The 72,089-nt window shown below is 40.2% G+C and overlaps 1 long non-coding RNA gene across 2 annotated transcripts; it reads left to right on the top strand.

Moving 5' to 3' along the window:
• Positions 1-17,975: 17,975 nt before the first annotated feature.
• LOC147449899 (uncharacterized) lies at positions 17,976-39,721 on the top strand. 2 transcript variants are annotated; one of them, XR_015189484.1, is made up of 4 exons: positions 17,976-18,880; positions 32,303-32,348; positions 37,633-39,428; positions 39,514-39,721. It is a non-coding gene; the product is annotated as an uncharacterized LOC147449899 (long non-coding RNA). The 2 variants fall into 2 exon arrangements; XR_015189483.1 differs by lacking the exon at positions 17,976-18,880 and adding an exon at positions 21,730-32,226.
• The last annotated feature ends 32,368 nt before the right edge of the window (positions 39,722-72,089 follow it).

The raw sequence follows: 72,089 nt of genomic DNA, 5'->3' as shown, positions 1-72,089 counted from the left end.
CAAAGATGCTCAAAAGAGCATGAATAGGTGAAATCCTTCCATGATATTTCTCTTTTGTTTGTCTCTCCATTCTCTATGCTTGGCTTTAGTGAATTTGCTTCTAAGTTATGGTTCTTTCTTTTTCAAAAGCTAGGAATACTAAAGTTTCAACACTTTGCTTTGTGAATATTAACTCATTAAAATTTTTGGTTTTATGTGTGCTAATCATAAGTAATTGGCCTTGACCTTAGGTTAATGTAGGGTCATTACTTGTTAGTCCTAGACTCTTAGTGATAGTTTTAACACTCCATTCATTTATAACATGACCTAGGGCTATGATTAAGCTTTAGTCCCTTAGTCCATTTGCCATAAAAACATCTCATGTTGGAAGCAATAAAGAGTGCCAAAAAATGAAATAATGAAGTAGAAAAGTGTCAAGAAAAAGTAGCAAAAATACTACTAGACACATGAAAATAAAATTTTTATGTTATGTTGTGTCTATGTGAGGCCTAGCACCTTATTGTCTTCTGGCAGGTGAGGGGAACCACCTTGGCTTTCTCGGTCAAAGCCCTAAACCGATGCCTTGGGCTGATAGGGGTTAACTGTCGCCTTGGTAGGCTAGTAAATTCTTGGAACACCTTCTTGAGGGTTCAAGAAGCCAAGAGTCGTAGCTAGATTTGCCTTGGGTGGTAGCTTTGTATTGTGCTTTACTTTTTTTTATGAATGACAAAAAAAAAAAAAACTTTTATGAGCTTCAAAAAGCTGTGACAATGTACTAATAGATTAGGAGCTTTTTTATAGCCCATAGACATGATACACTTGGATGATTTATTAAGGATTAATCATATAGTTTATAGGCTAGTAGGTTTATGACCTTGGATTAGCCTAGGGTCATAATTGATTGCTTGTGTTTCAGGCATAAAACTAAAATTTCAAGTGGTTTAATCTTCATGATAGTTTAGGTATCTTTTTGCTTTATGTTGTTTACTTTTTGACTATGATTGACCCATCTTTCAGTAGCAAAAATTCACTTTTCATGATTGTTTATTGCACTTCATGTTTTATTCATTTTTGTTGGACTTTGATGCTCATTACTTGTTCTTATGATTTGCAGCTCAACATTCTTCCATGGACTTGCTTTCCACCATGTCACTGTGTTTTGCTTTAGCGGCACACGAGGACGTGTGCCAAATTAGGAAGGGGGAATGTTAGCAGTGACTAACACATGTTACACCGATTATGCACCAAGTTGGATATTTACTATGGATGTGCACAATATTTCCTATCCACATTGTATAAGGTCTTGGACTCATTGGGAGTTCCAGATTGTATATTCTAGCTAAAGGGCTCAAACTTAATCCCATAATAGAAAAAATTGTGCTACAAGCCTTTATAAGAAAACCTTTATGCAAGGAGCTTCATTCTTGAGAGCTCTCTCTCTCTCTCTCTCTCTCTCTCTCTCTCTCTCTCTCTCTCTCGTCCACTCTATGGATGGCGTAGCCTTGAGCTTAATGCCCATGCTTAAGAGTCTAGTGCTAATCCATTGTAATTAGAGAAGAATTTCTTAATCTAATCTCTACTTTCTTCATTAGTCTTAATTCTTCTATATTTCAATAAGTCATGAAGTAGTTTCACCTCCTCATTATTCTAGATTTGAGTGTGTGTGATGACTTCTTGCTTATTGACCGTTCCTATCATTCTATGAGCACTCAATTTGTGATATTTAATATCTCTAATTAGGTTGATTAAGTTGGTTCTTAATCTTGTGATTAGTGTATGTGCCCTATTGTTTACTTGTGTGTGGATGGGTTTTATGAAACTCGAGCACCATTCACCTTCTGTGTGTAGCTTTTGATGAAGTACCTTGATTGGCATGTGGTGATTGGAGAGGCCAACACCAATGCAATTAGTGTGTGCTTCTCATGAGTGTGCTTTGAGATTCTAGTCTATGGTAAGTCGGAGTTTGGTGGGCTTAATGTGTGTAGGTGATGCTTGATTGATGATGTGATTAGAGTGATTCATGGCTAATCTCTAGGTGATGCTTGATTGATGATGTGATTAGAGTTAGTGATTCATGGCTAATCTCTATTGCATTGGAAGAGCATTCTCTTGAATCCTCTCATTTGATACATCCGATGATGCTCATGCTTCCATGCCCTAGCCGGGTTGCCGATCCTAGGATTGATAATTTTGTTGGTCTTGGGCTGATTAGGTTATGCTATAATTGCTCCCAACATGCCCCCATGCTAGTCCCAAGATTATCAACCCATGCTCCTTCAAATATAAGGTGCCCATTGCATACTGGCGCAAACCCAACTTGTTGACCTCCGAGGTGTGAGCCAAGCTGGTAATGTGGTAGACCGTTGCTACATAAGCACCATGCCAACTGTACGTGGTGCTAATAGCTACAGCCTCTATGGAAAGCATGAAAGCATGAAGAGATGCTACTAGTTTGTTATAAATATGTAAATGAATGAACATAATAATAGCAGTGTGTTGTATCAAGCCATGTCGCACTCGCGACATTGATAAGTCTTCTCTCTCTCTCTCTCTCTCTCTCTCTCTCTCTCTCTCTCTCTCTCTCTCTCTCTCTCTCTCTCTCTCTAATTCTACATGGTATCATAGAAGCCGCTTTCCTAGAGTGCTTGTGGCAACCCTCTTCCATGTTTTTGCTAATTCAGTCCAGCCCTCGATCGCATCCTCCTAACACTACCTAGACTGCCAATATATAGGTTTTCATGAAAATTTGATTCCTATCCTGGTACTCAATTTTCTGTATCGATTCCCTGATCTATCGATTCCTTTTCATGCCCTTGTGCAGCAGCACAAGCTACTCTGCCTCTTGCTCGCCCTAAGGACCACCCAGCCATTTGTGCCCTCCTTCCCTCTGACAGCAGACCCATGTACTATCTTGGTATTTTGCTTCTCCACTCTTGCTAATTCACGTCATTCGTACTCTAATAGCTATCCATCCATAGGCTCACTCTTACTAGTTGCTGGTGTAGCTTACCTATTGTTTAGCCAACATTGTCTATGCCTACCTATGGTGTGGAGAAGCACACCTCATCATCCATGCCTCCTCGCACCTAACGACATCATCATCATTCTTACTCGACAACATTCTCTCTGCCACCCTCAGTTGTTTTTCTACTTGCTGCCGTCTTCGCAATATTAATATTTTTCCGTTTTTTTTTTCTTGGTAAAAAAAAAAAGCCCCACTTTAGTTTTAAATTTTTTCCCATTGCTGAGGACATGATCAATTAACCACCTCTTATCCCTTCGCTTTTGATCGCGCTACCATTGATCAAGTGCACCATCTAGACCATTCCATAGCATGATGTTGACGTGCCCTCCACATCTCCTACGTACAATAAGTGGCTTTGCCCTCAAAATAATTCCACGAGAAGGATTTATGTTGATGGACAATCCTCTACATCAATTTTGTGCATCATTGTTGGTTGATGATAATGCTCTTGCAGTCTTCTACTAGATTTATGGAGAGAACCACCTTATGGAATGAGCATCATGAGGCTGAGTCCCACTACGATCAACATCGCCCATTAGGATTTCTTGTGCCATTTTTAAATCATATTAGTGATGAACCTAATGATCATAGCTGTATGCTCATTGGCTCATTCTATAGCTAATGATCAAACAGATTGAGAAGAGCATGACCATGAGAACCTTGCCAAAGTTTACCAGCTGTTTGCTGGAAGAACAACCACTCATTCTCGCTTCTTGAGGTTTCCCTATGGCGAGAAATATATTGAAGATTCCACCACTCAAATGGACAATGTAGAGACTCTTCCCTCACCAATATCATGTGCACAATTACATTTGGCTATGCCATTGCTTTGGTCCATTCTTGGAGGAAAAACCATGTCAAAGGAGAGCTAAATATCCCTTCTATTTTGAAGGGGTAAAGGCCCACTGTGTCATTAGCAAAACTCCTTGCCTAATAATAGGTACTGTAGATGGTGGGAACATTCCCTATATGAAAATCTAGACTAATGACGTCACTGATAATTACTAAACCAGTTTTTGTGCTAACTGCATAGTGGAGAGACCCAATCTGGCACCTATAAATAGGGCCATTACTTCATTTGACGGGATGTTGTGGGGTATTTGAAAGTGATAAGCTATTGTGATGTACTCTTGAGTTTAGTGTCTTGGAGCTCACTATGTTCTTGTACTCTTTTTTTTATAAATGCAGAGCAATCCTTTGGCTCACACTGTACTTTCTTCCAATTGTATTGATCAAATCTAATATAATCCAGTCCCAGTTCCAGTCTATTGTGATGTACTCTTGAGTTTAGTGTCTTGGAGCTCACTATGTTCTTGTACTCTTTTTTTTATAAATGCAGAGCAATCCTTTGGCTCACACTGTACTTTCTTCCAATTGTATTGATCAAATCTAATATAATCCAGTCCCAGTTCCAGTCTATGCATCATGTTCATTTCAATTACTATTTCCAGTTCCATTTCAATATGTCTTTGTCTGATCTATTGTCTGAAGTCTATCTATTCAAACTAACAACTAACTTTTAATCGAAATTGGAATAGCTATCTGAAAAGAGACCAGCTCATTCCATTTTGGAAATCATGGTGGGTTGAGCTGAAATTCTCTTGACAATGAATCACTCTCTAAGTTGGGGTTTTTAGAGTTCGAGTTAATTATCATGACAAATTTTAGAGAGCGAGATGAGAGGACTTCCAGGATACTTATTGCAATTTAGGACCGTCTCTGATACTGACAAACCATGGATATGATATGGATCAATCCAAAAGACATCACACCACAGGAACTGATAATTGTTGTTAGTCACCTAAGTCTTGGAGAATAGCTCAGAGTATAGTACATAATAAAGAACCAATGTGTACAAATATTAATGAATATTTTCTTCAAAAGTGGGTTAATTTCTTATTTGAACCATTTCAAAAATGCAAGTATTGTCATTCCAACCGACTTTGAAGTACCATTGTTTAATCAAATACACTAAATGGCGATACTTTGAAAAACAATATGCTTGTTCATATGAAGATATTTTGGCCATATTGGAAGCTATCAAAGAATAGTGGTAGCAAAAAATTTGATTCAAAATATTCAATCAAGCAAGAGGTGAGATCCTCTAAGAAGAGAGGTCACAAGGTTTCTAATACTAAGGATTGGCCATATTTGATTCTTCAAACTTTGGTAGATATTGAGATTCAAGTCTATAACCAATTGGATGTGAAGATATCCAAATCCAAATGTAATTCTCTAGAGCATCCAAATTGTCATGTGAATCATTGACCGATTCTAATGCTGAGCAGCGGAGTCAGCAGTTGCGAATGGTGGAGATGAATATTTCATAGCTAGATGAAATTTTCCCATCTTTATCTGATATTTTGGTTGATCTTAATTTGGAAAAGGAATACGTCACCAATAAAGGATTGGATTGGTCTCCAATTCAGTTTAAACCCAGTAAGTCTGATGTCAACCTGGAACTCAATGCTCCAAGGAAGTATGATGTTTATGAAAGAATTACCAGTATCACAACACTAGAAGCTTGTCTCTTGTAAGTCTGATGTCAACGTGGAACTCAATGTTCCAAGGAAGTATGATGTTTCTGAAAGAATTACCAGGATCACAACACTAGAAGCTTGTCTCTTGTATTGTATGATGGAGGATGCACTAGTTCCACGAGTGAGGATAATTCCTGAGCAGAGGGAGACACTCATTAAAGAAGAGGTGATGGTGTTCTGTCAGAAAGGGGATGTACTTGTCACGGAGGGGAGAAGGGTGCCAGACCAGTGTAATAGGGAAGATGGTTTTATGACATAAATTCACATTCAGACAAGGCTTTGAATATTTCATATAGCAAACCAGTGGAACTAAGTGTAACGTATAAAGACTGACCACTACATGAATGACACATCACAAACGGTGCACATAAACATGAGCTAGGAAAGGAGTGGAGCATTCATGGTGCAAGTGCGTATAACTACGAGAAGAGTGCACAATCCTTCACTTTACCTTGAAAGACTCATGCAACTAGCTCCTTGGCCTACATAACTTTTTCTACCCTTATCTGTGGAAATGTGCTTGACATAGCACCCTTCGTCTTCCCTCACACCTTGTTCATCAAGTGTAGTTACTATTTTACTAGAAACTCCGAGATGCTCTTGTTTCAATCATCCAACATCAACAAGTGAGTACTCTCTTTTCACACAAGATTTTTTGCAAAACTCTTATATGGACAAATAGAAACACAAAGTATAAAAAAAGATGCAGGTAGCCATGGATGAGATGACTGCACATATAGAAGCACTTTGGTGGCAAAAATTTCATGCTCAATGCCACACCATAAGATTAGTAAGTATGTATTCCAGAAAAAAGGACAATAGGTTATCAAACTTTGGAATTTAGAGGTAGTGGTGGAAGCCACAAAGATACCCTTTGATGCAAAAATCTTCCAAAGGGTCGTGGTACTTTCAACCCAGATAAGGGGACATGTGAAATTCATGGCAGGACAATAGAAGTGACAGCAAGAGAGCTATCTCATATGCTACATCTGCCATTTGCTACTCAGTCCACACCATGCAACCCCGATGAGGTCAATAAGTTCTTGAAAGAGAATGCATCAGCTAAAAAGAAGCACAAAACATGAGGTTAGGGAATTCCAGCAGCTGCGTTAGAATTTAAACAAATGGGCATACCTACACATTGAAGACACAATGCCAACTTTGCTTTATGCTTCGTGCACAACAAAGGCAAGGGGAAAAGGTAAGAAACACTCCATAAGACCTTCGGGGAAGGGATTTCCTTACACAATGTGGAACAATATTTTTGTGGACCTTAGAAGGATTCAACAAGCCATGCTTAGACTTTACGAGTTACCTGAAGAAGGTGGCACACTATACTTCTTTCTTTTATTTGTGTTCTTATCATAGACTTTGAAGTATAAGGTCTTGCCACTATTTATTTTGCAATGCTTGGCACAAAGGTTTCTTTTGTGCTGAAACTCAATGAGTGTCAAATAGTGAAAGGCCAAAGGTTAGAGAGGCTAAGTGTCACTCTAATGAATGAGGCCCTTTTGCAAACCAAGCAAAGGGATTCAGTCGAGCCATCTCCCACCCCGTCTTTTAGTGTGTAGTCAGAGAAAGACATTTGGTGGTTGGGTGCTATTGAGGTGCCCAAAGAGACCAATCGATGCTTCCATGGATTTTTGAGAGAGCTCCATGGATCAAAGAAGTAATACACTCCCAAATTGCAGGTGAGAAGTTGGAGGTTGAGGGTTTTGGTAGCTTTGATGTGGAGTGACACTTAGGTAGGGACTTGAAGACCATAAAGTGTTGGTTGCAAACAAGGGGCTTCTTCTCTCATGCCTTGTCCATTTTTCACTCGAGGTACAAACCTAACATACAAAAATCACACAAGAGGTTTGCAAAGGGTAGTTCAAAGCTTCCATGGCAAGGGGATGGAGAAGAAGGGTTTTACTGTCGTGATGTCGGAGATGAATGCAAAGAATGGGAAGCGTATATCTTGACTTCCATTGGCTGTCACGATGGAAATGTGTCTATCATTGTTGCAAAGAACACAGAGGAGGCCCATGAAATTTCCCAACAGGTGTTAATGAGTGAACAAAAAGTAGCCCAAGGAAAGTCAGGTTGATATGATGCTCAAAACAGCTCCAACCAGTAGGTAGGTAACCCTTGGGAACTTTGGAAGGAGTTATGCAAAGTTACTACTGACAATGATTCAAATGGCAAGCTTGCAAACAAGCGCAAGCAAGTTTAGACACATTTTGATAAAATGGTCAAGATTATGGGCCCTACAAGCGCAACAGAAGAACAACGTCAATCATTTCAAGAAGCCTTGGCTGATTTCACCAAGGTCTTCACCCTTTCTTGGGGTGAAAATAACATCACACATTACATGGTAAGCCATGTTACGTAGTGAACTTATTACAAGGGATTGTTTTCATTAAATAATGTGGATCGTTCTCTTATGTGAACAACATATCTTGTTTGTACATGGTGCATTTTTTATGCACAAGTATGGTTCGCTTGAGGTTTTTAGCACTCAAGGCATGGAGAAGTCTCATTATCAAGCAAGGGGGGTGTACTAAAAAAATACTCGACATGGTGGTGGAATGGTGCAATCCAATTATTTGGAGGAGATGTTCAACTCGTGTTTTTTCACAACATTTGCTCGTAAGCTCACAATGGAGCAGGCAAGACAATCCAAGATTGCTAGGGAAGTGTGGAAATGGAGTCGTCAAGAGCACAGTAACAAGTGGCAAATGTCGCAAGGCCCTGCCAAGCATGTTGCATGGCGCCAATGCAGAGTGCGACAAGGGTCAAAGTGGATTCTGTGCGAGTGACTAAACGTGAATGCAGGGTCCAACTCTTAACAACATATTTTTTTAATAAAGTTTGGTGCATCCATTCAAAAAATAATAGTTTTTTACAAAAATTAGTGTGAACAGGGCCCTTTTAAAATGGGCCCTTATAAATATTGCATGCTCTCATAAACCACTCATTTCATAAGCACAAGTGAGCTCTTACCATACCCAATCGCGCCCACCAAACAAACCGCTAAAGAGCATCCACCTTCCAACAGAAACACCCTCTAAGGATGTGAGAAGCTCGTATGGCTTAAAGGCACAAGAAAATGGCCGCAAACACCTGGCCGTTCCAGGCACTCTTCAAGCAGTGGGCATGGTAGTCGGGCCCAGGAGAGGGTAGAAGATTCTTCACGTGCACAACAACAAACACCTCGATGTAGATTGAAGCAACACGCCCAACGCTGGCGAGAAGAGCAAGGACAGCAAACACCAGAGTCTGATAGGGAGGAGCCACCATGCCACCAATCGCAAGCACGACCATCTAGAGCTCATGTGGTACATACAAATATTGAATCAGAGACAGAGCCACCATGGTAGCGAGCTCAAATACTGCGCATACACCGGGTGCCAGTTTGGGGGAAGACATTGCCTCGTGGCCAGGGAGCTCTCCCTACAGCACAAGATTGGGAGGCAAGGGAAGAGGATGACTCAGAAGAGGCCGCAAATCCAGCACCAAATCATGTAAACAGGTGCAAATCTAAGTTTTTCAAGTAGCCTAAACGCCGCCCACTAGAAAATGTGAAAGTGCCCCCAAGACAACCTCAATGGCGTCAAAAAATAGCAAGGGAATTTGCAAAAATCCGGCACTACCAAAAGACTACTAAGCTTTTAATTCAACGCACCCCCTTTGCTTGCACGGTGAAGGAGATGCTTCAAAGCTATGGAAATCAATATAGGATGCAAGCAATGGCACTAGAGGATATTCAAGAAGCTGCAGAAGCCCACATCATTTGGTGTTGGAAGATAACCAACCTATGCGCCATACATGCAAAGAGAGTGACAGTACAGCCAAAGGATATACAGCTTGCACGCCGATTACGGCTGGACTTTGAGCATTAGCCGAAGTTACACATCCCTTTTTGTATTTCACACCCTTCTCTTTGTAATCAAATGACTTTGCAACAATGAAAAAATGATTGAGAGTTGTGTCTATCCAAATTTATTTGTCTTTTTTTATTGTTCATGTGTTTTAATTTAAGTGATTCTGGTCATGAAGAGTTAAATTTAAATCAAATATTAACTTGTTTCGGTATCTTGGGGGGCATACAAGGCCAGATAATGCAAAAAAAGGGGTGGCCACAAGGGCTCATAGATGGCCCATCCAACAGTTTTGGATGGCTCATCTATGTACCCTTGTAGCCACCCTCTTTTTTGCGTTTTTTAGCCTTGTTTGCTCCCTAGGATACCAAAAAATGTAAATATTTAGTGAAACCAGATGTTTATGCAACATAACAGTATAGATTCCACTTCTTTCCACTTAGATGATTTTTATAATGTCCCCAATGTGATTTGACCTTTTGGTTTAGGGAACTACTAAATCAAGTTAAAGGGAGTGGTCATGTGCATGAAAAGTTAAATTTAAGGTTTATCTCACCATTTTAAGGGTCTTGGAGTGCAACAATGGCCAAAAAATGCAAAAATAGGGGTGGCCACAAGGGCGCATAGATGAGCCATCCGAAATTGATGGTTGGGCCATCTGCGCGCCCTTGTGGCCACCCCTTTTTTTGCATTATCTGGCCTTGTTTTCCTTCCAGGATCCCAAAAAATGTTAAGATTTGGTGAAAGAAAATCTTTATGCAACATGACAGTAGAAATTCCTCTTCTTTTCACTCATATGATTTTTGTATTGTCCTGAGAATGATTTGCCTTTTTGATTTCTTAATGTATTAAGTTAAGTTGATGGGAGTGATCATGTGCATCCCACTTATGCTGAGTTGTTGCTTTAAGCAAAAAAGATACCGCTTATTAAACACATCACCAATTTCAGTAATTTACAAGATTGAGAGATCACATTGAAAGAACGTAGAAGATAGAGAGGCAATTCAAAGTATATTTTATTACTTCTAAAAAGTTGATTTTACATCATACATTTGAGGAGCTCACAATTTTCTTTGCCATTTCCTGGCGCCTTTGTTGCACGTAAGAAAAACTCCTCAGCTAGGAGGGAGTGCGCTATCACTTGAGGGTCAGTTGAGCCGATGGAAGCGTGTATCCCTATCCGGGCAAGCACTTTTCCATGGAAGTCAGTGCCAAATGTTGTGCATACAAGGGATCTACGCACTAGGAACACAAGATGTACAGTTTGAGCAATGGTGCCCAAACACAAAACCTTGCTTAGAGCTTTTGACGACCATGTCATAAAATGGCCTTGGGGAGTAAATTCATTATGTACAATGGAAACATCACCAGGGGGGAGTTGTCCTAGGTAATGTGCAAGGGAAGACTGAGGTCCAAAGGCCGTCCACCTGTCACCCGTTCTTGCTGCAAACTCATCAATCTCCAAGACGTCCTGTCGTAAACCAAGTTAAGGTTAAGAAAAAAGACAATGAAGGTAAAAAAAAATAACACGGAAATTAGGATAGAGTTTTCCTCCTGCTCCTTGTCCTCCTCCTCCCTATTGCCCTTTCCACCCAAGTCGACGCTCCCTTTTATCGCACCTACGAGCTTTGGATCATTAGAGGGGAGGTTATTCAATGGAGTAGACATCCTAGCGGTCTTAACCTTGGCTTGCGTGGCCTGGAAGTCTTCCTCGTCCATGTGCAACTGCTCCCTTTCCAGTACCTCCACGCACACACTACAATAGTGTCAGTAACAGAGTCCCCAAGTGGCAAGATCTTGCTTTCAAGGGCATTTGGCACACTGTCTAAGGGAAATTGGGCACTAGTGCATAGCACGCTCAAGCATTCATCCATGCGTAGACCAAATGCTTTCTCCAAGTCATGCGTAAAGACATACTCCTTCCCATCCACTACCACTGAGGAAAAGCGATTGATTTCTACCTCTGGGATAGACTGATCGTCAGTGGTAGTGGCACTAGAGTGTCACTAGGGCTAGTCACAACAATGGATTTCTCAACCACCTCCTCGAGCCCCCTAGGGTACTCAAGCCAAAGAGCCTGTCCTTCTGCGCTGCAAATTTCATAGGGACACCCCTCTGCTCCTTGGCATCCTTGATAAAGTACCCAACCTGAAGGTGTGGTTGGCAGAGCTCCTCCAAATCAGGTTCGTTGCTCACAAAGAAGATGAATGTTGCCAGCCGAGAAAGGTACTCCACCCCCAACTTGCGCTTCTTGAGCACTGACACCCCTTGGGGCTTGCTCGTCCAAGAAATGGCATGCATTGATGGCAATTTCTTGGAATCATCTCAACCGCTTGGAGAATGGGTGACTACCTTTGTGTATGTAGCGCAAAACATCACAAGGCACCTAGATCCTTGCATGTGGGGAGATAGATACAAAATATTTTATGATGTGCTTCTCCATGAACGTTGAAATATCGGCAAATGCATCCATGTGAAGGGAAATTGTGGCGTCAAGGTCGGGGAGACGAGTAAAGAAGGTGTCAAGGTCTAATTTCCTTTTGTAGTTGGTGTCCTCAAGGAAGAGGGTGAAGCGTGACAAAGGGGTGGATGTGGGTGCAGATGCAGAGGCTATGGAGGCGTCCATATCTAGCCTGGGGTGCAGACAGAGAGTGGAGGAGCTCAAGTGTTGCAAAAGTGAAAAGTTTGACTGAGTTATGCAGCCCCCATTTTATAATGGTCCCTTTTTTAAAGAAGGCACTTTTCCCAATTAAAAAAAGGCACTTTCACCAAAAATGAACTTTCATCTCAATGTGAAAAATTATATTCAAAGTCATAATTTGTCGAAGCAAATAATATTAATTACATCGGGGATTATTTCCAAAATTGCAAGAGTCACAAAGCTATAAGAGTGATAGCATAGTTCCATCCATGCCCCAATCGATCGTCAAACTATGATGTAGTAAAAATGTGGTGGAAGGATTCTCACCTTGTGACCTTGCAAACAAAATTGCACTTGTTGAAGGTCCTCAAAACCCATAATAGGGAGTCCAATGATTTTTCACTTGGACAGCCTCCAAAGCATCATTGGACATCCTCACTGCAATGTCAAAGCTTGAAATAGTGCCATCTATGCTATGGGGGGAGTCCACACTCCAAGCTTGCACATCCAACGATCATAGTGAGATCGTATGTACAAGGAGGTGTAGGATTTTAAATAGCGTATCCCAATACCTAAAGTTCAAACCTTACAACGGTACTTATCCCCATTGTGCATGCCCTCCACAAAACCACAATCCTCTTCTAAAAGCCTTCCTAATTTCTCATAATGCACATCTTTACATACAAGCATTGTGGCAGTCTCCACAAATCCAAAATCTTTAAAAATGTGCACAAAACAATGAATAGGAAAACACCAACTCAAGCCCATAGACCTAAAAGCTTTAGAGTCTTTCAAGGAGTTTTGGACATCTATTATCATCTTTTGCTCGAAAGATGCTACCGACCGCAAATCTGGCTGTGGCCACTCCACACTTTTAATAAGGAAGATACTTTGATGGGTTCAAGCTTTCTAAACTCTTGTATAGAAGTAGGCACAATTTTTGCTTCAATATCCGCATGTATAGCATTGAATGTGCCGGCGGAGAGACTATGTAGTGGTTGCTCCTCCACCAATGTGGATGGAAATATGACTATAAATGCATGGCAAATCTTAAGTATGAATCCATAAAAACATTACACTGTGATTTCACACTTAGCTTTGTATTCTCAAAACATGTACTTACAAAGTGTTGAAAATTGAACTAGTTGTTGCAATTGCATGCTTGACATTGAGAAAACATGTTGCACAATGGCTACAGTCTCCTTGTCTTTGCGGTTCTTGAAGCCAAAGAGCTTTCATTTCCAATGATGATCCAAGTTTGTACGATTTCGCACACGGTGAGCGCCAATAGCAGATGGCTGCATGTATACCCAAGCACCTTTGGTGAACTCTTGTGGCACCCACTCATCATCTATACCTCTTGTGTTGTGGCATGCATGTGACCTCATCCTTTGATCGCCTTTGCGGAGTAGAGCTGGCCGTGTGGGTGAACAAAGAAAATTAGGAGGTGGCGAAGGACCTTGTTTGTTGCTACAATGTAGGTGGGAGAAAGTGAATGAATTTGGTTGGTGTGCCAATGGGAGGTGGTAGTGACAGAGGGGGGGGGAGGAGTGTTATGTCAATCGAGATAGGAGAAGGTGGATAACCCTTGCTTGGTGTGGCAATGGGAGGTGGTAGTGGAGGAGAGAGGAGCTTCCTTGTTGCAGCAATGGAGATGGTGTAGAGAGAGAGAGTGTTGGAGTAGAGGGTCAGTGTGATGGTTGCAAGCAAGGAGGGGTTGGAAAAGGGGTTCTAGAGAGAGAAAATCACTTTTTGACTGAGAACTAGTTTGGAGGGGCTTTGGATAGTAAAAAAAAGTTTTTGTAAAAATTTGAATTTTAGGGTTTTTGGATATACGTTTTGAACTTTTGAGGTCAAAAAATGTTTTTTTTAAACCATAAAATAGGTTTAGGGGGGAGTTTTAAGAAGATAAGATTTGAGTTTTGAAAATTTGAAAAATTTCAAAATTTTGGGAGTTTTTCAAAACCGGATCAAAAAGGAGAGAAGTTGGAGGTTCGAGGTGGCCCACCACACCCTTCGCGCCCCCCCGTCCCCCCCACCTTCTCACTAGGTAAGAGGCCATTAAGCAGTGTAAGACTACTTTGTCCCCCTACTTTTTTGAGGGCATAGAGTGTGTCCACCACCCTCTTCTCATAGGCTAGCCTCTAATTAACATTAATCCCAAAGGGCCCCTAGAGGGTTCATATTTTTACTAATGTGATAGAGGCCCAGGTTTGAGCCTCCAATTCATAAATGTCTGCTTTGAAGGAGGAACTTCAATGCACCAGAGCAGAAGCTGATGCATTGAAAAAGGAAAAAGTAGAATGGAAGAAACAAATAACTACATCATTAAATTCACCAGAATCAGAATGCCAGGATGGTCACTAATCTCCAAATAAAGATAGAGCAATTGACAATTGTTAATGTAGTAAATTAATGGAAGAAGAAAAGAAGGTAGACAAGTAGATGATAGAAAAGTTCAAAAAAATGCTAATTAATAAAAGAGTTGCTTTCAATACGCTCAGTGAAACCCACAATCTTATGAAAAAGGCTATACTAGATAAGTACATCTATCAGTCCCTAGTCAATATCACTAACATAGATGGGGATCTGAATTTGAAGTTCAGTAATTTAACAAAAGAAAATGCATCTATCCAGTTTCACTTGCAAGATAAAGCAAAAAAATAGTGTGCCACTCTGGTTAATTAAGCCTTAATGGAATATATTAGCAATTAGGACTCAATCAATGAAGATTACAAGAAAGATAAAGAAGAAGAGATAAAGGATGATGATGCAGGTCCCAATGATGAAGGAGGCAAGGATTGATGATGATGACACCCCACCCTCTCCTCCACCACTAGGATCAGAAGAAGGGGAATCAGGGACCAATGGAAGACAGGGATCATATGAAAACAAAGGCGGGCTAGCTGGTAGTCAGACACAAACAAGAGAATAGATTGGACATACCAAACCCAACAACAGACCCGACAAAGTACTCAACAACAACCACGGGAATAGAAATTGACCACAGAAGTTCAATGACTAGACCAAGGCAAGTAAATTATTGTAGATTTAGATTTGGCTTCAGACATAGACCCAATTTTTTGTACAAAACTACTAGCATTAATGAGGAAACAAAAGAAAATTTAGATTTAACAATTTTTGCATGATGAAAAAATATATTCTAATTTAGAAAGATTTTAGATGCTATTTGTTGGAGCCAAAAGGATGATTCAGGATTGGAGTTGATCAGCTATCATGACCAGACTGTTTGCTAGCTAACGGCCTACCACCTCATCCAAGTTGTGTCCAACTATTGGATGGAGTGCCAGAATGGTTTCTCACTAACGAGGATATCATAGTGAACCCACATGTAAAAGATTCATCGACTGTTAACCTCAAAAGCCTAGGATTATAGTTAGATATGTTACTAGGCAACAAGCCCACCTACAAGTGTATGAAGGACCTATGGACTTATATTAGAGATATGCTAATCAGACTACAGATTTCCAAAGGGGTTCTTGATGGCAAGGTAAAGATGTTGCTAGAGAGTAATGCTACAAGTAGCAAAAGACCAAAGACAAGAATGAATATTAGAGAATAGGAAATGAAGCTGAAAGTCATTTCCATCTTGTTCAAATTAGATTATGCAGTAGGAAAACTAGATTGTAATGAACTTCATAGAATCTGTACCAGATTCTCAAGTCCTCGTGTATGCATTGCCTCCTAAATAAGCAGAGTTTCCTCGTCTCTTTCCAGCTTTATACCCAAAGTACACTGAGCCAACTAACCAACAAAGGTATATCAAGATGTTTTGATGACCTAAACGGATTGGTATGAGAGAGCCGCATCAGAATGGACTGCCTGGAAAGGCATTCTACATGAAGCTATGAAGAAGAACCATGTAGATGATTTGCAAGATGGTTTGCAGATGTTTCGGTTGAAGATAGAACAATGGCATATGAAAATTAGAGAACTGATAAAAATAATCAATAAACTTATACAGCTAACAGTTGAGGCCTCAAAGATCCCAGAGAAGGAACTGAGCAATAAAGCTGCATTAAAACCCCAATTTAGAAAAATGTCTGAAGTACTACTCAATGCTCGATTAAAGCTGATCAACCTCTACCTCAAGAATGAATTCACATTGCTTCGGTTTGTCATAAGCTAGCCAAGGCTCGACTGACCAGAGGCAACGAACTCTAAATGATGTACACCAAAAATTGGAATAATTTGATGCCCTATAAAGTTAAAGTGCTAACTGAAAGGAAGGAACAACTAGAAGAGTGAGAAATTGAGGACAAGTTCAAGAAGAGCACAAGTATGCTTTGACATCAAGTCGTAGCATTAGCATGTGCTAAGATCAAGAACCAATAAGTCACCTTAAGACAAGAGTTGCAACTTTTAAGCTTCTAACAAAGACTACACATTGTTAGCTAGACACATATTAGTGCTTAGCAATTATGGTTAACACATGTCAGCAAATGTAGCACAATAAACAATCATATACACACACGTGCACTAAGCATGAGATTCTCACTTACCCTTATGCGAGCATCCATATTCAGGGGGAGTCTAGGAAGTAATACTCATTCGCATGAGTGAATGCATGAGAGATGCTACTAGTTTGCTATAAGTATGTAAATGAATGAACGTGATAACATTGTGTGGATGCAACTATATGAGCGTGTCTCTGTGTATCAAGCCATGGTGTGCTCATGACATTGTTTATAATAAGTCTTCTGTCTCTCTTTCTCTCTCTAATTCTATGATCTCTTCCTCTTAGCAACAAAGCACCCAATCACAATATCTTTGTAAGGGTCAAGGTGCTACAAGGAAACCCTCGTTGGCTTGCGTGCACCTTTTGCGTTCCACCTCCTACTTCTTATGATTCTGAAAATTGGCGGGCAATGAATTGATGCCTTCATTGCTGGGCTACATGCATAGTTTGAAACATCGAACCGAACTGCTACCTCAATGACTATGTCCTTACCTAACATGTTTTTTTGGTGTGAGGCAAAGTCACTTATTATAGATGCCGATGTATAAGGGTCCCTAGAATAGAAAATGAAAGCAGCAAACCTAATGTTCCTCCGATTGGAAGAGAAATCATGGGAGGAAGAGCGGGAGTGTAGAGAGGGTGAAAGAAGGACACTGACGTGTAGATCATGGAAGAAACACGTGTAGCAAGGTTATATGGCAATGGGGTGCTGTGCTTCTTTGAGGTGGGCACAGGGGAGTCCAAAAGCTACAGTAGCCTCTTTGAAAATAGCTTAGCCAAGTGGCGAGCTAAGGTATGAGAGAGTTGAGGGCTTAGTTAGAGAGATCGAGATGACACCGAGATCGAGCGAGGATGAAGCGCGATAACATGGTGCTTGGGATTTGCTGGAACTTGGGGGGAGGAGCAGCCACATGGCCGACCCCCAACTCCCATATAAATCACAAGCACCATAAACTTATCATATAGAAAACTTAGTACATATATATGCACATGTGTGTGTGTGTGTGTGTGTGTGTGTGTGTGTGTGTGAGAGAGAGAGAGAGAGAGAGAGAGAAAGAGGGAGAGAAGAAGAAGAGAGTTTTAATGTCGTAGGAAACTATCCCGAGCAAGAGAGAGAGAGAGAGCCCTTAGTTTGAATGGCTTGCCACTAGTATCTATGAGTTTCCAGCATGTTGTCTTTTGGGTGTCATATTCTATCAATTGTAGCAGGCACTCAAAAGATTCTCTCATAGTGAGTACATAGTTACCCTTCAATGGGATTTTCAAAGATATGCTTCATAAAACTGGAGTACTGTTTTGTTGTCATGATAAATACTCGCAGATTGCTAACTATATATGATAACAAAATGTCATACAAACTTTCTACTTAGAGAGAGAGAGAGAGTGTTTTGGAGGGGAAGTAGCAGTACTTGTAAATACCTGGGCGGATAATGATCTGAATGTGGAATTTGTTGTTGAGGTAGACTTGGTTGATGGCGCCCTGCACACTACGCGAGTGACCACGCCCGCTCTGGTCTACCACTAGCACGCACACCGATCGGTGGTGCACCGGGTGCAGTTGCGCAGGCGTCATCGTGAACAGTCCCTCGTAAATACGGCCCAGCAACCCCCCTTCCTCTCTGGTCTACCACTAGCACGCACACCGATCGGTGGTGCACCGGGTGCAGTTGCGCATGCGTCATCGTGAACAGTCCCTCGTAAATACGGCCCAGCAACCCCCTTTCTCTCCTCCCCTCGTCGCCGCTGCTGCTCGTGTTCATTTTCTGCATATAATTGCCCTGCACGTCCCCCACCAGACATCGACGTTGCTCCCATCCACTCCTCCAGTATGGCCTTATAAATGTACGCCTGCTTTGATCCCTCACATCGTCCCTAGGCCTAGTTTTCACTGATCATGAGCCGTGGCCATGTCGATATTAAGCTCTCCTCAGCTTGCCCCCCTTCCTTAAATATATCCGTACCGTTATATTGAGCGCCCCCATGATGACTCCAATATCTCCCAAAGCACATTGCTCCCTTCATTTCTTTAGTCCTGCCCCTATTAATATATTCTCCACTCTGCCTTAGTAGTCTCATCGTCTGATCATGAAATATAATTAGCTGTGAACCCCCACCACCATCTCTGTAATTGGCCTCTTCCCCTTTAGCTAAGCATGCAGCCCAGCCCATTGTAGCACTATCATCTTCACCCCCAACCTCATCAATGATGCTCAATACCGTACTCTTCATTCAACATTTGCACTACTTTCTATCACTATTCAACTCACTATAAAAGGCATTTTGCAAAAGCTGGGGATACATTAAAGTGGCTAGGACGTTGCACTAATTGTAGCTTGAGCTCTATATTATTCGGTAAGGCACATCCTTTGTGTGATGTTTAGTATTGTGATAGCCAATCTCAGTGAAGAGAACTAATAAAAGGGATTAGTGGTCATGCATACATTAACCCTTATGTGAATTTGGACTATGTTATTTTTTTTTTCAAGAGGGTGTAGCTACACTATGTGTAAATTTTGATTCTAGAGTTGCAGGTCAATTTTTTAAGTTGAAATTTTGTCATGATATGTGTAAAGGTCCATGTGAGATGGTCACTAACCATTTAGAAATCCCTTGGTATAAAAGTCAATAACTTTAATGTGTTCCTCTTTCTTTGCTCTTTCAATTAAGTATAAACACTACTAATTCTGTTATGGTTCATCACTTCGTGTCTACGAGTCTAATCTTCAAATTTGAGAGCTTAAATCATTGTTTTTTGACGTTTTGACCATAGGAGAGTGCTACTAGACCTTATGGCGACCTATTTGGATTGTACTATTGTAGTTTCTATGACTTGGGTCACGATGGATCATGATCCATGTACCTTGTTAGAATGCAGCTAGACTTTGTAGACTTGTCCCTTCCCTTAAAGTTTTGTGAGGATCCGAGTTCGTTTAGTCACTAAAATGGCATGCTGATCGAGTGGTGAGAAAGGACATAGGTAGAGCTTCCGATCATTGAGTGATGATTTGCTTATTGAGTTGATGCATTTTCTTGTTAGGTTCACTTTTTGAGGACTGAACCACAAAGAGTCTTCGTGCCACATTTGAGTCACTTCCCTCAGTATTGACATATTATGTTAGTGCCAGATAGCTATGCTACAAACATCCATCATAGTGTTCTTTCCAAAGATTAGCCAAACTCATCAGAAGAAATTATCTGAAAAGTTTGACCAGAATCTGTGGAGGAACATGGATCACAATCCATGTACCTCAGAGGCCTTTTTTACAAAAAAAGTTATTTAATGACACTTTGCATCAGTAGAATATTACTCTGATAAAGTTTGGTTGCAAGAAATTTTTAAAAATCACATCAAAATTGGCTGATAGGGAAAAAACAATAAGCAGGAATTTCAAACACAAAATTGGATATATCTTGAGATTTTATGATCCAAATTTAAAAAATGTTGGGCATTAGCGTCTATAAAGGGCATAGAGAACTACATAATCAAATTTCATGCCAAAATGATGTCAAACGTGGATCACAATACCTTTTTAGGATTTTGGGCTGAGATTTGAGTAGTATATAGCTAAGACCATTCAAAAAAACTTTCTCAAAAGGCACAATAGCAAAAAGTTCACAAAAATTGGTCAAAAGTGCCAAGCATAAAAACTAGTTAGAAACTGTAAAATAGTCACAAAATTTCACTTTTGATTGGTAAAAAGTGATCAGAATCCACAATATTTGGAAAATAGCATTAAAATAGCAAGAACTACAAGATGACCAAGTTTCATGTCAGAATCAGGTCAAACATGGATTGTGATCCATGTACCTCATCATGATTTTGGGCTGAGATTTGAGTAATAGGTAGTTGAGACCTAGAAAAACACTTTTTTCAAAATAAGAGTTTACAAAAAAGTCAAAAAAGGTGGTGAAAAGATCCAAAAATAGAAGATTGTCAAAAGCAGCCACAACAGACTCAAGATTTCGCTTTTGGTTGTGTGAACCAAATTCAAAAAGATTTTGATGATAGACTACAAACATCATAGTCTATCAGCTCACCAAATCCCAATTCCAAAAGTGACCAAACATGGATTGCGATCCATGTACCTCCTTTATGTTTTGAAATAGAAACTTCACCAGCTTGTAGGAGAGACTATTGTGAGTAATACTTCTCAAAGCGTGGTTGTCAAAAAAATTCAAAAAGTGGGTCAACAATGCCAAAAACACTCCTATGCTAAATAACACTAAGACAAGCCTAGGGTTTCACTTTTGGATGTCTTTTTCTTGTCCAAATCAAATGCTTTTTGGGGATAGATTGCAAATACCTTCATCTACTAGTGATTCAAATTTGGGGTCAAAAGCTCTCCAAACATGGATCGCGATCTAGTATCTTTCTCTAATTTTTGAGCTAGAACCTAGCCAATTTTTTGTACATGCTATTTCTAGCCTAGCCCCAAAGTTTCATCTCATTTGGATATCAAATCCCAGAATTACTAAGTACATTGAGAAAGGGAAAAAATTGGCCTAATTTTCTATCTAGAGGTCCAAACATTTTTTTTTGATATCATAGCATCTACTAGTCATGCTGATCCTAATGGTACAAAGAAAAGTTAATTTGGCTTCCAAACATGGATTCTGATCCATTTACCTATGGTGATAGCTTGACTTTAAATTTTCCTAGATTGTATACACAAGGAACGTTTTCCCAAGTCCAGTTTTGGTAAGAAAATTAAAAATTTTGGATTAAAATACATCAAAATAGGTGATAGACTAAAAACTACAGAACACACCTAGGGTTGGGTATTTGACCTTTCAAAACAAGTTCAAACTCAAAAAGATTTGAGATATAGCTTGTGGACATAGAGTGCAACAAGCTCCCTAGCTATCAAGTTGAGATGTGGTTGAACATGGATTGCAATCCATGTACCTCCATCTCAAAATTTGATGAAAAAATGTATAGCATAACCTTGTCTAAACTTTGGAGTCATAATTTGATAGAGGAACATAGATCGTGATCCATGTACCTCTTCATAGCGGGGGTATCTGACTTGATGAGCTTGTAAGTAAACTTGAGCTTGTAAGTAAACTTGAGTACATTTAAAATCTCAATTTTGAGCTAAAAATACCTTTTAGAGACCAAGATACAAGAAAGATCCTATATCTTGATCTTGAAACTGTTTTGAGTCATGTTTCAAATACTATTCACTAAAATTGCTCTAAATTTTGATACACAACTCCAAATTGAGTCAGGTAAAGATAAGAAGAAAGCTTGTGATCAGTAGGACATAGCAAAACCAGGTTTCCCAATTCAAAACTTTCAAAGTACCCCAAAACCAATTTCTTGAGACAAAAGGGTGACAAAGACCTATCTTTTGAGAGACTTGGCCAAGGATAAAACATGATAAGTTGCATTAAGCCAAGTTGGTCCTATCAAAGACTACCTTGTGAGTTTTGAGAGGGCCTTGGCCATGAAAAATCATCCACCACCAGGATTTTCTACTCAAATCGGAGATATGAATCTAGAGGAGAGGCATCCTTTGATCAACAAACCCAACATGAAATTCATCAAAACGAGCAAAGCCCTGAGAGTTCCCACAGATTACACTCACCAGGGCTTGTATAGGTTCACAAATGGGGATCTACATACCTTCTACAAGTGTGTAGAACCCAATGCTAGAGGGTTGATAGAGAGTTGAGAGTTCTACCAGGTTATTTGGATTGCATCACACATGCTACTTTCAAAAAATGCACCATCCATACAAAATCAAAATATATAGGGAGAGAGGGAGATCAGAGTGGGCTTCAAGACAAGTTATAATCACTTATGAAACACCGTGCTTCAAAAATAGTATTCATACAATTAGCCATCATAACCACCTTATATTCAACCTTACGTACCTTTCCCTCCACCTCATAAACACCTTATGTACCTTTCCTATTAGGTTTAATGGCCATGTGGCCGATCGCCCATAACTAACTGCTACTAACACTAAGTGTACATCTATACACTTGTGTGAGCCACTAACACTAAGTGTACATCTATACACTTGTGTGAGCCACCAACACTAAGTACAATGTGTATTGTGCCTTAGTGCATAAGATAGAGAAGAAAGAAAGGGGGCACACAGTACGTGTTGGCTCTCCCCCTCCAACCCGTGTGTGTGGCTATGGTGATGAGTTTCTGAGTGTGTGTGTGTGTGTGTGTGTGTGTGTGTGTGTGTGTGATTCCTCTTCCTCTTCCGCTGTGCTCCCGGCTCCTCCCCTTCATCTAGTATCAAAGCGGTTTCATTCCCGAAACCCTTTCCGCATGCACGCACTTTCAAGAGTGCAAACAAGGTTTTTGATTTTTGCATCCGCAAATTCAGCTTTTCGAGAGCGTTTCCATCAGGTGTTCTAGGGTTTTACCCCCCTTTCGGAGCCATTCGAGCCATCAAAAACCCCATTTAAGCTATGGTTCAGGAGTTGCGTTTTTCAGCTCTCTTTTGGTAGTTTATGCTACAGAGCTTCCATAGCCATTACAGGTACCATTGTTGCAGTCTCTTCCTTCTAAGAGAGCCCACGGATCATTTGAGAGTGTGTAGCCTCTTTTGGAGTGGACTCATATACACACATAGAGTGAGAGTTTGACGGCATTGTCTTCTTCGACTATAGATACAAGTACAGGTACAGGTAGAGGTACATAGAGCGGCTTGGCTAGCTTTCTCTGTGCTTCTTGGCATCTTGGCTTTGGCTATGGCATCAACAACAACTCATAGGCTACATGTTTTAGTGCTTGCAATACTTTGGTTCCAGTGGGAGCAATTGTTTATGCGTACATGAATATGTTGACACTTTTGAGAGTGTTTGAGCTCTTTTGAGAGCGGTTTGACTCCCGAAAGGGATGTTTATTTGCATGCACATACTTTTGATGCTTGTTTGAGTGTCATGACAGACTTGTATGTCTTTGTGGATACTGCCATTGTACGCTTTTGTGGAGCCATCTTTTGGCTAGTACGGCAGTCTCGGCCATTTCTGAGTCTTGGTCCGGAAGATAGCCATTTCTAAGACTTGGCTATACGTTTTGCTGCATAACCTACATTGTTGAGGGTCTATAGCATGAGGTTTTCATTGAGCTGGGGTATTCTCAAATGTGGAGATACCTTCGGTGATACAGGTAGCTGGAGCATCCCTTACGAGGTCTCACCATAGGACATTTATAGAGTGGTGTATTAGCTTTTGACACCGAGTTGGGGTCTATGGTCAGTTTGACAGTTTATGTGCCTCAATTGGTCTCTATACAATGTGATTTTGAGAGGCATTTCCCTATTTTATGCTTTGTGAGTGACATACTTGGTCATTTCGTCTTGTATTTTGGTTGACATAGTCCCAAATACAAAGGAGACTCTGCCGAAGTTTCCCAGAATCTTTTGGTAGTTTTTTCCACCATGTCTACTAGCAAAGACCATGACATTTATAAATAAAGAAGTTTGATGGCACTAATTTTCAGCTTTGGAAGAACCAAATGCATGATGTGCTTGTCCAAAAGAAGCAAAAGTTGCCTATTGCCTATGCGGCTAGAACTGACAATATGCACATGACTCAATTTCAGTGGAAGGAGCGATGATCTATGCAGGTCTACGATTAGATGTACCTTGGTCAATCAGTGTACTTTTCAGCGTTAGAATGCGAGACTGCTCATGCTTTATGGCAGAAATTATGTGACACTTATGAAAAGGATACGACTAGCAATAAGGTTTTCTTGATGTGAAAACTTTTCAACCTTTGTATGAAGGAGTCAGCTAGCGTTGCCAGCCATATCAATGATTTTGATTCTCTTTTTGCCCAAATTTGTGCACAATGCATGACCATTGATGAGGAGATGAAAGCAATATGTTTGCTTTGTTCATTGCCACCCTCTTGGGATATCTTTTGCATAGCTGTAAGTAACTCTGCTCCTAATGGTATGCTAAAGTACGATGATGTTACTAGTGAACTTTTGTCTGAGAAGATGCATCAGAATACCATATCTCACATCATGGCGAAGATCATTATGTACAAAGGGAAGATAAGCAATGTAAGAGCTGTTCTTCACAACGTGAGTCCAAGAAAGAGGGAAATAGAGATGTATCAAAGGGTAGATCACAGTCTTGTGGTCTTCGCAATGTTCAGTGCCATTATTGTGATAAGTTTGGTCACATGAAGAAGGATTGTTGTGCTTGTAGGTGTGACAAAGAGAAGGGCAAAGGTAAAGGCAAAGATCATAATGATAAAGAGGAGAAACCAAAGAGTTTGGTTAAGATTGAAGAATTGAACATAGTTCAAGATGACAGTGATACACAAGACATTAATATGTTGACTAAAAATAATGATGTCTTTTATGATGCATAGTAAACTCTACCTTTATAGACCTCTATGCCAGCTGAACTCCTTGTTAGTGGTGAAGTATCCCACACATGGATTCTTGGTTCAAGTTCTTTGTTGCATGTAACACCTCATAGGCATTGGTCTACTATATACAAGGAAACCATTGGCTCTGTTACATTTGGTGACAGTTACTCTTATGAAATTGTTGGCGTAGGTGATAGTGCCATGGTTATGGTGGAAAATGGGGTGAAGTTTATCATCCATAATGTGCGTCATGTTCCAACCTTGACATGCAATCGGATTTTGGTTGGACGTCTTGATGACTTGGGTTACAAAGTCACTTTTCGTCAGCAGTCTTGGTGTGTTGCGAAGGGCCATCTTATTATAGCCCATGGTTCTAAAGTTGGTTCACTTTATCATCTTTATGTATATGATAAAAACAATGTTCTTTTTGTAACCGAGTTGTTAACCGTTGCTTTGTGGCATAGCCGGTTAGGACATATGAAGGGAATGGAGACACTCTCTCATTTGGGCTACTTACCATCTTTGCCATTTTCTAATTTTTTCTTTTGTGAGCACTGTCAATATGAAAAGCAAACACGGAGACTTAGTACACATTCTTTTGACAAAGAAAGAAAACCCTTAGGCTTGTGCACAATGATTTATGTGGGCCTATGCCTTCTAAATCCCATGGTGGTGCATTCTATTATGTTACATTCATTGACAATGCAACACGGCATGTTTGGGTCTATGCCATGAAGTTTAAAGATTGTCTAGTGTTGAAACTCAGTCTGAACATAGGTTGAAATCTTTGCGCTCAGACAATGGTGGAGAACATGTCTCCAAAGAGTTTACAGACTTCTATTCAAGTATGGGAATTAAGAGTGAGTTTACAATTCCTTATACCCCTGCACAAAATGGTGTTGCAGAACGAATGAATAGGACCATCCAAGAGAGGATTATGTCTATGCTATCACAATGTAATTTATTGCAAGTGTTTTGGGTTGAAGCATTATACACAACCGTGTACTTGATCAAAAGATCACCACATGCTTCATTACAGTTTTGTGTACATTTGGAGCTATGGTCATGACATAAATTGTCTTATGAAAAACTCCCCACATTTGGCTATGAAGCTTATGCACATGTGCCCAAGGAGTTGCGTGCGAAGCTAGATTCTAAGTCCAGGAAATGCATCTTCATTGGCTATGGTGTAGATGGTCAATTTGGATATTGTTTATGGGATTTGAACAGTCGATCAGTGATCCGTAGAAGTGATGTTGTCTTTAATGAGACTAAGATGCATAGACAGCTAGTGAAAGAGGTTGAATTCCAAAAAGTGACATTTTTTGATGTATCACCTCTTGTCCAGACAACTATTGAGCCAATTACTACACAGGCTAGTATGATTTTTGATCAACCACGGAGATCTCAAAGAGTCTCATATCCACCAGACCGTTTTGTTCCAGGTATGGATTTTGTTTTGCTGACAGATAGTGGTGAGACTTCTTGTTACAAAGAGGCTATGATAGCCAATGATAAGGTTCAGTGGGTGGGAACATGCTCTGAAGAGGGAGATGTCCAATATTGCAAAGAACAAAACATGGGAACGTGTTCCGTTGCCAAGAGGTAGGAAAGCATTGCCTTGCAAATGGGTTTACAAGAAGAAGATTGACAATTACAAAGGTTTAGTGCCCAAAGATTTCAAGCAAGAATATGATGTCGATTTCCATGAAATCTTTTCTCAGTGGTCAAGATGACCATACTAAGAATGTCGCTTGCTTTGGTTGCCAGTGAAGATATGGAGCTTGATCAAATGGATGTCATTACAACTTTCTTACATAGTGATCTTGAGGAAGAGATTTATATGCAGCAACCTAAAGGGTTTGTGCCAAAAGGGCAAGGAACATTTGGTCTATAAGATTTTGAAAAGTCTCTATGGCTTGAAGCAATCATCCAGACAATGGTATCAAAAGTTTGATGCATTTATGCGTTCCCTAGGCTATAAGCATAGTAATAAGGATCCATGTCTTTACGTGAAAAGACAACCCAATGGACATATTATTATGCTTATCCTTTATGTAGATGACATGCTTATTGCTGGTCATTCCAAGAAGGACATTGTTGACTTGAAAACCAAGCTAAAAAGTCAATTTGACATGAAATATTTGGGTAAATCTGATCACATTTTGGGTATGCGCATTACTCGTGACCGTACGAAGAGGTTGTTGTATCTTTCTCAAAAAGAGTATGTGCACAAGGTTCTTGATCATTTCAACATGTAGAAGGGGAAGGCTTTGAGTATTCCATTGCCTGAATATTTGAAGCTTAGCAAGAATGACTATCCCAAATTTGCTGAGAAAAAAGATGTAATGGCTAAGGTTCCTTATGATTTAGCTTGTGGTAGTCTGATGTATACCATGGTAGCTACAAGGCCTGACATTGCACATGCAGTGGGAGTTGTCAGCTGATTTATGTCTAAACCTGGTAAAAAGAATTGGGATGGTGTCAATTCGATTCTCAGATACTTGAGTGGCACTGCAAATAGATAGTTATTCTATGGATGTGGAGAGTCATCCATTCACAGATTTGTAGACAGTGATTATGCAGGCTGTGTTGACAGTCGTAAATCAACAACAGGTTGGATTTACACTTGTAATTGTTTTGCTATTTGTTAGAGATCTTTCTTCAAGACTGTACATCCGTTTCTACCATGAAGGCAGAGTATGTTGCATTGAGTGAGGCAAGCAAAGAAGCTATTTGGCTTGCTCGCCTAGTGAAAGATCTTGGATTGAAGCAGTGTACACCAGTTCTTCATTGTGATAGTCAGAGTGCTATTGCCCTGGCTAACAATCTAGTGTTTCATTCCAAAACGAAAAACATTGATGTGCGTTATCACTTCAATTTTGAATGCCTGGCAAACAATAGCCTTGATTTAGTAAATATTCCTACATCAGAGAACACAGCGGATGCACTCACTAAAGTCTCTCTAGCCATCAGTTTCAGCATTGTCGTGAGTTGATGGGCATTGGGTGAAGAGTGGTCACTAACACTAAGTACAATGTGTATTGTGCCTTAGTGCATAAGATAGAGAAGAAAGAAAGGGGACACATAGTACGTGCTGGCTCTCCCTCTCCAACTTGTGTGTGTGGCAATGGTGATGAGTGTGCGAGTCTGTGTGAGCGATTCCTCTTCCTCTTTCACTGTGCTCCCGGCTCCTCCCCTTCATTTCCCTCCACCCCACAAGATTATAGATGGCAGAGCCATGTAACATTCCACCAAGCCATGCAAGACAGCCAGGGGAGGCAGGCACGAGGCAAGGCAGGTGAGCTGGCGCAGTGCACAGGAACCTGAATTTTTTAAAAAATACACAGTTTTTGCAACCAACAGTATGCAAACATTGGAAATGGATCTTGATATATTTCATCTAATGAGAACTAAAATGGGTTTGGGATAACCTCATTTTGTCTTCTTGTCCATGTGGCATTGAAAAAACGTCCCCGCCCCGAGCACAACGCATGCACACCAGGCGAGGAAGTGTGTAGCGCACAAGGTGTAGGCAGGGCTAGGGTAAGGGAGTCAATTTAGAGGCGTTTTGTGGAAACATGATATTTTTTGGGGATATTTTGCAAATCTCATCATTTTTAATATTTATGCATTGCACGAGACTCCTCATGAAAAGGCGAATCAAATGATAGCTAAATCAATATTTTTTAGATTTTGTTTGAATGCTCCATTTGAAAAAAACACAGCTTTTGAGGCTTCTTGAAGCATTAGAGACACTCAAGGCCCTCTAATGGTACACTTTTCAGCATATTCCCAACATGACACATAAGCAAGATTCTAGGAATATTCCAAATTTATTGCTTCTAAATTGGGGGTGGATATGTGTCTAACCTGGGGGGTCAAATTTTTTTGTCTCTAAACTAGCTCCCTTACCCTAGAAGGAGCTCTCCTTTCGTGGCACTTCTCTCACAGTGGAATCTTCTCTCACGCTCGCTCTCATTCTGTTATTTGACTAATATAAATACAAATGGAATCTCTCTTGGCTCCACTGATTAGTTAGCTTCATTTACACTCATTTTGGTCCAATCGCATTCAAATGAAATCCATCACACTACATTGGATTTCAACTACTATCAATTGAAACAATCAATTCCACACTACTAGGCTTAGTGCTAAACTCAACTACATGTACTCCTTTGAAATCATTTGCAACCAATTGGATTCTAATTACACAAAATACTCTTTTGGAATCAAATGTACTCTATTGGACTCTAACTTCATGCTATATCTGAACAATGGTGTCAAGTACAAATGTAGTACACACCCCTATAGTGCACCTTTTTATCCCTAGATGGCCTCAATTTTTTTATGATTTCACCCAATTGGAGTTAACTAAACTCACTTTTGTGTAATTACATATAATTGCATGAAACCCTTTGGACTCTCTCAATTGAGTGAGTACATGGCAGTGCAATTAGATGCTTTTTTATGATTTCACCCAATTGGAGTTAACTAAACTCACTTTTGTGTAATTACATATAATTGCATGAAACCCTTTGGACTCTCTCAATTGAGTGAGTACATGGCAGTGCAATTAGATGCTTGTTGAGAAACAATCACGTTCAATTGTGCATAAGTACGCTTCATTTTGACTTCAATGAAGCAGGAATGAAGCTTTTCATATCCAACTACTAGACTCCATGTGACTATTCTAATTCCTTTAGTCCCCATTTCTCTCACATTGGCGAAGTTAGTTGCAATCCTGGGGGATTCACTCTATATATGAAGCGGGACGCCACCTGCGAGCGGACAACTTCAATAAAACCCCTATCTACGACTCATATCAGGTAATATGACCCCCCTTTCTATGCTTATACAACAATCCGTGCCAAAAACTATCATACCTCTATCTTACATATAAAATTTAGGTCTTACATGATCTAAATGAGTAAAAATAGTCAAAGAGTGTGTAGCATAGTGACTGGCAACGTACTAAGGAACCACTTCTATTGATAACTAGATGTATCCTCAATGTGTCTTAGTTTGACTTTGAAACTATGTGCCTGTTCAGTATGCACTCTACCTACTCGTCCAATACGGGTCCAATTTTGACCCATCTAAATTATTCAAACATTAGGAAAATTTTGAACTCATTTTTGGGCCTTTTAAGAGTGCCACATCATCAAAGTTGTACAAAAGAAAGCAACCCGGTAGACCCCTCTAAATATTGCTTAAAACCCCATGATATGACCTATCATTGGAAAGTTCTTGAAAAATGGATTCTAAAGAGCCAAGCTCCGAAAAGTTTGGATGACTTCTATGAAAGTTATGCCATTTTTTTTTAATCAACCAGGTTTTGTTACCGTTTCAGTAATCTAAAATCACCTTTTTCTATATCTGCATGAAGGCAATGTCCGACACATACATGCTATATATCAATAGATAGCATTTGAAGAGTAGATTCTAAATATCCAACCTCCGATAAGTTTGCATCTTATTGCAAAAAAATTACCGATCCCCACTTTTTGAAAGCTATGCCACATCAACAATTCTTACAAGGCCCATTTTTGAGTCCAAACTTTCTTAATGAACCATCATTATAAAGTTTTGTGAGGTTCTTCGTGTAAATTTGCATCTATACAAACTCTTTATAGCTTTCATCCCTCAATAAGTGAACTATATACAAAGCAGTGTTAGTTCTTGCATGTATCTTTGTAGCTATTGACTCACAAGTTCAGGGGAAGAATCTTTTGGGAAGCCATGATTTGGAAACACAAACTTCTTCTCATGTTTCCCTTTCCTCACTAATCTTCCCCCCCCCCTAAATATGATACCCCCTCCCTTATTTTTAATCTTGGGAGATAAATTATTGGGGGCCTACCCCTAACTTATACGCTTATGTAACTTGTAAAAAACCCATCTCCCCTGCACTTACGTGGTGTGGTAAGTTTTTCATGGTGAATCCCCCGGGGTTACAATTGGATCAAAAGGTAGCTTGAATAGGTACTAAGCAATGGATGAGGAGGAATGACATTTTGAATTTTACTTTTACTTTTACTTTAAATCCCTACTTTGCATCATATTGGAAGCCATAGTGCCTTTCCAATGTGACTTCTAAATTGGTTCACATATCTTCGTGCCAATGGATGCGATATGACACCAACTTGCATTTAGTTGTACTAAAGTCCGATTGGATACACATGGATTTGGATTGCATTTAATTCTAACTAATTGTCGTGAATGCTACCTACCATTTTCCTCTCTACACCAAAATAGATGTTATAGAATTTTTTGCACATCATCACCTCTCAAATCCAACAGCCTCTCAAACCTTGACTATAATTTTCTCATTTTTCTCATCAAATTTCCTCTCTCATGAAAGATTTTCTATGTGTGTGTGTGTGTGTGTGTGTGTGTGTGTGTGTGAGAGAGAGAGAGAGAGAGAGAGAGAGAGAGAGAGAGAGAGAGAGAGAGAGAGAGAGAGAGATTCACTACAAGACTCCATATATGGAATCTCTCTTGATTCCACTCAATTGGATTCAGTGACACTTCACTAGACACATTCACACTCATTTTGGTCCAATTTTACTCAATTGAATTCCATCGCACTACATTGGATCTCAACTATCCTCAATTTTCACAATTAGATCCAATTGCACAATACTAGACTTAGAACCAAACTCAACTACTCTACTTTGAAATCAATGGATTGGATTCTAACTACACAAGGATCTTCTTTGAAATCAATACACAATTGGACTCTTATTACATGCTATATCCTAAGAATATTGGCCTCAATACACACACCACTCTATTGTGCCTTTTTATCCCTAGATAGCCTGAAATTGTCTCCAATTGCACTCAATTGAGTTAACCAAACTCATTTTAGTCTGATTGCATGTAATTGCATGAAACATTTATGCCTCTATCAATTGAGTGAGTACATGGCATTGCAATTAAATGCTCATCGATCAAATTGGTTCTTAATTCACTACAAGAGGTCACTTGAATTCCGGTGCCACATTACCGGCGTCACTGGCGGGCGTCGGTATATGTGTATGTATTTATGGAGGGAGCTAAGGTTTTTTTAAAAAAATGATTTTCAAATTTCCAACGCCTCTTCCGGCATGTATTCCAACGGCAGCACGAATGCGCATACCGACGCCCCTTTCGATGACTGTACCGACGGCTATACCAATAGCTGTACCAACGGTACTTGCAAAAATCGAAACCGCGGGCTTTCTTTGCGCATTTCTCTTAGTTCTTGTACCACATCTCAAGCTCTCCTCTTCACCATCTCTCACAGATCTGTTGCGATACATGCCGTCGGAGGTGCTAATCTTGCTTGTGGGTTAGCGCATAACACTAAGGTAAGATTGTTTTCATGTTTACTTGTAGATTTAGGGTTTAGAGTTTAACTTTGTGTTTGTATGTGCGTTTTTGCAGGTTCCAGGACTTTTACAACAATTTTTATTGCTCAAATAGGATGAATGTGAGTGCATATTAAGTTTATTTAAATTACTTTGTACATTAAGAAAAGAAAATTTCATGCTTTAAGCTTTGAATGCTTTAAACTTTCAATGCTTTAGAAGAAATTAGGATTTGTTATGTGAAATTTCATTTTAAATTATGGAAAAAATTTGTTTAACTTTATGAAAAAATCTTGTTCTGAAGAAAATTTTTATTGAATTATGTCGTTTTTCAAATTATGTAGTTGATGGGGTTTATTTTTTAGGTTAAGTTTAGGTTATAAGTTAAGTGAGATTAGGTTAGGTTACGTTAAGGTAAGCTACGTTGTTATGTTAGGTTATATGTTAGGTTAGGTTAGGTTATCTTATACGTTAGGGTAGGTTAAGCTACGTTAAGTTAGGTTAGGTTATCTTATATGTTAGGTTAGGTTAAGTTAATCTACATTAGGTTATGTTAGGTTAGGTTAGGTAAAGCTACATTAGGTTAAGCTACGTTCGACAATACGGCAAGCTATAGAGCTTACCCACAACGCATATTAAAAACAGTACAATGGCGATCCGTTCGTCAATACAGCAAGCCATAAAGCTTACCCACAACACATATGCATTGTGGGAAAGATCTATGGCTTTCCGTATTGCCAACGGCTCGCCATTGTGTTGTTTATATGTCCGCGAGAGGTTTTCAAGTTCTAAAATAGCACCATGGCGAGCCGTTTGGCAATACGGCAAGCCATAGATCTTGCTTACAATGCATATGCATTGTGGGAAAGCTTTATGGCTTGCCGTATTTCCAAACGGCTCCCCATGGTGTTGTCTATATGTTTGCGAACGATTTTCAAGCGCTAAAATTACCTCGTGCCCCTAAAAACAACACAATGGTGATCCATTTGGCAATACAACAAGCCATAAAGCTTGCCCACAAGGATTATGTGTTGTGGGCAAGCTCTATGGCTTGCCATATTGCCAACGGCTTGCCATTGTGTTGTCTATATTTTTGCGAGCGCTTTCAGACCATAAAATCACTTCGCGAGTCTAAAAACAACACAATGGTGAGCCGTTCTTGCCAAATTGGCAAGCCATAAAGCTTGCCCACATTGCATATGCATTGTGGGCAAGCTGTATGGCTTGTCGTTTTGCTAAACGCCTCACCATTGTGTTGTTTTTATGTTAGGTTAGGTTTAAGTTATATGTTAAGTGATATTATAGGTCAGCTTAGAGCTATCGATGGCATAATATTTGAGAACATACAAACGGATTTCAAATATAAATCGTGTACTATGTAAACAACTTTGGTTAGGTTAGGTTATAGGTTAGGTAGAGATTATAAGTTAGGTTACATTAAGTTAAGTTAGGTATAAGTTTTACGTTACGTTAGATTATAGGTTAGGCATAACGATTATAGGTTAGTTTAGAGCTAGTGTCAAATTAATAGTAGAGAAAACGCAATCGGACTTCGAAGATGACTCATGTACTTCTAAAAACGTAAACGGACTTCGGTTAGGTTAGATTATAGGTTAGGTAGATTTTATAAGATAGGTTATATTAAGTTATGTTAGGTATAGGTTTTATGTCAGGTTAGATTATAGGTTAGGCATAACTAGTATAGGTTAGGTTTCGAGCTAGCGTCAAATTAATAGTAGTAAAAACGCAATCGGACTTTGAAGATGACTCGTGTACTTTTAAAAACGCAAACGGACTTCGGTTAGGTTAGGTAGATGTTATAAGTTAGGTTACATTAAGTTAAGTTAGGTATAGGTTTTATGTTAGATTAGATTATAGGTTAGGCATAACGATTATAAGTTAGGTAGAGCTATTGTCAAATTAATAGTAAGAAAAATGCAATTGTCAAATTAATAGTAGAAAAAACGCAATCGGACTTCGGTTAGGTTAGGTTATAGGTTAGGTTTAGGTTATAAGTTAGGTTACATTAAGTTAGGTTAGGATCATGTTATAGGTTAGGCTAGAGCTAGTGTCAAATTAATAGTAGAAAAAACACAATCAATTTCAAAAGTGCACACAGACTTCAAGAACCTTAATATATATTCATTGACCAATAAAGACGAGATTACTACCCTGTGGTCCTAATCTCCGTGCACCTCTAGACCGAGGTGTGCGGGGATCGGGCCTAGCTAGAGAATGTGAGGTTGTTAGAGCTAGCAGAAAATAGTTGAAAAAATGCAATCGGACTTCAAAAGTGCACACGGACTTCAAGAACTTTAATATATAGTCATTGACCAATAAAGACGAGATTATTACCTTGTGGTCCTAATCTCCGTGCACCTCTAGACCGAGGTTTGCGGGGATCCGGCCTGGCTAGAGAATGTGAGGTTGTTAAAGCTTGTCATGTACTTAATAGTGTGTAGTTATAACAACTAGAGTGTTTTAATTATTTGTTGCATCATTGGTAGATAAAGTATGGACAATAGGATGGCGTGTCCTTGTGCGGATTACAAGAATCAGATCTTTTGAAAACGAAAAATCTTCGACCAACACATACGCAATCACAGTCTCTTTCTGATAGAGCAAGTACAAGACCTGCATTATCGATCTCATGGTCTAGAGATTGAAGGTCAAAGTCCGCAAGTAGATATTGCTCCAACTTCATCCCAGAGGAGAAGATTTTCAAACGAGCAATCATCGACTAAGTCCTCCCAACCAATACCTGAAGCGGCATTTTGAGAAGTAGAGATGGAGCAGATGTTGGACGCGTTCTTTGACATGGACTCCAACATTGAACGCGACAACATTGAACGCAGAGACTGTGGACCAACCTCAGCCATCCCGTTCATATCGACGGCATGATAGCAACGATGAGGAGGGTGAGATGATGCAAAGTCTTGCACGCATGCCGCTCTACACTGGTGTAAAAATCTCAGTTCTTCGTACCGCATTGGCAATGCTTAATTTGTCTGTCTACGGTTGGTCTGACGCCTCAGTCACAGAGCTTTTCAGGTAAACATATTTATCCTAAGCATGGTAAAGTGCAAATTACAGTTCATATAAAGTTATCAAAGGGCTGACTTGTTCATGTAACGTGAGGTTGCTGAATGAAAAAATATTGCCAGAAGGGAATCACATGCCCCCTACTCGTCCAGCCGCTTAAAATCTTCTTACTAATTTGGGCTTGGATTATGAGAAAATACACGCATGTCCTAATGATTGTATACTTTTTCGCAATGAGTATAAAAACCTGGAACAGTGTCCCAATTGTGGATCAAACAGGTACAGGGAGGACACACAAGGAAAATTTATCCCTGCAAAGGTCCTTTGACACTTTCCTATCATTCCAAGAATAAAGAGCATGTTTAGGTGCAAGTCCATAGCCACTTTGATGACATAGCACTCAAATACTAGATCGATAGATGATGTTATGCGGGTACCTGCTGACTCTCATGCATGGAAGCACATAGAGGAAAGTTGGCCTACATTTAAGAATGAGCCTTGATGTATCCACTTTGGTCTGGCGATGGATGGAGTAAACCCGTTCGGATTACGGAGTTTGTCATGGAGCATGTGGCCTATTTTTTTGGTTAGTTATAATCTTCCGCCATGGCTCGCTATCAAGAAGGGCCATCTGTTGTTCTCATTGATCGTCCCAGGAAAGTACAAAGCAAAGAACATGGACGTCTATATGGCACCACTTATGGAAGAGCTCCAAATCTTGTGGACATGAATCGATGTGGTTGATATGTCCCAACCAATCGGACGATGGAATATACATGTGCATGGCATTCTCATGTGGACCATGCACGATTGGCCAGGGTTCGGTGAGTGCTCAGGTAAGTGCCTTTTAAACCCTCACACGCATGTGATTCATGGTTATGTCAACGCTTTTAAATATTAATATGTGATGTTTTAGGCTTGAGCTACTAGGGCAATCACGCAAGTCCAAAATGTGGTCCTCGACTTGGCTTCCGCTGCTTTGAGCATTTGAGCAAGAGCATGGTAGATTTTTGCCTGAAGGACATGAGCTATGTGGACCAAACATATGCAAACATGACATGCATCCATTGAAAGCGAGCGATTGGAAAAACATGTGGCTGGAGAGGGGAGATTGGATGCCAGTTGGAATGAAAAGAATTTCTATTTTCCATGATCTCCCACACTGGAGTGACCTGCTGATCAATCATTTGCTCAACCCAATGCACATCTTCAAGAATGTGGGGGAGATCTCTGGAAGACCATCACTCGAAAAAAGGAGAGCAAGGCCCAAAGAGATGACCTGCAGGCTGTGGGTCGAATTCCAGAGACGTGGCCTCGACTTAAACCCAATGGAAAGTGGTCTATACCAAAAGGTCCATGGGTTCTGAGTTGCACAGAAGAGCAACAAGTGAAGAAGACTATATCTTCATTCAAGACTCCCACAGGGTGCATGCGATGTTCGAAAACGGCTTTTACAAGAGATGACAATCTCAATGGTCTTAAGTCCCACAATTGGCACAAATTTTTACAGTTCATCTTACCAATTGCCATAAAGGGTTGTTTGACAGATGACATTCGAAGAACAATCTACAAAATCACTGAGTTGGTACGCTCGATCAGTTCAAAAGAGATAAGAGAAGACAACATCGATGCAACACGCTTAAATGCTATTGAAGCAGTGTGCATGGTGGAGAAAAATTTCCAACAAACATTCTTACCATCCAAACGCATGTACTTGTGCATGTGGTCGATGAAGTTGCAGTTGCTGGGGTGGTCCATAGCAAGTGGATGTTCTTCTTGGAGAGATTTATGAAGACTTTAAAGGGGTTTGTTTGTCAAAGGGCTTGCCCCGAGGGTAGCATGACCGAAGGATGGCTTTTACAAGAGTCTCTTGTCCTCATCAGTGAATTTTTGGTCTCAATTGATCCAAAGATGCCCCGAATGTGGACTACTGAGTTCAACGTCAAGGTGACAGGGGACGAGCCATAGGAACAAGGCATCGTTAGGAAGATGGACATCACAATGCGAGAAAAGGTTATGATATTTTGCCTTCTCAACTCAAACATCATGCAAAAGTGGCTAGAGAGGTAGGAAGGGCAAAAGCAACAATGCTTGACAGATTGCCTTCAATTCAAGCGCAACCGTGCAACTAGAAACCTTCCTTTTTCAGATCATCTTCAGAAATTGCTCGACTTTCCAACTGGGTGGTGGTTAGATGCGACACTCTCAGAGGAAAAGAGGAGTGTAGTGTTGATTACTAAAGAGGAAGAGGAGATGTCAAGGGGTTGCGATTGCCATGTACATTTCACAACTTCCTTTTCGAGCTCCACATGAAAATTAGTTTGCTTTAATAACTTTTAGTCTGTTTCAATTTTGTGGTTGCAGTATCACAAATATGGAGCTTTGTGGTCACATGGGAAGCACTTCAGAGTGCAACGGATCGATGAACAAAGGGTCACTTTTGACAGTGGTGTTAGGGAAAGCTTCGTCCAAGAAAGTAGGAGTAGTGCCAAGGATGAGAATACAGAGATTGGTCAGCTTGAATACTTTGGCTACATCCAAGACTAGCTTTAGAAAGTTTGATATGTTTATCTTTGATGTCAAGTGGTTCAAAGTTACTACCAGCGGCCCTAATGCAACTGTACGCAAAGACAAGAGTGTATTGATTCAAGTGAACTCTAGGCGGGTGTGGACAGATGTGTGGGATACATTCATACTTCCGCAGCATTGTGAACAAGTTGTGTTCATACACGATCCACTATGGACATAAAATGATGAGAATGATCTATCTAAACCCTGCTGGCTCTATGTCGTTCAAGTTGCTCCATGTAGCAAGCAAGTGTGTGAAGGATTGGATGTTGAGCTCGAAGAGGTGATTCATGAACAAAGTGCAAGACCGACTCCAACTTTAAGTTTAGATTTTGAGGTGGATGTCAACATTGAGCAATAGTTTGAACCTAGAGATGAGGTGTCAAATAGTGAAGCTGATGCGGAGAGCGACGAAGAAGTAGAGTTCGATGACGAAGATGCATAAGTACAGATTGAGATAGACATCTTTGGGCATCAGATCTCATAGAGGATGAGAGATTAACAATGACTTTTGCTAGGAAACCTTTTGTAAAGCTCTTTTTATTAGTCTACAATACACTTTAGATTTTGATCATTTATGTAGCAGTTTTGTTGATTTGTTTCATTTGTGTAGCAGTTTCATTGATTTGTTATTTGTATTGATTAAGCATTTCTTATGTAAACTAACTATTTTGTGGGTGTTGTTTGTGTGTGATTATCCATGGCCGATGACGATGAGCCATACTCTCCTAGTTTAAGTTTTCCAATCACTCCGGCCGGCATGTCACCCGATTAGATGGGCTCGTTTTATCTCAGTTCACACCAGAGTAGATCACGATGGCACAACACCTTTGGGGTACAGGTACCTCTAGACCTACTACAGTCGACCCTACGCCCGGGACTAGTGTGGTCCCTACACCGAGTGGCCCCACACCTCAGTCTAGTGTTCCCCCTACGCCTAGGACTCATGTGCCCTCTACACTGACCAGTGGTTCATCCTCGAGAAGACGTAGCCGTCGTTTTGGAGGCATGGTTGCTGTGGTAGCAGTTCTACCGATGCATCCACACCACTGAGAGAGCGTCCACCACTCTCTTCAGTAGATAGTTCATCGATGGGCACACCACGTACACCTTGAGGATCACACAAGCATGATCCTAGCAAGGTGTACAGGAGCAGGGATGGGGCTGTTGTGGCAGATATGGTCGAAAAGGAAATGCGACAGAGGATTCGATAGCTTTGTACGATTCAATTTGGTCACTTTGTGATGGAGATTTGGGAAACTCTCGATCTTGAGAGAAAGAATTACATCGTTGACGCCATTCAGAGAGAATACAGGACGACATAGGGGTATGATCAGGTCTCGAACGCCTGGATTTTGAGCGTGGCAAGGTCCACATTGTTACACCGTCGGTCAGAGGCCAGAGACAGGTTCAATGACAGCAGTCCCAAGCCAGCATGGTTGGACACAGAGGAGTGGACGGGGATTGCACGAGAGAGACAAGACAATCCCAATAGATTTCAGCAGCAGAGAGATGCATCCAGAGCACGTTTGGAGTCTGCTGGAGCGTCACATCTTGGGAGTGGAGGCTACAATACGCTTCGACATGAGTTTGTAAGTATTATACGTATGCTTTAAATTATTGATGATATATATGTTATTTGAATATTTATCTAATGATTAAACCATAATTTTGCAGGAAGTTGACGTGAAGCGCCTTCCAACACGCCAAGAGAAGAAGTATGGGTACAAGCATGGACTTGTGGCCCTTTTGACCCAGCCTGCAGGAGGTGGGAGAGGACGTCGATTGGAAGGCATTACCATGAGGGTCTTCTCACTCAGTGATTGTTTGCATATGTAAAGTTTTTTAGTACTTATGTTTATGGTTTATGGTTATGTTTATGGTATGGCACACATGCTATGGTTAAGGTTTGACAATCAACTTAAGATTATGGTTTTGCTATGATGGTATGACAATCATTTGATGGTTATGTTTATGATTATGGTTATGGTTGTGCAAGGTTATGGTTATGGTTTTGGTTCAGGTGATGGTTATGGTTTTTCTATGATGGTATAGCAATTGTGTGATGGTTATGTTTATGGTTATGGTATGACAAGCAAGTTATGGTAATGGTTATGGTATGGCAAACAGGTTCTGTTTATGGTTTTACAGTTTTTGACCCATGTTTTATTCTAATTTCCATACACTCGCTCTTTAGCGTTAGCTTGTAGGTGGAGTGTGGTTGCTTGTGCACTCCTCCTTTGGGCAGAGAGGGCTGTTTTCTTTTGCTGCAGTACATGTAGCATTAGTTCCCAACCCTCTCTACCCAAAAAAAATTTGCAGGTTTTGGTCGTCGGTACAGATGACAGTATCACCGTAGGTAGAGCCAACGAAATGAGCGTCGAAATTTAATCTATTACTACTGGTGCTTATTTTTTAATATTTCGATGCCTATTCAAAGGACTATTCCGATGCCGGCCATACCGATGGTCATACCGATGCTACAATACCAACGTCTCTTCCAAGGCTTATTTCAGCGCTTTTTACTTTAAAAATTAGCGCTATTTCATCGGTACCTGCGTCGACTTCTGCGCGACGTCTTGTAGTGATTGACTCAATTGTGCCCAATTACACTTGGTTTTGACTTGAATAAATCTTTTCATGTGACTTTCCTAATCCATTTAGTCTTCAGTTGCTCTCACACTAGTGAAGTTCATTGGCACTGGGATCAAAAGGTAGCTTGAGTAGGTGCTAAGCAATGGAATTGAGCCTCAATTAGGTTTTGGATTTCACTCTTACTTTGCTGCCCTAATTTTCAATCATATTTTGAATTTCACTCTTACTTTATAGACTAAATTGATCGGAATGCATTGTGTCTTTCCATCGTGAATTTTAAACTGGGGATCACATTCATCTATCTTCATTCCATTTGGATGTGATGTGAGTAAAACTTAGTGGGGTTGAGTCTCAACTAAAATGTATCATGTTTCTCTCATCATTAGAGGAAGTTTGAAGTCTCTTTTTTTGCCTTGTAATGTTTAGAGAGAGAGAGAGAGAGAGAGAGAGAGAGAGAGAGAGAGAGAGAGAGAGAGAGAGAGAGAGAGAGAGAGAGAGAGAGAGAGAGAGAGAGAGAGAGAGAGATTCACTACGAGTTGGACTCTCTTGATTCCAATCAATTGGATTCAGTGACACTTCAATAGCCACATTCACACTCATTTTGGTCCAATTGTACTCAATTGAATTCCATCGCACTACATCGGATCTCAACTATCCTCAATTTTCACAATTAGATCCAATTGCACAATACTAGACCTAGAACCAAACTCAACTACTCTGCTTTGAAATCAACGGATTGGACTCTATCTACGCAAGGATCTTCTTTGGAATCTAAATACACAATTGGACTCTAATTACGTGCTATATCCTAAGAATATTGGCCTCAATACACACACCACTCTATTGCACCTTTTTATCCCTAGATAGCCTAAAATTGTCTCCAATTGCATTGAATTGGAGTTAACCAAACTCATTTTGGTATGATTGCATGTAATTGCATGAAACCTTTATGCCTCTAGCAATTGAGTGAGTACATGGCATTGCAATTAGATGCTCATTGATCAAAATGGTTCTTAATTGCCTTCAATGTGCCCAGCTACACTTGGTTTGGACTTGACTAAATCTTTTCATGTGACTTTTCTAATCCATTTAGTCTTCAATTGCTCTCACATTAGTGAAGTTCATTGGCAATGGGATCAAAAGGTAGCTTGATTAGGTGCTAAGCAATGGAATTTGAGCCTCAATCAGGTTTTGAATCTCACTCTTACTTTGCTGCCCTAATTTTCAATCATATTTTGAATTTCACTCTTACTTTATAGACCTAATTTTCATTGTAATAGACTGAATTTATCAGATTGCATTGTGTCTTTCCATTGTGAATTTTAAACTGGGGATTACATTAACCTATCTTCATTCCATTTGGATGTGATGTGAGTAAAACTTAGTTGGGTTGAGTCTCAACTTAAATGGATCATGTTTCTCCCCTCATTACAGAAAGTTTGAGGTCTCTTTTTTTTTCCTTTTAACGTTTAGAGAGAGAGAGAGAGAGAGAGAGAGAGAGAGAGAGAGAGAGAGAGAGAGAGAGAGAGAGAGAGAGAGAGATTCACTACGAGACTCCATATTTGGAATCTCTCTTGATTCCACTCAATTGGATTCAGTGACACTTCAATAGCCACATTCACACTCATTTGGTCCAATTGTACTCAATTGAATTCCATCGCACTACATCGGATCTCAACTATCCTCAATTTCACAATTAGATACAATCAATACTAGACCTAGAACCAAACTCAACTACTCTGCTTTGAAATCAACGGTTGTACTCTATCTACACAAGGATCTTCTTTGGAATCAATACACAATTGGACTCTAATTACATGCTATATCCTAAGAATATTGGCCTCAATACACACACCACTCTATTGCACCTTTTTATCCCTAGATAGCCTGAAATTGTCTCCAATTGCACTCAATTGGAGTTAACCAAACTCATTTTGGTCTGATTGCATGTAATTGCATGAAACCTTTATGCCTCTAGCAATTGAGTGAGTACATGGCATTGCAATTAGGTGCTCATTGATCAAATTGGTTCTTAATTGCCTTCAATTGTGCCTAGCTACACTTGGTTTTGACTTGACTAAATCTTTTCATGTGACTTTTCTAATCCATTTAGTCTTCAATTGCTCTCACATTAGTGAAGTTCATTGGTAATGGGATCAAAAGGTAGCTTGAGTAGGTGCTAAGCAATGGAATTGAGCCTCAATTAGGTTTTGAATTTCACTCAATCATATTTTGAATTGCACTCTTACTTTATAGCCCTAATTTTCATTGTAATAGACGAAATTTATTGGATTGCATTGTGTCTTTCCATCGTGAATTTTAAACTAGAGATCACATTCATCTATCTTCATTCCATTTGGATGTGATGAAGTGTTATTGAGTAAAACTTAGTGGGGTTGAGTCTCAACTAAAATGAATCATGTTTCTCCCATCATTAGAGGAAGGTTGAGGTCTCTTTTTTTGCCTTTTAACATTTAGAGAGAGAGAGAGAGAGAGAGAGAGAGAGAGAGAGAGCTAAACCAATGAGGGGAGGGCTTCTATTACAAAATCTTATTTTTGGAAATTGCATTTGATTTTCTGAAGTAAATATTATTTGAGCCTCAATTTGAGGTAGCTTTCAAGTAGATGTTCCTTTTACCTCAAAAAGATCTTTTTCATGGACCCAAAAGTTTTTTTGAATCTTCTCTCCTTTTCCCAGCCCTCTTCATCTCACATCTCCTTCCCTCCTCTTCCTGCTGTCCTCTCTTCACCCTCATCTACTCTACACCCTATTCTCCTTAAGCAACGGAGTCCACCCAATCCAAATTCCCTAGCACATCCATTGAATCCATCACCATTTATGCCACATGAGATGAGCACAACCAATGAATCCCAATATCTATAACCAAGAGTACCTAGATTATAATACAAAAGAGCAGGAAGAAATGCCTCATCCCATTACCCATTCTTGTCATGCTAGAAAGGGAGAGTGAAACACTTTCAACTTGTTGGAACCAAGAAGACAATGGAAGAGGTTTTTGTGTAGCATGTTTACATGTACAAGGAGCTTCACCTACAACCCAAAAGCTCAAACCTTCCTCTGCACATAGCTAACCATAAGTGTTTCACACTTCTCTTCTTGTTTACGGTTCTCTTCTTGTTTGCTGTTTAGATGTACAAAGTAGATTATCTTCTATACTTGATAGTTATAATTTTGGTTTGTGGTTCTCTACTATGCTCATTTTAGACTTGCATCCCTCAAGCATAGAGGAATGGCAACATGTCTGGCATGGATCTATTGGTGAAGAGATTTACAAAGGGAGAACACATAATTCTCTGGCAAAAAAAGGGATATTCTTTTATGATCACTTTTATGTCCCACCAAAATCTATGAAGGATTGGGAGACTATCACCAAGGTTGCACTGCCTAGTTTCACATGTGGAGAGTGTCCATTGCCAAGCTCAGTAGTCCAAGTGAAATCTTTAGGTGCAAGATCTTTTATGAGATCTAGGAATGTCTAAAGGACAACATTGCAAGAAAGCTAAGTAGAGTTTCAATGTTTATGCCCATCATTGTCTTTTTGGACTTCTTCGCAAAGGTTGATGTGAAAGTCTCTAGAACAATGATGTCGGTTAACACTAGGTTGGTAATGGGACACTTTTATGTCCTGTTAAGTGACCATTTTCCTTGAATTATGCCAAGAGTTTCAAAATGTATTTTGAGGTGCTATTTGTCTAGAAAGTTGTCTCATGAGCTGAAAAAAACTCGACATTTTTTTGGAATATCAATTCCATCTTTAACCTTGTCCTTGCACAACATTTCACAACCTAAACTGTGTGAAAAAACAGGTCCTGTTTTTGGCTTTTTTCAACTTTTTGCAACTATACCACTCTAGAATTAATGTTTGTGAGGTCTATAATGCTAGAGAACTATCTTTAGTAGTCCTCAACATGTCCTGATGCTTCTAGGGAGAAATAAATGTTAAAGTTGTAAGTTATGACCAAATTACAAAAATTATCTAATCCTGTTTTATAGCCAATTTTAGCTCTTCTATGATTTTTTTGGTGGCTTTCATGATATCCAAATGCAGTTTTGATTTTCTATGTCGCATATTGTAACATAAAGCTAATATTCCTTGAGTTTTGGGGCACCTAATACCCTATTTTGCATAGTAGACAACGATGGTTGATTTTTTCAATTATAGAAGAAAACGAAACATTGTAGTATATCAAGTATAGCTTTTTCAATATTGTTAGTTTCTTGTGACAACTACATGCATTTTGTAGGTAGTAACCATATCTAGTCATAAGGATCAAATTTGGCTAGATATTGAATAGTTTCTATGGGATTCTACAACTCATAATGTTGAACCCAGTTTTTTCATGTTTGCTGTATTTAGCACTTCATCTTTGTGCCCAAGATTCCCCTTGGTACGAGATGTATTATTCTTTTGACATGCTCCATGGATCCTTATGAACATAAAGGACAATAGGGAACTAAGAAAACATGCATATATTATTTGTATTGAGCGTGGCTATAGAAAATTTGATGATAGGTTTGCAGAATGATAAAAAATCAACTTTTTTGTACCTATTTCTTTTGGCAAAACAAAAAATAGTGAGTAAGAAGAAATCATATGTTCTGATCACCAACCCATTGAAGTTAACTAGGGAATTTATCTCAAGTCCTACAAAAATCCCTAATCTTATTTTTATGCAACAAAATGTCAGAAATGACTGTTTTGATGAAAATGTATTGGTCCATCAACTTTGGAGGCTTGGCGTGACCAAAAGATGAGAAATTTTACATGTTTCTTATTTTTTCCATGTGTAGTAGGCCTTGAACTATAACCTCATGAAAGGATTTTACAAAATGAGTGGATCTACTATGGTTTTGGAGGTTTTTTTCAAAACCCTGAAAGGACACTTTTATGTCCTGTTAGGTTACCAATCTAGTGTTAAGTGCTTAGACAGTGAAGATGTGTTAGAATTTTTGGATGAGGGTTGGAGTAAAGAAATAGTGAATGGGGTCCTTTGCAAAGTGCATTTTGGATCCATTACCTGTAAATACATGATCCATACCCAAAACTTCATTATTTCATTTGTTTTATGGTTGATGGCATCATGTGGGGGGGACTTGGTTCCTTTAAAGATCAAAACATGGATGATTTCAATGAGAAACCCATTCAAGACATTGATGTATGGATGCACAATGAACACTTGGCAACATCGAAGATAAGAATCAAGTGCTTATTGTACCAATTGAGGTAGGACTTACACAATGAGGAGATAGATTTAACTTCATCTTTTGCTTTTCAGATAGCTTGAAAGAAGGTATGTAGATAATAGTTTCTTTTTTGATGGGGATAAATTTTTGTGTGACCTATTATTACCATTTCCTATTTTTTAATATGGATTGCAAGTCCCAAGGAGGATTGAGAAGAAATTTTTATGCCAAGTAGTGCCAGAAGGGATAGTAAATCTTCTTCCAAGCTACATCTTACAAAATCCTACTAATGCCTATGCAAACTGTATCAAACTCGCATTTTGTACAAATTCTAGTTGTCTCTTCTTGTAGCAGACTAACATTTTGTACATTTTTATATCAATGACAAATGACATTTTGGTTTAGATGCCTCCATTTCTGTTTGATTTATTGTTTTGATGTCTTGTCTGACGTTTTTATTTTATTTTATTGTTCAGATGTCTTATCTTGTTTTATGTCGATGTTATCAATATTGTATGCCTTTATAAATCGTCCAACCCGGATTAGGTTTGTCACCTTTCTCCTCTTTCTCTTCCTGTGAGCAATAGGTCAAGAGATATGGGCAAGGATTCTAGCTCCTCTTCCTCATTTCCTGTGAGCAAAATGGAGCAGAGAAAAGGGAGAAAAGCCTATGAATAAGAGAAGGAAGATAAGGAAGAGGTGGAAGACCCTGAGCTAGTTCTCATTATCTCCACTTACTTGAAAGAGCTCCCACCATGGTTGGTAGATTTCTTAGGCCCTTCAGGGATAGGGTTGGAGGATGGCATGGATTATGGATTGGGCCTTGACATGGTGCTTTCAACACAGTTGGACTATGAAAAACATGCAGATGCAAAGGCAAGGGCTACCACAATTGCACTGAAAGACTATATTGGGAGCTACATGAGTGATGGAGCCAGTGAAAGTTGTAAAATTACTCTCAATGAGAGAACTTGTAATATTTTCTTTTACAAAAAAATACGAGTATGTAATGTTTTGTCTTTACAAAATGCTCTCAAGTAGAGAGTATGTAATGTTCTCAAGTAGATAGTATGTAATGTTCTCAAGTAGAGAGTATGTCAAGTAGAATATGTACTACTTTTCTATTTACAAAATTATGCTTAACAAAACACTTTTGGGGGTTCTGAAAGTCCTAGGACTCTTTCTTGTGCTAGATTCCTCTATTTTCCTTAGTGTTTTGGGATCTTTTGATTTCTTCTTGTCCTCCTTAGGCTTTGTGTCCTTGGCTGTCTTTTTTTTTTTCTCTTCCTCCTTCGGCTTTAGTTCTTCAAATGTCTACTTCTTTTGCTTCTCTTTGGCATGTGTTTGTGTTTTTCTTGGGGTAATAGGATTCTTTGCCTTGTTTGGAACCTCCTTGGGCTTCTCTTCCTTCTTTGGCTTTTCTTCCTTTGGGACCTCCTTGGGCTTCTATTCCTCCTTGGGATTTTCTTCCTCTACCTTTGCTCTTTTGTGTGGATCCTCCTTGACCACTGTAATTCCTGGCCTCTTCCTTTGTCTTGGGCTTCTCTTCCTCTACCTTTGCTATTTTGTGTGGATCCTCCTTGACCTTTGTGGTTCTTGGCCTCTTCCTTTGGCTTGTTTGGGCCATTGGGGGCTTGGGTGCATGACTAGTCATATCTATACACTGACCATACATCTAATTAGCTTTGCCCTTACCCACCAAACATGGTTGTTAGTGTAGCAATTCCTATTCATCTAGCAAAGAAAGATTAATGTGTCAGCTTACCCTAATAACAATAGATTTATCCTATCAATATGGTCAAATGCTTACCCTAATAGCCTTTTTTGGTTTGCAGTAGGTGTAGTCAATTAGTATCTTGGCATTTGTTGTCACTCTCCATCCACATGAGAAAGCCTCCTCCTACAAGGGTGGATACACAAACAAAAGGGAAAAAATAAAGACCTATTTTAAGCTTAATTTACTTACAACCTAGTAGCACCATACCTTCACATTTAAGATTTGCATGTCATCCATGAGCTTTGTGATAGGAGGATATTGCTCAATTACCTCTATCAACCTTGAGGTAGCCCTATTTAGAAATATCCAGCATTGTTACAAAATAACTGAAAGTGGGAGCATTGGCTAAAGTATTGGACAGTCACTTACAACCTAGCCATTCCATGGTGGACTTCAAGAGAGTTCAATATGAAACATGTTTTATCAGTGATATCGATTTCTATAAGACTCCAGTGAGAGTTGTGGCAAGACCACTAGACATTGCCAAAAGCCTCCAAGGTGAAAATTTGAAAATAACATACTAGGGTTATAGTAGAACATACCTCTCATGATAGGGGTAGAGAAGGAGTTCAAAACTCTCAAAATATATATTGTCTGGACAGTCTCTTATGTCAGAAGCAGATCTCAAATAGTGAGAGATGGTTGGGTCAAGCATGTCCACTTTCTGTTGGACATCTAACTTATAGTCATGCATCAATAATCTACAAAGAAATTCAAAGAACACTTATTAATTATGAACAATCTACAAAAACACATATAGAATGTTGATGGCTAGAAAAACCTCAAGGATGCAAGAATAATACGGTCATTGAACTCTCTTTGCTAGTCTTTGAGGATGTCAACACACTCAACATCTAGGGTAATGTAATATCTTCTTTGAAAAAGGTCACCCTCTAAGAAAATAGCCACCAAGAAGCTTGTGGGATTGACACCTCTCAGCAATGCAGGGAGTTGAACTTCAATCTCCTTGAGTTCCTTTGTTTTTAGATCCTCCCTATCAACTTTGGGCTCCTACCCTTCTTCCAGAACATCCTCCTCCTTTGTGATCTCCTCAATTACAAGATCTTTTTCCTTTCTTGATGGGGGTATGTTGAGAATGTTGAAAGTTTTCTCATCTTGAAGAGGTACTACTTCAAGAATTTTTTTGAACTGTATCTTAATCTCCTCAAGATAGTAACATCCTTGTCCATAAGTGTGACCCTATGAGAGTGGGTTGCACATATGTATGCATCTTGGAAGAGCTCAATTAAAAAGTCTTCAGTAGCCTCCTACATACATGCCAATGCACCTCTTGTCCATCTCATATCAATCTTAAACTGCTCTGCCTTTGAAAATCCTTAGAATTGCAATTGTTAGAGCCTCTATGCTCTCCTTATCTCCCTCAAGCATCTCACCTTTTGAGAGGATCTCCTTTCCTTTATAGGTGGGAGTTTCATACCAACTCGATTTAGTGGTGGAAATGGGATATGATGGATCATGTGTATGTAGACTAGGTCCCTACTGACACCTTCTTCAGTTGTTTACTAAAAGATGTAGCTTACCTAGAGGTTTTTTCTTATCAAAAGTTATTTATGGTCACAAATCCCAACCACTAGAATAATGTTTACATAAAAAATTGCAAAAGCACTTCCAAGATAGAGTTAAACTTGTATTAAAAATGAGTCAAACAAGCTTGATTACAAAATGGATAAGGAAAATCCACTGAGCAAAGATGAATGGTCAATAAATTTTCTCATGCTAACTAAAGGATACAAGGAGCATGCTTCATCCCTGTGATAACCGAGGAATACAGACAACATTGCCAATAAAATTACACCATGCTAGTGGAGAGATACAAAGAGCATGTTCACCCACATGATAGAGAGGTGGAAGAGCACATGTTCTAATTTTCTTGTAGGTAGCTCGACAAAAGGTACAATCTATGAATCAAGAAATTAGGAGAAACAATTAATTTGCTTTAGTAGAAATCTTATAATTATATATAGAGAATATACATGAGAAATTGTTTTCTTCAATAATAACATTTCTAGGTTTAACACTAGCCTCTGGTGTTATCAATGTTGATAGTCATGTTGTACTCAAGCTTGCACAAATGTTTTACAATATGTGCGAGCTTGAGTACAAGATTATGTGACATCACGCATATCAACACTCAAAAGGGCCATTGAATGCAGTTTAAATGATGTGTGATGGACCTATCTAGAATCAATATGCAACTAAAATAAAATAGAAAAAACCCAAGCTCGGTTGTCAAAGGCCAATCTAGGCTCTGTAACCAAAATGACCCCTTGCTACTACTACATGCAGATCTCCCCCCCCCCTCTCTCTCTCTATATATATATATGTGTGTGTGTGTGTGTGTGTGTGTGTGTGTGTGTGTGTGTGTGTGTGTGTGTGTGTGTGTGTGTGTGTGTGTGTGTGTGTGTGTGTGTGTGCGTGCGCACGTGCATCTCACACACACACACACACATATCTTATCCAATAAATAGGGTTTCAAAGTAAGGGCCTTGCCTCAACCACATCAAAAAATATACATTCCAACCACATTTGTACAATGCTAGCTTCTACCATTACATAAACACTTTTGTGAAAATGCAAACTTAAACTGCCATAATTATTAGTAGCAGGTCCGAAATGGTTTATGGCACTATAGAATTTGGTTCAGACAAATGAAAACTACTTTATAGAGTCGTAGGACTTTTTCTAGTAGTACTTGGTTGGTTTATGAATACTTGTCTAGTTTCCAACAAGGCCGGCTTGTTTGCTTTGCATGATTATAGAACATATGGATTCCTGTTTGATCGATTTCTAGAAATGTCAAATTGGTTTTTGGAAATTCTTGACTGGTTGTTCACTGCTATAATGGTTTGTAGCACTTCAAAATTGGTATGGGAAAGCTTTACTCGTTTCTAACATTGCACAAGTGTTTTCTAGTAATGCTTGACTTGTTTCTAGGTCTCTGACTATGTGGTTTCTAGCATTGAGTAGGTGTTCTAGTAATGATTGAAAGGTTTGTAGTTGTGACTATAGGGTTTCTAGTAGTAGATTCCAATCACCAAAGTTTGGGAGGTTTCTATTAGTGCTTTAGTGGTTTGTGGCACTGTTGTACTTTGGTGATTAGACTATCTGGTTTCTAGCACTAAATATGTTCTTTTAAATGATTCTTAACAAGTTTTTAGTTTGTGAGTGGGGTTTCTAGCATGGGCTACGCTATTTATAATAGTGAATGGATGGTTTGTACAACATCTTGATAGGTTTCTAGCTGTGGCTATGTGATTTGTTGCTTTGAATAGGTGTTTTGTAGCTCTATGACAATGTGGTTTCTAGCAATGTGGCATGTGGTTTCTAGCTTTGACTAAGTGGTTTCAAGTAGCAATTAAATGGTTATCAATAGTGCTTGGAGATTTCTAGTAGTAAATTTATTCTTTTTAGCAATGCTTGGGAGGTTTCTAGTAGTGCTTTGCTAGTTTGTAGTGATGACGTGCTTTGGTGATTTAACTCCCTAGTTTCTAGTAATGAGTAGGTGTTTTCCAATAATTCTTAATAGGTTTGTGTTGGTGGATACGCCACGACGGACATCAGCACAGTGAGAACTCACCTAACAAGATTTGTCAGCCGAAGACAAAGCTCGACCCGTAGGCGCGTGGAAGCAAGCATAGGGTGTCAACCTACACTCGACCGACTCTCGACTACTTCCTACACAGGTCTCTAATGTCTAAGCTACAGCCTTCAGGAGTGCATAAGAGGAGATTTCCTACAACACTTTCAAGAGCCAAATACCCATCAAATGTTCTCGAAACGCCACAGAACTTGAAGGAAACCCTATTAACACCAATAGGTCGCTCTCCCTAAGGTCCATGAACCAAAATCCCAACCTTAAACACCTGGTGCAAAATCACGTAGGATGTCTGGTCGAAATTTGCAGGTCGTTGTTTCCAAAAACTAAAGTGTCCAATGTGTAGCTCTACTCATTGCGAACGTGTGGATATGCTGAAATGCAAAAACAAACAACGTATGCTCACCGAATCACCAGATGTAGCTCGTGGGTCGAGTTCGCAAAGCCAGATCGTACACCCGCAATGTAGGTGTTGGTGCGTAGCCCTCATCGGGGCAACACACTGCACTTCTCTGCACTTGATTCCGACCACCGGTGTGCGCGTAGTGTCAAGATAAGACTCTCACTCTCTCTCGTACACAGAGTACGCTCACTCACACAGACATAACTTTTCTAAAAATGACAAAGGTTTTTTTCATTAAGGTCAAAAGTGGTATAAATACCTTACAATCTCAAACCCTCAGGTTCCAATTTAACCATTCACTCAATCTAAATGTCAAAAATGGGATACAATCTGGAAGCTTCTGCAAGCCCCACTATTTACAAAGGTGAAATGACAATTTTTCTCAATTAAAGAATAATTACAAAAAATAATATCCCGTCGAGCAATCATTCTCCGTTGGGTGTGTCCACCTGCTAACATTCCCCCCCTCCTAGTTCATGTCGTCCCCGACATGGCAGTAGAGCTGCTTCTTTAGTGGAGGCTTTCGTGCATCTTTAGAAGGGACTCATATCGCGCATGCTAAGCTAGTAATGTCGGGCCGAATATCTCTGTGTTAATGGTGAAGAATCCGGTGTAGAAGGCTTCTTCAAAGGCCTGGAGGTGATAAGAAGGCAAAAACATGATTCTATGATAAAGTGCATGTATCACCTCGTGAGAAGGCTGAGCAGACAGATCGTATGCACATCTGTATGTTTCTTGGAAGAAGAAGAGGTTGTCTATTGTCTATCCAGGTTTAAAGATTTCGAAAACCGCTAGAAGGGTTTTACAGATTTTTCTAAGCATAATGCAAGATAGGTCAGGCAAGCTAGTGAACAATTTAATGGATCTCGTTAGGGTTTTCACCATGTATTTATCACTCATTCTCTCTCCTGCCTTCAAGCCTGGAAACTTTGGGTAATTGAGCCATGTGAGTTGGCTTCTCTGCAACAGCTCTTGTGCTTTCCATGTCCGCATCCTTGGTAGAGGGCAAAAATTGAGGTTGTCTCTGATTCTTTTAGGCGTTTCTACCAGATGAATTAAATATTGCGGATATTTGGTGAGCCATGCCTTTCTCCACTTGGGCTGAGAGTCCACGATCAGCTTAACTCCTTCTGGTTTGAAGATATCTGCTTTGTATAATGGCACTATTGGCTCCTCTTTTATCCGTTTGTTTATTGTAGCAGCTTCATACTTTAGACGAGGATATGGGAGAGAAGGTTGTAGCCATTCACGCCGAATGATATTGGCATCTATCTTCTGAATGGTCATAGATTTAAACACTCTCTGCTCCCACTCCAATGCTTCTTTGGCCGTGTCTTTTATTGCCGCTTCTATTGCCTTCTGTAGCTTTTCTTCTTCTTCTTGTGTCAGATCCTGGGGTTCTTGTAATGGTCCCACAAGGATGTCCTCTTGCATGGTGGTGTCCACTGGATCTGACACATTTTCTATGTCAATGCCTTCCATTGCTGCTGGCCTGGTGCTCAAATGTTGCTCTTCAGTCTGCTGTTGGCCTTTTAGCTCATCTATCTGCTTCTGAAATGCCTTCTTTTCCTATTCCTCTTGATCTCCAATGTTCACTAAGAGGTCGTTTAGATCTACATTGGTTTTTTCAGCCTCCTCTAGCTTCCTATTGATGTCTTCGTTTTCTGTCTGACATCTCTTAAATTCCTCGTCCATCTTCTTTTTCACGGCTTCTAGCTCATTTTTCATGGCCTTGTTCTCTTCTTCCATGCGGTTTTGCATTACAAGAGATCCCTCGGCCAGCATCAGTCTTTGTATTTTTTCTAGTGTCAACTCCTTTTGGAGTTCATCTATTCTCCATATAAATCATTTTCTGAAGCAGTGCCAGTCGAGCTAGCAGCTCTGACTCTGGCCGGAGATGCCCTTAGCCTTTGGATGGTCTGATCTTTCACTTTCATCTGATCTTTTAGCTCTATCACTTCATCCTGGCTTGCCTCATGTTCTATCTCAGCCTTTTCCTTGGCATTCCTCAAGGTTTCAACCTCTTTGGACTCATCAGCAAGTTGTAGTGTCAGATTGTCCCTCTCTTTCTCCGCATCTGTCAGTGACTTGCTCTTCTGCTCTTTGAAGGTTGTGTTCTGCTGCCTGATTCTGTCGTTCCATCTCTTGGCATCTTTGTAATACCGCGTCCAGAGTGGCTTGCAGCCTGGTTTGTTTCTTTATGTTCTCTTGGCCCTGTTTTTGCAGGGAGTCCACTTCAGCTTTGATATGAACTTCATTTGTTTTGAGATTATTGATTTCACTCTCAGTGGCCATTGATCTTGCTATGAGCCCGGTTAGCTTTTGCATTACTACATCCCAATCATTGGTTGGTGGCTGTAGATCCAGTGTATCTGTGGCTATCTCCTTCAACTCCACTAATCGAAGGCTCTGCATATATTCCTTAGGTCTTGTGCTTGCCAACTCAAAAGCTGCAGTAACTGCCTCTTCTTGAGAGTACCCAGCAGCTAGTAGATCAAGAAATATTCTAAAGTTTCTTTCTTTTGGATCTGGCTTCTCATCTTTTGGCTCAGCTTCTGCCTTCTTCTCTTCCTCTTTGTTCTTCTCTTGCTTGGAATCTTTTTGTTCATCAGTTCTGTTTAGCTCCTCTTTTTGTTGGGTTTGTGGAGGACTAAGAGGAGGTGGTGATGGTGGTGGGCTGGATTCCCGGCTTGATGGTGGAGTTGGTGGCTTCTTCTTGAAAGCCCGATCCACCTTGGTTTTTCTCTCTCTTTCTTGGCCTTCCTGCTCTTCTAGCAGCTACCGTCTCACTTCGTCCACTTCTTCTTCTGTAAAAGGGATATTCAAGATATTCTCCGCCGTAGCATCTAAGATCTCAAAGTTTTTGATATAATCTTCGAACCGATCCCAGTGAACCCTTCGAGATGATCCAGATGGCTTCCACAACTCGCTCAGATCCCCTTTTAGTGCTCTCTTGGCTCTGAAACTTTCCATCAGTCTTTCTAGCCGCGCCGCTTTCTGTGACTTGGTTTCCTTGATTGGCACCTGTAGATTTTCTTTCTTTCCCTTCTTTGACTCTAGCGGCTCTTCTAGCACGGTCTCTAATTGGCGCTTCAACCGTGTGGCTACCCTGGGTGCCTTGGGAGGTTCTTCTTCCTTTAGATTTAGCCAATCATTTTGTGAGGGAGGTAGAGGCCAGTTTCCCTTGTCATGCAGTGCTCCATAGACAGCTTTTGTTATCAGCTCACCAGGTACAATATAGGTGGGATTTTTGGTCCCCATCTTCACAAGATTGTCGTGGATGTAAGCGGCATAATTTATCTCTTTTGGTTTGCTCTTCTGCATTGCCCAGGTGAAAGTGGTTGCAATGGCTCCAGGTGGCATCCTGTATTTCTGTGGCCGATTTGTACACATGTGGAAGTATTGATTGTATAGTTGGCTCATGATAGCCACCTTCGGGTTTACAATATCTTCAAAAGTGTAGTTATTCTTCTTTTCCGAGTAGACCTTGACATCATCTCGACTCTTTGACACACTATCTCCTTTGTTTGAGATGTCAAGTGCGGCTGCCACCACCTTCTCTGTGATGACAATCATTGTATTAGGCTTGCCTTGTAGATCGGTGACTCGGGCTATGCCGTCCTCTTTGATTGTGGTGACAAATTCCCACACTCTTTTAACATCAATCCCTGCTGGCAAGTCTTCAAAGTAGTTGTGGAGATCCAGTTTCTCCAAGTAATCCCCCATCTTGCTCCTAACAAATTCATTGAGCTCTCGAGGTATCATGGGTAGCTCCACTGCATTTCCCTCAGGATCTTTGAATACTCCTTGGTAGATTCTCAGATCATTGGTCTCTAGCAGATCATCTTGAATCCATGTGCTTGTGGGCTTCAGGGTTCCCTCTAGGATCACAAAAGGCTCCACTTCTTTTAAGTAATCCTTTATAGTCATCCTCTTCTTCTTTGCAGGTGATTTTGCGGCTGCCATGGATCCTGTTGCACTCAGTAGTCCAAAGTTAGCATTTTTTACATATTAGCTGATAAACTGAATTTTGACTACCCAAATGACTTGAAAATTGAAATAAGAACTCAAAAGGAGCTAGGGAAACTCTGCATTTTCTCACAACAGCTTTCTGGCTAAAAAATAATCATGTAGACATCCTACGCGTAGGATGTCTACCTTCTCTATTTTTGGTGAAATTTGGCAGGTTGTGGCCCTTGACCTGAGCAACATGGCTATGTTAGTGGAATTGGGTTTGGGCATCACAAAGTGCAATTTTGGACAGATTTAGGCTTTTGGCTCACAAATTGGGTAGGATGTCTTAAACAGGTGGCAAATGATAATCAATTGGGTTGAAACTTGATATACAGGCTTCTTACACCATGTAAATGGTTCCCATGAAGTCAAGTCTTGCACAGTAGGTCAAAATGACACTGGAGACATCCTACACGTAGGATGTCTATTTTATCAGAATGACTTCAAGTTGGTTCTGTGGGTAGCCCTTAGCATGTGGAGCATCCTGCTCTTAGATTTTAATTTAGATAAGCATTGGTGTTGTTAAGAGCATGTGTAGTGTTTTTAGGCTCAAAAAGTGCATCTTGGAGGTTTTGGGGGCCAAATGTGATGGGAATGGCTTGAAATTTGATACATGATCTTATGAAGGTGTTATAAAGACATCTGGAACTCAAAAATACCAGCTGGAGGTCAAATAGATTATTTAGACATCCTACGCGTAGGATGTCTATTTGATTAATTTTCACATCTGACCCCACAGTTTGCTTGGCAATGTGCTCATGAGTATATTGTGCAAGTTTCATGTGATTTGGACTAGTTTTGGTAGGTCTATGACCCATTATTTCCTCTATGCTCTGACTTTCCGTTTTCTGATGCATATGAGGTCAACTCTTGTCCAAATGTGATGAAAATTGATGGCTAGCATGTATAAGCTATGCAAAAGCTGTGTATGAGATGAGATGTTGAGTTTGGTTCCGAGATATGGCCTTGAGACATCCTACGTGTAGGATGTCTCCTGATGAAATTTATATGAGAAGTGCTACCGGTACATGCCCTGAGCCCCCCTTACTCCCCTTTAAGCCCTATTTCAATAAAAAAGTCAAATAGATAGATAGAAACTCCCTGTTTGGCTTTCAGAGCCTTTGACCTGTTTTCTGACTCTTGCAGTGCTTTTCGGCGATGAAATTTCTTTATGTTAGTCTCCATAGCTTCACGGTTCCTTGGGGATCCTTGCCATATGGTTTTTGTTGACTTTGACTTCACCGGAGCTTCGTTTGGAAATTTGTCGCTCTGGAAGCGCCCGTGGTTGCGTTTACATGTCGTCGATGACTTGTGGGTGTCTACCACCATAGGACTTGGTTGTTGATGGTTTAGGAAAGCCGCTCGTGAAGTTTGGTGGCAAACGGACATGCGGTTTGGCCGTGAGAGCTAGTTGACACTTTGTGTGTCTGATGCCGTTTCTGAATCTTAGTGCTGCTTCGGGTCGCCTTATGGCCATGTGGGCTATATAGACTTGAAGAGCATGTCGAGATGCTCCTACCCATGAGTTTTGGTTGCATTTGGGCGCCTTTCCACCGATTTACAATTGGTGGCCTCTTACAGGGCTCTAGACGTTAGGGTTTTTCCCAATGGTTTTCCGCCGCCTTTGTGCATTCAAGAGTGGTCTCCTATGCTAGGGTAAACCGCCAATGAAGCCTTATTGCTTTTGGATTAGCCGTTAGGTGGCCACTTCTACCTGTAGGTCTCTACTGCTCGTTTCTCGTGTGAACCCTACGCTAGTTTTCGCGACAAAGCATCGAACATACGCAAAAAGCTCAAGGTGGTGAGTCTACTTCTCATATCTGGAGCCTGTCGGGTGGTCGTGCGCGTCATAGAAGCCGCTGGAAGTCCGGTTCGCTCTAGGTGGCAAGAGCTCTCTCTCAAGAAGGCAATAGTAGAAATGAGCTTTAAGTGAAGTGAAAAAATCTTATAATGGGGGTCACCGAACCACTTTCCATAAAATTTGACATGTGCTCCCAACTTCTTGCGAGATGCGGTTTAGGCTCGAAAAATTCTTGATTTGGACTCCATTTGCCCAGTTTCCTAGAAATTTGATGTTTCGGTCAAAATCTGGCCAAAACATGCTTTCCGCTCCATTCACATAATTGCACCCCCATTGTACCATAGGTTGTCCTATAGTCACTGATTATCCCCATATTTTTTGTTTTTCATTACAACCATATTTCACATGTTTTTTTGTATTTTTAAAGTTTTTTTGCCGATAATTAGTAAAACTAAAAAGAAAATAGCAAATTAATCCCAAAAAATACCAAAAAATCATAATAACTCTAAAAAATCCCCACAAAACTCTATATACACTCACATGCAATTTTTATGGCCGAATTTCTCCGTTTTACCAATATTTTGCCCAAAAAATGACTATTTTTACCTATAGACACACACGTAGGGGCTTGATTTGGCATTTGGCCCCATATACTTGTAGATTCATGTTGTATAAGGGCATATGTAGCTAGATTAATCTAGAAGATTTCGCAATCAAACGACAACCCTCTAAAATAGTCGAAAAACATGCCCTTTTTGCTCTTTTTACCATTGGGTCTGCATTTAAGAATGCCTCCCCCCCTCCTAGCCGGAGTCCTCCCGGATGACAAGGTATCACCTCGGTGTATGTGTTGTGCATGGGTTAAAAATATGCTAATGCTCGGCCATGTAATGTGGCCCTATATGATGCATACTTAGTCAATGCATGGAAAAATCAATGTTGTGCAAGAGGAGGAAATAAGCAAGACGCTTATTGGCATTCGACGTCGAGGTTTCCTGTTTGTTGTTGATTTGGTTGACGCATTTTCTTTGCAAGTAAAAGTTGAAACTCTACAGCTCTCTATTTGATCGTCTTTCTGGCAAAAGCCGCTTGGTTTGCCACTACTATTGATATGGCCATGGTTGTCTCCTTGGAGAGAATTGTCGTGGAGGAATTGGTTATAGTCTTTTTCTCTTTGGCTTTCCATTGGTAGCTTCATTTTGGAAGTTTTTGTAGGTTTATTGCTACTTCCGCGGTTGTCATTGTTGTGCTGCTGATTGGCACCCACATTGATCGGTTTGCCGGTTTCATATGTAGTGTATGTCTGCATGCCGATGTTGCTTGTACTGAAGAGAGTTCCTGTTTTTTTGGTTTCGGGATCCAATGCGAGTCGCATTTAAGTTGTTACTGAGCATTCTCTTTGGGATCCATATCTTTTTTATTCCCTTGGTTTTTATTTGAACTGTGTGCTTATGTTGACTTCTTTGGTTGTATTGCATGTATGCCATGTCACCTTTATCCTTCCGCACCCATACTTGTTTTTTCGCATGTTGCAAACCTTGATCTCTTCACTACGGTCTCTGTTGTTTTATGTTTGTAGTGAACATGGTTGGCAGTTCCCTGGTTGGTCGCCATGAGTATTGTGTTGTACTTTAGTGGCACCCATCTTTTTGGTTCTTTATCCCGTGATTGTGGTGTTGTCATCTGGTTCTTCCGGGGATGCTGAGCAAAGGCTACCACCTATTGTTCTTGTGCATGCTGAATTTTGACTGCATCCGAATTCCAATCTATTTGCACATTATACTCTTTTTGCCAAGGTTGTCCCAACAACATGGGGTGTAGTGTGCTTTCATCCTCAACCACATAAAATTTGTGTGGATAAATATATTGATGTATTTGTACATGCAACATAGTCCAGCCCAATGTTTTTAGCGAATGTAATGTACTACTTTCTAGCACTTGTAGAGTAGGATGTAGTTGATCTTTGGGCTTGAGCTGTTTGTATAATTTGTAAGAGATCAAATTTGCTTGAGCTCCACAATCGAGCAATGCCATCGATTCAACTTGATTGCTACCCACTTTGACTGTGATTATTGGTTCCGCTGTGTCTTCATCAAAATTCGTTAGTCGAATAGCATTTATCTGCAAAGGTGATCCCCTCTGTTGTTGTTGTTGTCGTAGAAGCCTTCTTTTTGCAATGCGTTCTTTTGCTTCTGCTTGGGCCTCTTCTCGTACCCTCTGTTTCTCCTTCATCCGTTGTTTTTCTTGATGGATTTGTTGAAGCATATCCTGTGTTAGTGGTAAATGATATTTCTTTAATCGACACCCACTAATCCAATTTGGCATTTCTTCTCCTTCTAATGTAGCAAGTTTGATAGCTCCACTTTGTGATAAGTCACTAATCACAAAGGGTCCCATTCCTCGCTTTTTAAGTTTCTTGGCATGGTGCTTCAAGGTATAAACAAGTACATAATCACCTGTTTTGAACTCTTTCGTGCGCACATGTTTGTCAAAAAACTCTTTTTCTCTTCTCTTTTTAGCATATATTGAAGCTACAGCTCTCAATCAAAGTTCATCTAGCTTTCAAGATCATCTATTCTGGAAGAGAGCTTATGCCCTGTCCATTCTAAGCGTTTCGCTACTCATAGAGTCGGGACTAAAAACTCTATGGGTAATATAGCGTTTAGATCAAACACCATGTTGTACGGTGTCGTTCCGATTGATGTTTTGTAAGCTACTCTGTATTCCCATAGTGTTGAGTGTAACTGCTAATCCCAATCTATCCTTGACTCTGATACAATTTTAGTAAGAACAGTGCATAGTGTTTTATTTGTGGCCTCAGCTTGTCCATTTGCTTGTGGATGATATGGAGCATATTTTCTATGTATGACCATGAATTCCTCTAGCAGATATTCAATGACTTCATTAAGAAAATGTGTTCCTTGATCACTGACAATTTCTATTGGTAATCTGTATCATACAAAGACATTCTCATACAAAAATTATGCAGTGGTTCTTGCGTCTGTTTTTTGTGTTGCCTTGGCTTCCGCCCATTTTGTGAGATAGTCCGTAGCCACAATGATATATTGGATATGGGTGCGATATGCAGGGGGTGAAATAGGCCCCACAAAATCAATGCCCCATTTTGCAAATGCCCTTGCTCCCATCATTGGCCGTAGTGGCATCTCATCTCTCTTTATCGGCACCTTGGTGCGTTGACATGCGTCACAACACTTTACAAACTCCTCAGCATCCATATGCAATGTAGGCCACCATATTCCTGCGGTTAAGACAATTTTTGCCATCTTATCGCCTGGAAAAATGGCCTCCACTTATTCCTCCATGTGCGTGTTCTAGAATCAGCAAGTATTCGCTTTCACTTGCACAAATTCTAAGTTGATTATCCTTTCCTTGCTTGTAGAGTTGATTCCCAATTAAATTAAAGTCGCGAGCCTCCAGCTCTATAGCCCTTTTCCGCGCTTTTGTTATGTTTTCAGGAAATGTCCTTGTTGTTAAAAAATCAATGATATATTGACTCCATGCAGGTGCAATGTTTACCTGAAATAATGTCGCGTGATCCACCGGTTGTTTGGCAGTACATATAGTACAATTGTTAACATAAGCATGTGTGTCAGCATACATAGTTGGCCAATAAACCCCTAATTGTTTCAGTCTTTGGTGTGTTTTCATTGTTGAACAATGAAATGCACAATCCTGGAATTGTGCTTCTTCAAGATAACACTCGAATTCCTCAGGATTTATACATAATCGTATAATTTGGTACGAGCCTAGATGATACAGCTGTCCTGCAATCAACAGGAAGTTTTTTGTTTGTCGAATTGTTTCTTGTTTGGATCTGTCTTCCTTGTTATCAAATCTACCTCCAAAGGAAAGAATGCTAACAATTTCCTGAGACCATTTGGGTGTCATTTCCTGAGACCATTTGGGTATCATTTCAATATTGAAAAGATAAGCATCAGGTATGTCATCATCTACCCCTTCAGGAGCTTCCCCGTTTTGCATCCTTGAAAGATGATCCATCCATAGATGAGTTTTACCCTGTTTTACTACCAATGTGAAGTCAACTTCTAGCAATATAATAAACCAGCGTACAATTCTCCCAGTATTGCATGGTTTATTTACTAGATACAAAAGAGCTTGATGATCTGTGAAGAACACAAATTTGTTTGCGAGCAAATAATGCCGAAATTTTTTTACAGCATAAATCATTCCTAATCCTTCTCTTTCAGTGGTTGTGTTGTTCTTTTCTGCACTATTTAGTTGTCGGCTCGCATAACAAACTAGGAAATCCATTGTTCCGTCTCCAAGTTGAGCCAGAATACTTCTGATTGCATATGCAGATGCATCAATGTGAACATGGAATATCTTTTTCTAATCTGGTGCTTTAAGTATAGGTGCTGATACAAGGTTTTCCTTCAGCTTTTGGAATGAAGTTTCACACTCCTCAGTCCAATCGAAACTGACTAATAAACGATACAAAGGTTGTGCAATGACTACATACATATATATGAATCTTCGATAATATCCGTAGTGTCCCATGAAGGATTGTACTTGTTTGGCATTAGTAGGCCTCGACAAGTCTACTATGACTCTGATTTTGTCTAGGTCAATGGTTATGCCATTTCTTGAGACAATATGTCCTAAGATTCGGCCTTGCCTAACCATAAAAATGCACTTTTCCGGATTAAGACAGATTCGATATGTTCTGCATTTCTCAAATACCTTTTGTATATGGTCAATATGTTCTTCTCGTAGAAGAGAGTGTACACAGAGATCATCCATATATATTTCTAATAATATTCTCAGGTATTCTTTGAGCGCATGAGTCATTAACCTTTGGAAGGTAGCTGGGACATTGGTTAAGCCAAAAGGCATAACTCTATACGCATATATTCCCCATTCTGTGGCAAACGCTGTTTTGTGTTGATCCTCTATTGCAATTGTCAGTTGGTTGAAAACCCATCTAGAAAGGAATAAGCCCGTTTCCCAACCACCCTCTCAAGTACATGTTTTGTGATCGGCAAGGGATAATTATCCCTTATTGTGGCTGCATTTACTTTTTTGAGGTTCACACACACACGCAGCTTTTTGTTCTTTTTGGGGACAACCACAATGGGTGACACCCAATCTGTATGTTCGATTTCATAGATGAATTCAGCATCCATCAGTTTGTCAATCTCCTCTTTGATTTGTTTAGCAAATGTGTCATTATATGTGTAAGGACGTTGTTTGCTAGGTTTGGCATCTGATTTCAACGGAATTGTATGTTGGCATATCGATGGATCAACTCCTTTGAGGTCTTTGTAGAACCATGCAAACACATCTTTATACTTCTTGAGAAGTTGTGTTAGTAGTTTTTCTTCTTCAGGCTCTAAATCAATTTGCGATATAGACCGGCTGAGGCTTTTCACCTGGCGCACCGAGGTCTATCCGTTTTGCATTTTTCGGCCCATCGTAAGATTCTTGGTTTATTCTTTCCCTGACTGGTGGTGTCTTATGATTTTTTTGTCCTGGATTGTGAATTTTCGATAGTGGGATGGTACATTCATGTTTCCTTTTTATGATTCCTCCTTACCATCACTTTCTCCCTCAGTAGTCCATACCTCTCGTAACGACCGTTTTAGTTCTTGGTATTTCTTTTTACGCTTCATTTTGGTCCACTCTAAATATAATCCTTGTCCTCAATAGCTCTTTCTAAGACGCATTCCTCTCTTTTTAAGCTCCCACAGTGTGAAGCTCCACACATCTATAGCTCTTTTTTTTGCCCTAACCATGTTGGGAGTTCGGACCCTGCCAATGTAGCTGAATCAAACTCTTCCATTGGTGTCTGGTTCACATCTTTGTAACTATGGTCTTTTAGGTGTATTTTGGTTGTAGTCTCGCCACGTCTGAGGTATATGTGGTCGTAACCCCAATCCTGAACCATCTTTAATTGTCTCATGAATGGTCTTCCCAAGATGATCCCGTAATTGTTCTTTTTATCAAAATTGACTATTGCAAATGTATGCTCATACTCGATTCCGCACGAGGTGAAAATTACTTTTTCTAAAAGTCCTAGAGGCTTTTCCATGAACCCATCTGCCAGTTGCAATTTCATTATGGTAGCTCTCAAAGCCAGTTTTCCCCATTTTTTCCAGATTTCCTTGGTGGCGATAGCGACTCCTGCTCCACTGTCAAGAATAGCTTTGGAAACTACTCCTTGGAATTCTACTGGTAGTGTCGTATTTCCATCTTCTTCCTCGCAATATTCTCCAACGTTGTTTAAAGGTACTGGCCTAGTGTTTAGTTGAGGCTTGTCCAATTCTCTGATCCCTTCTTGAAGCTTTGATGTGGGGCCTTTTACTCCAAATTTTTCTAAACATTTGCCTATGGTGGTCCACATGTTTGGCCGTAACCTCAGGAGTTCGGTTAATGTGATTGTGCATGCCACAGGGGTGGACAATAACTCAATCAACCCTTGTGAATCCATCACTCTGTTGGAAGAAAGTCTTTGAGATGGGATTGCTCTCATCTCAGACTTGGCTTCATACTCCCCTAGGTACGAGGGTAGAGTTTTTAGCGAGTCTGGTTGGCTGTGCCCTGAACTAATTGGTCCCTGGTCTCCCCCTTGTGAATGCATATCAAAGTTCAATTGTGATCTTGCCTCAAATTCTTCAATAAGAGGTAAGATCTCATTTTTATCTTTTCTCGTGCTATTCATTTGGTAGCTCACCCTGTTAGCTTTGTTGGCATCACATATTTTCTTCCACAGGTCATCTAGAACGTTACAATCCTTACCCATTTCTACCAATGTTTTAGGCTGGAAACCATCAATTGTCTCATCTGTTGTATTTGGCACTATAATAGGTTCTCCCCTAGACTCAGAGGCAGTCGTGAGTCTCTCCTTCGTGTCTACTTATTTCTCTAAATTTGGTTTGATAGGGGTTGGAGCTGGTACTTCATGCCAACTTGTAGGTTTACCAAGCGGGTTTTCTATCAAGGATTGGGCTGTTTCAATCATCTTTCGACACATTTCTAACCTCTATTTTTCTATTTCGGCATATGGATAACTCATCCATCTTTGCTCTTGGGTTTGGTTGTTTTTGAGTTTGGCTTCGTATGATTTTAAAAGTACATCTAACAGCTCATTTACCTTTTCTGCCAACACTGATCCTCCTGATCCTGCACTTTTGGGTTTTGCTATTTTCTTGGGTGATATGGTTGCCGCAGCGTGTGAGCTTAGACTAGTTAGATCCTCTAACTGCTCTAATCTATCCTTTGTGTGTTTTAACTCCTCGGATAGAGCCGTTTGCTCTTGTTCTCTCCTGGATTTCATGCGCGCCTTGCTTCTCTGATTTTTCATTTCTGAACTTGGGACATCGGTTTTTGGCTCTTCAATTATGGGTTCATTTTTCATTCTTTGAGCTTGGGCTCGTGTCACTTCTTGAATAGGTATTACTGTTTCGTTTTCTGACCCTCCACTGGAAGGCACTACTTCCGGCATGTTCAAGGTAGTTTTTGCTCCTTTTCTCGGGTTCTTAGGGCAATCAGGAATCAAATGAGTAATTCCACACTCGGTGCAATATGCGTTGACTCTAATGATTTCATCATGAGGACAGTCTCTTAGCCAATGGTCTCCACCACACTTGTAGCAGGGTCCTTTAGGCTGTTGAGGTGCTCCTTGAGCTCCTCTTTGTTGGTATGCATGTCTCTGCCCACCCATGCCTCCGTTGGCTATGAACAACAATGTTCGTTCATCCAAGCTATATCTTCCTTCTCCTGCTCCTTGGTGGTCCTGCACTTCCCATCATGCTCCATGGTTCTGGCGTTGGGGGTTCTTCCGGTGGATAATAGACAGGATTTGTAGCATATCTATTGGAATCTTCATAATATGCATGCATAGGTACCAAAGCCTTCTCCTCTGGTTCATTTACTATTGGTGTGTATCTTATGCCGATTGGTCGTAGTCCTGGTAGGGGTGGTTGCTGCCCCAACACTGGTTGTGGTCTTTCTACACCTACAGGTCCTGATAGGTTGCCTGCTTGATACCTAGGCATCAGTGGAAGTTGAGGAGATGCTACCTGAGCCTCAGGAGCATAAGGTCTCTCTCTCACATATCCCTAATTACATTCTCCGTCACATGGTTTGTCCATTTTTGTTCAATAGCACACCACTTTGGCTGTCTAGCCTGAGGTTTGGCATACAGGTTAATCTTTTAGCACTTCCTCTACAAGCTGCTCCTGGCTTACAGCTACTTCTCCTTTCAGTGTTGTCTTAGCGGACTTACTTTCACTTTGTTGTGAGGATGAATCATCATCAAGATCCTTGAATTCAACCTCCTTGTAGACCGCACAATTGTCTTACAAGGTAAAGAGCCTCCTTAGTTAACTCATTTAACGTCGTGCTCCTCTTCATATGTAAGTCCTTTTGGAGATCTGCGTTCCTTAGTCCTTGAATAAATATAAGCATAAGTCTAGACTGAGTTGACAGTTCTTCCACATGACAGAACTTAACATATCTTTTTAGTCGTAGGGCTGCCTTTCGCACAGATTCCCCTTCTTTCTGTTTGATTTATGGATTTATGAGACTGTATTATGAGCTATCCTCCTTTGTGAGAATTCCTCAATAAACTCATCAAACACCTCCTCCATATACTCAAAGTCTCTACGCTCCACAGAGTCAAACCAAGAAGCAGCATCGTCCTCTAGGGTCAGTCCAAACCCTGCAAATTGGGTAGGGAAGTCTAACACCTCTTCAGCTCTAATTACACGCACAAAGGCTGCTACATGATCTCTAGGATCTCTATTTCCCGTGTATTTCTTGTTTACCCATTTTTGCACCTGGGAAGGTCTAATTCTACGATGGTCTACAAATCTCATCATTGGTTCTCCTTGTCCCACTCGATATACCTCCTCTGGCCTTCGGTAGTGGGAGGGTTCCTCTCCCAAAGGTGCCCCTAGGCCATAATTTCTGATGGTTTTGCAAGAGGTGGTTCATCTCTTCGAACTCGTTCTATGGGTTGTCTTCGAAGCTCTGTTGACTCTTGAGTTTTTGGCTTACTCTCGCCTTGATACCGTGAATAGAGTGGTGGTTCTTGTAAATACCTTAGCCCCCGTGCGGCTAGATAACCATCTCGGTTTCTGTCTTGTTCTAATGTTGCACTTTGTCAAAGCCATGCCTGCAATGAAGGTTGGGTTGTTGATTGGTTTTGGTAGTTGAACGTCTGTTGTCGGTTAGAATGTGAGGTCGTGTCATACTCTTCTGAAAATGGATTTGTCGATTTGCTAGGGGTGTAGGTGACCCTTGGCACTTCTTCAAGGGCATATGTTGATGTCTCTGGAACTGTTGCCTTTTCTACCTCCTCTGGGAGAATACGTTTGTATTCTCTCCCGTACCTATCAACAAAAATGATATCCTTCCCCATAGCAATTTCATAAGAGAATAAGTAAAGAACCTTGTCTTTGCTTAATTTGTTTGGGTAGGGTTCTTTGCATCGAAAATAAGAGACTACTCCCTCGCTCTCATGCTTGTAAATTCCCACATTCTCATTATAGGTAGAGACCCTGGTTGTTCTCTTATCATACATAAAAAGAGCTCCAGGTCGATCAATGTTTGGAGGCGGTTCTTGAGTTTCCGAAACCATTTTTCCTTTTTCCATGTTATCTCCATATCTATTGTAATCCTGAGGGTTACTAACTATCAGATAGTGGTTTTCCTTTTTGTCTCGGAATCTATCTCCATCATCATAGACTCGAATTATCTCCAGTCTCTGCGTAGGTCTTTCTTCAATACAAATACACTTGCATCCTCGATAGTCAGAATAAACTAGGGCTCCCCTCGAGTTTGTTCCTCATTAGGGGAATTTTGAGGTCATTTTTGTGCCTTTTAGCGTGTAGAGAGAGAGTGGTCTCAACCAATGGTTGAAGAGCTTCCACTACGGAACCTCTATTTTTGAAAACTCACAAAAAAAGCAAATAGTCTATCTTTACCGCAACTTTGAGCTGGTAAATAGCAATGTAAACAAGTAAAAGTGCAAAGGCATTTAATAGCTGTCGCTTTTAGAAAGACGTACTTCTCATATTATATTGTTTTCATTTTGCACATTGCCATCATAAAACAACGTTTGGATTATATCTCATGATCTTTTCCAGTTTTGAACCGTTTTTTGCACATTCTGCTTATTCTTCTCTTGAACTCAGACTAGACTTCTCTGCTCATTTCTTTTTTCACCATGGAATCTTCATCACGATCAAAACGACCAAGAACTTCCATTGAAGCCATTATCACTTACAACACGACTGATCAAAATGGACAGAGTAGAATTTCTATATTCATGCCCATTGTAGTTTCTATAGACTTGTTCTCTAATGCTGAAGTCAGAAAATCTAGAACAATGTTTTCAGTGAAGACTTTAGACTCAGCAAATGTACTTGAATTTGTGGATGAGGGTTGGAACACCAAAACAGTGAATGGAATCACTTGTTATGTGCAAGCTGGCTCAATTGCTTGCAAATACATGATAGGGACACAAAACTTCATTATGTCATTTTATTACTGAAGATGGCACTATGTTGGTGGTCAGCTAACTCCACTTGATCAAGACATGGAGGACTTCATTGACAGCCCAATAGAAGACATTGATATATGGGTAAACAATGAGCATCTGTCAATTGTAAAGATAAGAGGCATGTGTAGCTTACAACAATTGAGATTGGACCTGCAAAATGATGAAATTGAACTGCCCACAACATTCTGCTTTCAAGTAAATGGTAGAAAGGTAACTATTATGCCTAAAAGTCTCTTGTTCTCTTATTGGTTCTTTATTTAACTTTGACTATTTTTGTAGGTATCAAAAAGGAATGAAAACAGGCTACAGTGCAAGGACATCTTGGATGGCATTGTACATTTGGTGCCTTAAACATCCTTCAAGGCAATTTTGTAACACATGCCCTGCGAGGATCTTATTTTGTATCACATGACCTACAAGGATCTTATTTTGTATTACATGATTTAAAAGGATCTTTATTTTGTTATTGAAATGCAACTTTTTCAAACATCCAATGATTTGATTTTGTAACAGAGTCTTAAAACAAGTATTCAATTTCAAATATTTGCACTTACATACAAGGGTCCATACAAGGGCCAATTGGTTACAAGTGGGCTATAGAATAGACAATTGGATACAATAGAGAACTGAGAAGCTTGATACAAGTGGGCTACAATAAGCTAGAATAGTTTTTTGGCAGGAGTTTTCCTGTCCCTAGGGGACTTCCTTAATGGGGTTGGTGATTTTGCAGGAGATTTTCTTTTTGAAGTGGGCTCTTTTGTCCTGGGAGATTTTCTTTTTGAAGTGGGCTTGACTGGAGGGCTTGAAGGCTGCTTCCTCTTTCTCTTATCATCCATCTCTTCACTTGCCTTTTCCTGCTCACCACTCTCTTCTTCATCTTCCAGCTTTGCTTTCCCCTTCTCTTCAACATCATCATCTTCAAATACCTCTTGCAGTTCTCCATTTGCTTCAATCATATACTTGATAATCCTTGCTCTTGTCAACCATAGCACTCTCTGTTGATCTATACAAGGCAATAGAAAGCAAGTTTTAGGAACAATAAAATGAGAAAAAATACAGCTGGAAAATATGAAATATGCTATACTTCTATATCCTGATTGTCATTGCAGTATATGAAGTCCAAGAGGAGCTTGGCATTTGTCAATACCCTCCATCCACATGAATGGCTTTCAGGCTGGATTGGAACCTGCAATTCATTACATGTATTTTTGGGAAAAAATCTTTGAGGATAATCCATTGAAGTGAACAAAGCATAAAGAATTCCAACCTTCACCACTACAAAATGGATGTCATTCAGCATCTATAAATCTTATAGTATCACTATCCAAAATTCTTTATAAATGAGGTTCTGCTTTACTAAAAGTATGTGCTTATGGTTTACAAAATGTGTCTGCTACTATACTTACAATTTTGCTTGACCATGTACTCCAGCATGAGAATTGACAAAGTAGCATTTTCTTTTCACAATATCAATTGCAATTAAACTCCAATGTGAGCTATAAAAACAAGCCTCAGTTAGCCTTCTAACGTGAATTAGCAAATTCTCTTCACAAGGTGTAGGTAGAAAACTTACCTCTCATGATAAGGAATCAAGAAAAATTCACAGATTTCCAAGTCCACATGAGTCAACCACTTTGTGAGCTCTCTAATGTTTGTCTCTGTCCTGAGAAATTGGGAGATAGCAGGTTCTAAAATCTCCACCTTTTGTTGAAGGTCTGGCTCATATGAATGCATCATTAACCTGGTAAAGAGTTCTTGTTATATAAAGAGTTCTTGCTATAAACAAAAATACAGAGGAAAACAAAAACAACCTAAGGCATGTGATAAGGAGTGGAGAATTCATCTCCTTGGTCCAGTCCTTGAGAATTTCCAAGGTCTCAGAGTCAAGTGAATTGTAATCCTCCCTAGGATCCTCCCCACTGAATAGAGTGACAACAAAACCAGTAGGATTGACACTCCTCAAGAGGGGCACTGGCTGAGGTTCCAACAGGTCAAGCTCCTTTCTCTCTGCAATTTCCTTGTCTTACTTGGCTCTCTTTTTCCTTTCCTTTTCCTCTTCTTCAGTAATATCAAAAACTCCTACTTCAGGCTGCTTGGGCTTCCTCCATGGAGGAATGTTGAGAATATTGAATGCCTTTATATCATGCATATGGACAGGCTCCAAAAATTTTGAAAACCTGTATGTCAGCCTCCTAAGAGTGATCATGTCTTTGTCCATCAGAGTAACCCTATGGGCATGAGCTGCACAAATATAGGCATCTTGGAAAATCTCAATCATAAAGTCCTCAGAAGCCTCCTGGATACATGACAATGCAGTACTAGTCCACCTCATGGAAATCTTATACTCCTCTACAACTTGTCTGCACAGTCTCTGGAAGGGCAGTTTGGGAATTGCAAGATTGATGGCCTTTATGGCCTTCCTTATCTCTCTTAGACATTTGACCCCCTGCTTGAACTTTCTCTTTGTAAGGAGAGGCTTAAGCTGCACAGGCTTGGAAGCTTTCCTCTGATGTGTATCTTTCCTTTTGCTTGTTTTAGGGTCGGGTAGAGAAGAATCCTTCCTCTGAGATTTGGTCTTCTTTGTGCCAGCAGAGGTTGGTTTGCCAAGATCTTTAGAAGTGGATGGTTGGTTTGGTAAAGTACTAGCTGAAGCTTTGCTAGGCTTAGGAATCTCTTCTTCATCTTTGGATAGAGGCTCATCAACTTTCCTTGCAGTCTTCTTGGTCCTTGCCATCTTCAAAAGGAATAGGAATGATTGTTGCACAACAAACAACAAACATTTTTTTCCTATTATGACACCCCGTGCGGGATAACCATAGCATTGGAAGTTTCCACCTTCCAAGCGGCTCGCGACCAAGTGACACCCCGTAGGCGAAATAGCAAAGCGAGGAAAAAGTTCACACATACAAAGATCGCGCACGGGGTGACGGGGTGACGATTGTTCTTCTTGGTCCTTGCCATCTTCAAAAGGAATAGGAATGATTGCTGCACAACAAACAACAAACATTAGTAACAAACAACAAACATTTTTTTCCTATTATGACACCCCGTGCGGGATAACCATAGCATTGGAAGTTTTCACCTTCCAAGCGGCTCGCGACCGAGTGACACCCCGTAGGCGAAATAGCAAAGCGAGAAAAAAGTTCACACATACAAAGATCGCGCACGGGGTGACGGGGTGACGATTGTTCTTCTTGGTCCTTGCCATCTTCAAAAGGAATAGGAATGATTGCTGCACAACAAACAACAAACATTAGTAACAAACAACAAACATTTTTTTCCTATTATGACACCCCGTGTGGGATAACCATAGCATTGGAAGTTTTCACCTTCCAAGCGGCTCGCGACCGAGTGACACCCCGTAGGCGAAATAGCAAAGCGAGGAAAAAGTTCACACATACAAAGATCGCGCACGGGGTGACGGGGTGACAATTGTTCCAAGTGCGGGTAAAATTGGGTTGTGAAAGCGCCGCAAGAATCGGATAATAGCGCAGCAAGAATCGGGAAAAATTGGGCAAGAATGTGCTCGATTTGAGTGCTTCTCGGGCTTGTATAGGGCACTATGCGCAACTCCCTAGGTGCACAACTCCCTAGGCGCATACTAGCCGTTGGGCACAAACTTAGAGGCGGAAACCGCTTGGCACACCCCTCGAGGCGGCATTTTTGGCCATATAAACAACCTACCCAACCCACTTTTCCGCTCATTGTCCTTCACAAGGCTAGAAATAAAGCCTCCAAGCGACACCCCGCGACACCCCGTGCGCGAATTTTGAAGGTGTTGACCGCTTACCCAGTGACACGCCGTAAGCGAATTTATTGAGTGCCAACTCTCTCCTCACCCTCACACCTCGCATAGCAAGTGACACAATTTGTTGTAATTCTTTCTTGCTTGCTTAGATTTACAACTTGCATACTTGTTTGTAAACCATTATTAGTTTTTTGCATTATTAAGGAAGGGTAGTTTATTGATATATTTTAGTCATAGAAGAAATATATTTCTTAATGTCATGTCTACTTCTTAATGTCTTGATGGACTTCTCTTTTCTCTTTCTCAGACATTTGTGGATTGTCATAATGGATACAGAGGATATGAAAGAGACCGCTAATGAGAGGCTGATGTCTTTTCTTTACAAAGTTAATGAACTTGCAAGATTTCAAAGTGTCAAAGAGATTTTTAATGATGCCTTTGAGCTTTAACTACTTGTGGATGGCTTCTCCACACAAATTAGTGAATTGATAGAGATATATACAGCATTGACCAAAGATCACAGGCTTGATAATCTTGTCCATTTTGC

This window comes from Adiantum capillus-veneris, chromosome 10 (genome assembly GCF_014529385.1).
Source record: "Adiantum capillus-veneris isolate H3 chromosome 10, ASM1452938v2, whole genome shotgun sequence".
NCBI lineage: Eukaryota > Viridiplantae > Streptophyta > Polypodiopsida > Polypodiales > Pteridaceae > Adiantum > Adiantum capillus-veneris.
The sequence above is the reverse complement of the archived record's forward strand: the minus strand, read 5'-3'. Positions and strand labels throughout refer to the sequence as shown.